Source organism: Tamandua tetradactyla, chromosome 21 (genome assembly GCF_023851605.1).
Source record: "Tamandua tetradactyla isolate mTamTet1 chromosome 21, mTamTet1.pri, whole genome shotgun sequence".
Classification (NCBI taxonomy): Eukaryota; Metazoa; Chordata; class Mammalia; order Pilosa; family Myrmecophagidae; genus Tamandua; species Tamandua tetradactyla.
Genome location: NC_135347.1, coordinates 813173 through 885261, shown reverse-complemented (window position 1 = coordinate 885261; position 72089 = coordinate 813173). Strand labels below are relative to the sequence as shown.

General features: G+C 38.1%; 3 pseudogenes; 1 reads left to right on the top strand and 2 right to left on the bottom strand.

Moving 5' to 3' along the window:
• Nucleotides 1-43018: 43018 nt before the first annotated feature.
• On the bottom strand, nt 43019-45037 carry LOC143665235 (PCNA-interacting partner-like; annotated as a pseudogene).
• Nucleotides 45038-48940: 3903 nt separating this feature from the next.
• On the bottom strand, nt 48941-62811 carry LOC143665798 (pyruvate dehydrogenase (acetyl-transferring) kinase isozyme 3, mitochondrial-like; annotated as a pseudogene).
• A 466-nt stretch (nt 62812-63277) lies between these two features.
• Nucleotides 63278-69049, top strand: LOC143665797 (trafficking protein particle complex subunit 13 pseudogene; annotated as a pseudogene).
• The last annotated feature ends 3040 nt before the right edge of the window (nt 69050-72089 follow it).

Below are 72089 nucleotides of genomic sequence, written 5' to 3'. Positions count from 1 at the left end.
CCTTTTATCCTCATTCAATATTGCTTGGTGGGATCTTTCTGATTGTTTCCATGGAGATGTGACCCACTCAATTGTGAGTGGTATTTTGATTAGACTGTTTCCATAGAGATGTGTCTCCACCCATTCAAGGTGGGGTTGCTTAGTGGAGCCCTTTAAGAGGGGACCATTTTTGAAAATACTTTAGAGCCACCAGAGCCAGCACAGTCAGAGACCATTGGAGATGAAAAAAGAAAATGCCCCTGGAGAAGAAGCCTTGGAGAGAAATCTAGCAGATTCTAGACAAATAACTCCCCAGCTGACAGAGGTGCTCCTGACTCATCAGCCTTTCTTCCATGAAGGTAACCTCTTGCTGGTGCCTTACTTTGGTCACTTTCACTTCCTTAGAACTGTAAACTTGTAACTTACTAAATTCCCTTTTAAAAAGTCATTTCATTTTTGTTATATCACATTCTGGCAGCTTACAAACTAGAACAACCCTGTATTCTGATCTACTCTAGTCCTTTCCAGATCAGCTTCATTCATATCTCTACTTAAAGTCTGATACCATTTTCAACTTTTTAAACAGTTCCTGTATGGGGTACTGCTGACTTTTATAGCTTCAGATCTCTAACTCTGAGTTTGAGGTGTCACATAAATACCCAAAGTTTCTGGGAACAACCAGGTTATATACAAATGGCTCAGTATCTCAGAATTTAGAAATAACAGTTACATTTCCTGAATATGTGACTGCTGTAAAAGCTTACAATCTAGGATCCTTTACAGTAGGCCCCAAACTGATAACCCATGCTCTCGACTTCAATTCATCGAGTTTTTATATTATACTTAGTCCATATGAGTGAAGATTGTTATTTTCTATGCATTTATTTTTTAGTACCTGTAGGAAGTAAGAAGTGGAGTTACATACCAAACAATACAGTTCAATAATACTGGCATTTATAATTACCCAACAGGTTATTGCAGGTCTCTACTTCTTTATGGGGCCTTGAACCTCTGTCTCATGTCCTTTCCTTTCAGTCTGAAGAACTCCCTTCATCATTACTTGTAGGGCTGGTCTAGTGGTGATGAACTTCTTCAACTTTTATTTATCTGAGAATGTCTTAATTTCTCCCTCATCTTTGAAAGAGAGTGTTATCAGCTATAAACTCCTGGCTGGGAGTTGTTTTCCTTCAGCTTTTTAGGTATTTCAACTTATTGCCTTCTTGCATCGATGGTTTCTGATGAGAAATCAACACTTAATCTAATTGGGACTCCTTTACATAGCACATTGCTTTTCTTCTACAGCTTTCAGAACTTTCTCCTTGTCCTTTGTATTTAATAGTGTAATCAATATATAATGGGATATATTTTTCTTTGTGTTTTTCCTGTTTGGTATTCTCCAAGTTTGTTGGATGTGTATATTCATATCTTTTGCTAAGTTTGGAAAGTTCTCTGTTTATTCCTTCTGACTTTTCTCTCTTCTCCTTCTGGGACTCCCAGAAAGCATATATTGCTGCACTTCATAGTATCCATAGCTGTCTTATGTTATTTTTGCTTTTAATATTTCTTTTTTCTTTCTACTTTTCATTCTGATTCATTTCAAGTGTTTTGTCTTTGAGTTCCTTGCTTCTTTCTTGTGTCAGTTCCAATCTGCTCTCGAAACCCTCCTTGGCATTTTTATTTCTGTTATTCTGGCCTTCAACTCTAGTAGTTTTGTTTGGTTCCTTTTTAAAATTTTCATCTCTTTACTTACAGTCCAACTGCTCACTCATTCTTTCCCTGATATCCTTTATTTCTTTCTCTGCACTTTCCTTCTGATGCTTGAGCAATTCCAAGAACATTTCTTTAAAAGGCTTTTTTCGGTGTGTCCACATTCTCATCTTCTTCACTGGCATTTGCTGTATTTTTATCCTCTTCTTTTGGAAGGGGCATCATTTCCTGTTTCCTTTTTTTTTGCACACTATACATTTTAATATTTTTATGAAATATTATATTTAATATTTTCTGATATTTACTTCCTGGGATGTCTATTTCTTGGTTTTGTTACTAGCTGGTGATAATACAGAGATTTTCTTGAACTTCAACCTTGCTATCAGGAAGGTCTGCTCAAGGTTAATGTAGTGTGCCACACTTTTCCTATCTTACTGGGCATCTGTCTTTTCCTGAGCTTTTGCTTGTTAGTTCCTTTGGAATTCCCCTATTTACAAGAGTTTGGTTGTTCCCTACATTTCCCAAGAGACAGAAATTCCTCTTCTGAGTGTTTGACACTGGTAAGCTTTAGTCCCAGGCTGTCTGCCACTATAGTTTTTTACTCTTCTTTTGTTGCTGCATGCTACTTTTGCCCAGAGGGAAAATTCTGGGAGGAGAGTCACCCCAAAGAGGGTGTTCCAAAGACAGTCTTTCCCAGCCAAAACTAGGTCAGAATCTCACCAAGGGGTGCAGACCAGCTGCAAAGTGCCCTGGGAGGGGATCAGGAAGGACAACAAAAGTTTCTCCAATGGCTCCTAGAAGCTGAGCTTCCCTGATCTGCTCAGCAAAGGCAAGCCCTCAGCTCACTCACTGTCTTCTCAAACTGTGAGGATGCACTGTGTCTTTAAATTTCTACCAGCCACACACCTGTTGGGGAGGGTTTAAACAATAGCTGCCACCACCATTGTCCAGGGTGAGTTGAAACAATAGCTGCCCTAAGTGCCCAGAATTTAGCAATCTGAATTTGTTAATCAAAAGCCATGATCTGTGATCTGTCCTGCCCACCCCTGTTCTTGGAGAAGATTTTTATGTCCCATTTTGTCACCAGCAGCTAGCCAGGGACTGGATGTTCAGTGGCCTGCCATGAGTGGGAGATAGGAATTGGTAGCCATGTGCAGAGAGAGCAACTTACTGTTCTTTGCCATAATTTATCAACCTCTTCATCCTGCTCTTTCCTGGATGATCTTTTTGCCTCTGTGGTTTTTTTGGCCTCTGTGGTTTCAAAATAGCTGTTTTAGACAGCTAGTGACGGTTTAATAATCATTTTGGTGTGAGGACTGGATCCTGGAGCTCTCTATTCCATCATCTTCCCAGAAAGCCCTCAGGATTTAATTTTTTAAAAATTTTAAATATATATTATATATTTTAAATATATATTATATATTCACATACCATACAATCATCCAAACTATACAATCAATGGTTCATGATATCATATAGCTATGCATTTATCATCCCAATCAACTCGGGATTTATTTTTACATATTAGCAAACCTAGAAAAAGTCATCTAGAAGATACAAATTATTAAAGAAAAATTTTCACAAACTATCACAAATAAATCTGTTTTTCTGGTAAGCATAAAGTCTTCTGAAATTCTGTGGTTGCCAGATCATGCAGATTTGCTTTTTTCTTTGTACCGGGCAGGGGATTTAGCTAATCGCTTGATTAGCTTGTAAGAATTCTTAACCAAATGCAGATAAGGAAGGGTTTGGAAAGCATTGGGTTTCTTTGACCTTTTCCTGGCTACCTTTGTCTTATTGTGTGCTATGCATATTTTTATTGGGCTGACTCCCCAACAGGTGAGAATGGTGAGCACGCATCAGATGCTGGAGGAGTTGCTGGACTGTGTTTACACTGTTGGGTTTTGCCTTGCTGAACAGTCATGGAGCATTCTGTCAAATCAGCTGCAGCTCCAGCAATAACAAACTGGAAAGCATTAAAGGGACAGTGAAGGCAGATCATTTCTTCAGCCTCTTTACCAAGTATTCAGTTCCATCAACTTCCCACAAAACCTGGTTCCCTAGAAGAGGGTGTTAATTCCTTGTACTCTTAATCCTTGTATAAAAAGAACACTATTTTCTTCAGCACTGGCCTTTTCTGCTGAGGAGCTATGGAATAATCTCAAATCTCTATATAGACAAATGTATCAAACCACTAGAGGAGATGTTGAAAGGTCTGAGACCTGGTTTGACAAAGCATATACTGCATGATATTAAGGAAGGAAAGCTGAATCACCCAGAGTCATCTTTTATCTTCTATAACTAATAGTTGACTCATTTTTATTTAGTCTCCATGGTGTTTTTCATTTCATTCCTTTCGAACGTTACTACTGCTTACTTCAGGCTATCTCATTCGCACCATACCATTAGACAGTATACTGCCGTTCCAGCCCCAATGCATCTTAGAAAATGCACGTAGGCCATGTATTTTAAATCCATTTCCCATCATATTAATTTCTGCTGATTTCTTCTCAGGAGTCTCAGTGTTTATGTAATTAAGTATAACCTTACCCTGGCATTTTTTCAAATAAGGATCAATTTTGCATTTTCTAGGATTAATTTCCTAGGACCTATTTTATACATAAATTCTAAGATTAACATGTTGAAAAGCTTAAGTTTATATATATGTGTGTGTGTGTGTGTGTGTGCGTCTTTCTTCATCTGTGCCACCCACCTGAAGGGCATCCTTTTAGGAGAACCCTAAATGTCTCTTCTCATTTGAAATTTTTCCCATATGGGTAAAGTCTAGTTTTGTTTTTCTTTCCAACCTCCTCTGGTGCAAGTGCAGAGCCTTTCATATAACTACTTTTCTGTACACTTTGGTGGAATTGAATTAGATTAAGTCCCTCAGGTTTGATTCAAGATCCACTCAATCATAGTAATATTACTGGCTCTGTTCTAGGGGCTTAGAGATTCATAAGAAAATACAACAGGAATAATTTCCTGCCTTCATGGAGCTTAGGCTTGGAGTAAGAGAAAGACATTAAACAAATACATAAGAAACATATATAGAATGTCATACAAGATATCAGCTATGGAGAGAAATAGAACAGTAAGGAGGATAAAGAGTGCCAGAAGTGGTGGCAGTGAGACTAAGATTTTTTTAATGGAATAAATCCACCAATTAAAAAAATATTTATATTGAGAAAACTCCACACACATGCAATCCATACACAATATAATCAGTGGCTCACAATATCATCACATGCTGTGTAGTCATCATCATGATCATTTTTTTGAACATTTTCATGACTCAAGAAAAAGAAATATAAAAGACTAAAGAAAAAACTCATACATACCATACCCTTCACCCCTCCCTTTCATTGACCACTTATATTTCAATCTACCCAATTTATTTTAACCTTTGTCCCCCTATTATTTTTTTCTCAGGAAAATATATTTCTATGCAATTATCTTTTATTTTTTATTTTTTTACTTTTTTAAATACCAAAAAACACCAAACAAATGCAAACTTTTGATCATTCCATTCTACGTATATAATCAGTAATTCACAATATCACCACATAGTTACATATTCATCATCACGATCATTTCTTGAAACATTTGCATCTATTCAGAAAAAGAAATAAAAAGAAAACAGAAAAAAAATTTATACACACCATACCCCTTACCCCTCCCTTTCATTGATCACTTACATTTCAATCTAAATTTATTTTTAATATTTGTTCCCCATATTATTTATTTTTATTCCATATGTTTTACTCATCTGTTGATAAGGTAGATAAAAGGAGCATCAGACACAAGGTTTTCACAATCACACAGTCACACTGTGAAAGCTATATCATTATACAATCATCTTCAAGAAACATGACTACTGGAACACAGCTCCACATTTTCAGGCAGTTCCCTCCAGCCTCTCCATTGCATCTTGACTAACAAGGTGATATCTACTCAATGCATAAGAATAACCTCCAGGATAACCTCTAGACTCTGGAATCTCTCAGCCATTGACACTTTACTTTGTCTCATTTCACTTTTCCCCCTTTTCATGGAAAAGGTTTTCTCAATCCCTTGATGCTGAGTCTCAGCTCATTCTAGGATTTCTGTCCCATGTTGCCAGGAAGGTCCACACCCCTGGGAGTCATATCCCATGTAGACAGGGGGAGGGTGAGTTTGTTTGTTGTGTTGGCTGGAGAGAGAGGCCACATCTGAGCAACAAAAGAGGTTCTCTTGAGAGTGATTCTTAGGCCTAATTTTAAGTAGGCTTGACCTATCCTTTGTGAGGTTAAGTTTCATGTGAACAAACCCCAAGATTGGGGACTCAGCCTATTGCTTTGGTTGGCTGCACTGCTTGTGAGAATATCAAGAATTCCACTTGGAGATGTTTGAATTTTCCCCCTTTCTCACCATTTCCTGAAGGGGACTTTGCACATACTTCTTTATTCACTGTTCAAATCAATCTGGGATTTATCAGGGCATCACTCTGGACAAACCAATAAAAATCTCATGCCCTACTCAAGGTTCCATGTACTTATAGTGTTCAATTAAGCTGTCTACATAAGTTATATTATGAAATGCACTAGTCAAAATATAAATTTTGTACCAAATAAACATTTTTTTGCTTTAGTTTCACACATAAGTTAAAATTTTAAAATATTAATTGCTATCAAATTTCAACACCCTGCAGTAATGGCATTCCTATGTTCTTCCTCATGCAAAAACAATTTTTAAAATTTGTACATTTAGTCACTATCATTATATACTCTAGGCATTCCTAGATTATACCATCTCAGTCTTTATCATTTATCTTTCTTTCTGATTTCATTTGTGCCCCCTAGCCCTCCTCCCTCTATCATTCTCACATTCAGCTTCATTCAGCATTTTAACATAATTGTATTACAGTTAGGTAGTACTGTGCTATCCATTTCTGAGTTTTTACAATCAGTCCTGTTGCACAATCTGTATCCCTTCAGCTCCAATTACCCTATATCTTATCCTATTTCTATCTCCTAATGGTTTCTGTTACCAATGAAATTCTCCAAGGTTATTCACTAATGTCCGTTCATATCAGTGAAACTATCCATGAGCACTTGAGAAAAAGGTGCATCCTGCTGTTTTGGGATGTAATGTTCTATAAATGTCTGTTAAGTCTAGCTGATTTATTGTATTATTCAAATTCTCTGTTTCTTCATTGATCCTCTGTATAGATGTTCTCTCCATTGATGAGAGTGGGGAATTGAAGTCTCCAACTATTATGGTAGATGTGTCTATTTCTCTTTTCAGTGTTTTCAGTGTTTGCCACATGTATTTTGGAGCATTCTGGCTTGGTTTATAAATATTTATTATTGTTACATCTTCTTGTTGAATTGTTCCTTTTATTAATACATAGTGTCCTTCTTTGTTTCTTTTAACTGCTTTACAACAGAAGTGTAATTTGTTGGCTATTAGTATAACTACTCCTGCTCTTTTCTGATTGTTATTTGCATGAAATATCTTTTCCCAACCTTTCACTTTCATCCTGTGTTTATCCTTGGGTCTAAGATGTGTTTCCTATAGACAGCATATAGATGGGTCCTGTTTTTTAATCCATTCTGCTAGTCTATGTCTTTTGATTAGGAAATTTAATCCATTAACATTTAGTGTTATTACTGTATGAGCAGTACTTTCTTCTACCATTTTGCCTTTTGGATTTTATATGTCATATCTCATTTTTCTTCTTTTTTCCTTTACTGGTAGTCTTCATATCTATACTCTTCTCCACACTTCTCTCTCCTGTCTTTTCTTATCTGTTTCTAGTGCTCCCTTTAGTATTTCTTACAGAGCCAGTCTCTTAGTCACAAATTCTCTCAGTGAATTTTTGGCTGCAAATGTTTTAATTTCCCCCTCTTTTTTTTAAATTTCTTTTTTAATTAAAAAAAATTAACAAATGAAATAAAACTTTAACATAGATAATCAGTAATTCACAATATCATCACTTAGTTGCATGTTTATCATTTCTTAGAACATTTGCATCCACTCAGAAAAAGAAATAAAAAGACAATAGAAAAAGAAATAAAGTGAAACAGAAAAAAAAAAGATTATACCTACCATACCACTTACCCCTAGCTTTCACTGATAACTAGCATTTCAAACTAAATTTACTTTAACATTTGTCCCCCTATTATTTATTTTCACTCCATATGTTCTACTCATTTGTCAATAAGGTAGATAAAGGGAGCATCAGATACAAGGTTTTCACAATTGCACAGTCACATTGTGAAAGCTGTATCATTATTCAATCATCCTCAAGAAACATGGCTACTGGAACACAGCTCTACATTTTCAAGCAGTTCCCTCCAGCCTCTCCATTACGTCTTGAATAAAGAGGTGATATCTACTCATTGTGTAAGAATAACCTCCAGATAACCTCTCGACTCTGTTTGGAATCTCTCAGCCATTGACACTTTTGTCTCATTTCACTCTTCCACCTTTTGGCTGAGAAGGTTTTCTCAATCTTTTGATGCTGAGTTTCAGCTCATTCTAGGGTTTTTCTCAATCCCTTGATGCTGAGTCTCAGCTCATTCTAGGATTTCTGTCCCACATTGCTAGCAAGGTCCACACCCCTGGGAGTCATATCCCACATAGACTGGAAAACCTCATCAAAAATCAAATCAATGAATTGAGGGAGGATATAAAGAAGGCAAGGAATGAACAAAAAGAAGAAATTGAAAGTCTGAAAAAACAAATCACAGAACTTATGGGAATGAAAGACACAGTAGAAGACATGAAAAAAACAATGGAAACCTACAATGTCAGATTTCAAGAGGCCGAAGAAGTGTGGTGAGATTGCTTGTTGTGTTGGCTGGAGAGAGAGGCCACATCCAAGCAACAAAAGAGGCTCTCTTGGGGGTGACTCTTAGGCCTAAATTTTAAGTAGTCCCCCTCATTTTTGAATGACAGTTTTGCTGGATATAGAATTCTTGGTTGGCAGATTTCTTGTTTAGTATCTCAAATATATCATCCCACTGTCTTCTTGCCTACATGGTTTCTGCTGAGAAATCTATGCAAAGTCTTATTGGGCTCCCCTTGTATGTGATGGATTGTTTTTCTCTTGCTGCTTTCAAGATTCTCTTTTTCTCTTTGACATCTGACATTCTGATTAGTAAATGTCTTGGAGTACATCTATTTGGATCTATTCTCTTTGGGATATGCTGCACTTCTTGGATCTGTAATTTTAAGTCTTTCATAAGAGTTGGGAAATTTTCAGTGATAATTTCCTCCATGAGTTTTTCTCCTCCTTTTCCCTTCTCTTCTCCTTCTGGGACACCCACAACACATATATTTGTGTGCTTCATGTTGTCATTCAATTCCCTGAGTTCCTGCTCATATTTTTCCTTTCTTTTCCCTGTATTTTCTTTTCTTGTCATATTTCAAATGTCCCATCCTCCAGTTCACTAATCCTATCTTCGGCCTCTTGAAATCTGACATTGTAGGTTTCCATTGTTTTTTCATGTCTTCTACTGTGCCTTTCATTCCCATAAGTTCTGTGATTTGTTTTTTCAGACTTTCAATTTCTTCTTTTTGTTCATTCCTTTCCTTCTTTATATCCTCCCTCAATTCATTGATTTGATTTTTGATGAGATTTTCCATGTCTGTTCAAACATTCTGAATTAATTGTTTCGACTTCTGTAAGTCATTTGAATTGTTGATGTGTTCCTTTGACTGGGCCATTTCTTCAATTTTCCTAGTGTGATTCATTATTTTTTGCTGGCATCTGGGCATTTAATTACCTCAATTAGTTTATTCTGGAGATTATTTTCACTTTTTTTTTTTATTACCTAGGATTTTTTTGCTGGAGAACTTTGTTTTCTATCTGTTCTTTGACATTCAGTTCAGCTTATTCTAGTCCTCCAGTTTAGGTTTTCTTTAATAGATCAGAATTTTCAGTTCTTATTTTTTTGTTTCTTGCCCTGCCTGTATGGTGCCTTTTCCCCACCTCTTAGAAAGGTCTACTTAAGTATTATAGACCCCAGTCAGATTTTTCCAGACCAAACTAATCTCCTCTCAGGCAGAAAGAGTCAACCTTATCAGTTTTCCCTAAGGGTGACACCCAGCAGATTAAAATGTTTTCCTATGTAGTCTCTGGACTCTGCATTTTTCCTACCCTGCCCAGTATGTGGTGCTTTTCTGCCTGCAGGTCCCACCAGCATAAGGTGATGTGGTACCTTTAATTTCAGCCAACTCTCCCTGCTGGGTGTGTGGTGGAGAGAGAAAAGAGGTTGTAGGCTGACTTTAATCCCTTCCCTTTTCCAGTCCCTGGGATCTGAATTCCTTGAGGGAGGGATTCCACCTAAACTGGGCCCCACCCCTCTCCTGAGGAAGGCACAGTTTCCAGAGAGCTCTCAAACAAGCCTATTTCTGCCTATGCCTGGGGCAGTGGAGCCCTAGAAGCCCTGCAGCTGTATCCAAAAAAGTAATCAATCCATAGAAACCCAGCCACAAAAGAGAAAAAGAAAAATCCTTTTCAGAGCAGGTCCCCATTCCTCAGGTTTGCCAATCAAGAGCTTAAGTTGGTATGTTGCTTTGTGTATCTCCAGGTCCTATGTGCCCCCTCCTTTCCTGCAGGGCCCAGACCTTTTCAGATCCAAAAAAAGCAAAACCTGTTTTTTTATTTTCTTTGTCTGTCAGCCCTACCCCTTCTGCACTGGGGCAAAAACCAGCAACCTCCACTTTTACTCAAGGTTCAGTTGGGCAGGGGGCCTATTTTTAGTAGTCAGAATTTGTTAATTAATTCCACAATTGGTGTTTGGTTGTGCTCAGTCCCTTCTGCTTAGTAAAGTCTCTTTCCTTTCCCCTCTGGGAAGCAGCCTGTGGGGGAAGGGTGCCAGCCACCATGGCTTGGGGGACTCATGGTTCTGGGGGGGCTCACATCTGGTCCAGCTGGTCCAGACTGGGGTACGCTTTGTGTCCAGTCACTGACATGGACCCAACAGTTGTTTTGTACTGTTCCTGGCTATTTATTAGCTGCTCTGGTGGACGAACTAAATCCCACATCTCACTAAGCTGCCATCTTGGCTCCTCTTATGCATATGTCTTTGTCCCCCTGTTATTTATTTACTTTTTAATCCACATTTTTTACTCATCTGTCCATACTAAAAGGAGCATCATACACAAGATTTTCACAATCACACAATCACATTGTAAAAACTGTATCATTATACAATCATCTTCAAGAATCAGGGCTACTGGAACACAGTTCTACAGCTTCGGGTACTTCCCTCCAGCCACTGTAACACACTATAAACTAAAAAGGGGATATCTATGTAATGCATAAGAATAACCTCCAGGATAACTTCTCAACTATTTGAAATCTCTCAGCTGCTGACACTTTATTTTGTCTCATTTCTCTCTTCCCCTTTTTTGGTCAAGGATGTTTTTGCAATCCCTTGATGTCAGGTTCCATCTCATCCTGGGATTTCTGTCCCACATTACCAGGGAAGTTTACATTCCTGGGAATCATGTCCCATGTAGGGGGTGGGGGTAATGAGTTCACTTGCTGTGCCAACTTAGAAAGAGAAGCTACATCTGAGCAACAAAAGAGTTTCCCTGGAGGGTGACTCTTAGACCTAATTCTAAGTAGACTTAGCCTGCTCTTTACAGGAACAAATTTCATAGGGGCAACCTCCAAGATCAAGGGCTTGGCCTATTGATTTGGTTGTCCCTACTGCTTACTAGAATATCAGAAATTCTCCAAATGGGAAAACTGAATATTGCCCCCTTTCTCCCCATTTCCCCAATGGGACTTTACAAATACTTCTTTATTCACTCTCCAAACCACTCTGGGATTTATTGGGGAATCATACTAGCTGGCACAAGAAAATCGCATGCCCTATTCAAGAGTCCATGGTCAACTACACTGACCATACAAGTTAAATTAGGAAATGAACTACCCAAAATATAGATTTTGCACCAAATAAACATCTCTCTCTTTATTCTCACACAGAAAGTGAAGTTTTAAAGCATGGATGATATCATTCTTTATGTAGTGTGATAGTTAGATTCATTGTCAACTTGGCCAGGTGAAGGCACCTAGTTTTGTTGCTGTGGACATGAGCCAATGGTATGTGAACCTCATTTGTTACAGATTACATCTGCAGTCGGCTAGGAGGCATGCCTGCTGCAATGAATGATGTTTTTTACTTAATTGGCTGGTGTTTAAATGAGAGAGCACAACCTAGCACAGCCCAAAGCAGCATGGCATACCTCATCTCAGCACTCACAGCTCAGCCCAGGCCTTTGGAGATGCAGAAAGGAATCACCTCAGGGAAAGTTGTTGGAACTCAGAGGCCCGGAGAGAAGGTCAGCAGAGATTATCATGAGCCTTCCCACATAAGAAAGACCCCCAGATGATAAAGGTTAGCTGCTTTTCCTCTGAAGAACTAATAAAATAAATCCCCTTCTATTAAAAGTCAATCCAGGGTGGGCCACGGTGGCTCAGCAGGCAAGAATGCTTGCCTGCCATGCCAGAGGACCTGGGTTTGATTCCCGGTGCCTGCCCATGTAAAAAAATAAAATTAAATTAAAAAAAAAAAGTCAATCCATCTCTGGTGTGTTGCATTCCAGCAGCTAGCAAACTAGAACACCTAGTCTTCTGATATACCTTAGTCCTATTCAGATCAGCTTCATTCATGTGTCTACTTGATGTCTGATCCCTTTTCCAACTTTTTAAACAGTTCCTTTACGGGGTACTGCTGACTTTCATAGCTGTAGAGCTCTGACTTTGAGTCTCAGGTGTCACATAAATGCCCGAAGTTTCTGGGAAAGACCATTTATATATAAACAGCTCAGTATATCAGAATTTATAATTAACAGTTACACCTCCTGAACATATGTGACTACTGTGAGAGCTTACAATCTAGGGCTCTTTACAATAGGCCCCAGTCTGATAATCCATGCTCTTGAATTCAATTCACTGAACTTTCATATTACAGTTATCCCATATGAATGAGGCATGATAATATTTGTCTTTTTGTTCCTGACATTTCATTCAACATACAGCTCTCAAGTTTCATTCATTTAGTTGCCAGTCTCATAACTTCACTCCTTCTTGTGGCTGGTCAGTAGTCCACTGTATGTATCCACAATTGTTCCCCTTCCATTCCTCAGTCATTGTACCCATAGTCACCTCCATCCATTGTGGGTCGCAATCATTGTCACTAGAAACACGAGTGTGCAAATGTCAATTCATGTCCCCACACTCAGCTCCTCCAGGTATATACTGAGAAATGGAGTTTCAGGATCCTATGGCAACCCCTTCCCTAGATTCCTGGGGAACCAGCACACTGCCCTCTAAGGGCTGCACCTCTCATTTCCCTACCAACAGTGAATAGGGACATCTCTCTCTCTCTCCACATTCTCTCTAGTACTTGTTTCTCTCTGTTCATTTTTAAACAGTTTTATTCACACATCATATAATCCAGCTTAATTGTATAGACATGCCTTCACAACCATACTCTATCTGAAGACATTTCCTTTTCTTTCACAAAGAATCCATACCCCTTTCCCATTTTCCCCACCTGTTGATGTTTTGTTTTTGAATAATGCCTTTGTTACATTCAGTGGAAGCATATTATAATGTTACTGATGACACCAGACCCTAGCTTACATTGATTCTACTTTTTCCCATATACCATCTATTTCAACATCCTGCAATACTGACATTCATTTGTTCTCTCTTATGCAAAACCATTTTTAAATTTGTACATTTAATCACCATCATTGTACACTCTAGACATTCCTAAATTATACCTTGTTGGTCTTTATCCTCTATCTCTCTTTCTGATTTCATATGTGTCCCCAGCCCTTCTCCCTCTATCATACTCACATTCAGCTTCATTCAGTGTATTTATATAATTGTGCTACAATCAAGTAGTATTGTGCTATCCATTTCTGAATTTTTACAATCAGTCCTGTTACACAATCTGTATTCTTTTGGCACCAACTGCCCTATCTCTATTCTATTTCTGTCTTCTAATAACCTGTGTTCTTAACTTCAATTCTCTGAGTTCACTCATTAATGTTAGTTCATATTGTGAGACCATACAGTATTTGTCCTTTGTGTCTGGCTGATTTCACTCGCCATATTGTCCTCAAGGTTCATCCACATTGTTACATGCTTCATGAGTTTATTCTGTCTTACAGCTGTATTATAGTCCATTGTATGTTTATACTACAGCTTGTTTAGCCACTCATCCATTGATGGATAGTTGGGCTATTCCAATCTCTTTTTCTTTTTAAATATTTTTATTGTAAACAACAAACAAATATACAAACATTTTTTATTTATATTCTATATATGGTGTACAATCCTTGGCTCACAATATCATCACATAGTCGTGTATTCATCACCAGGATCTTTTTTTTTTTTTTTGCCATTTTCATCTCTCCAGCAAAAGAAATAAAAAGAATAAAGAAAAAAACTCATATATGTCATTCCTTTTACGCCCCCTCATTGACCACTAGTATTTCTATCTACCTAGTATATTTTAACTTTTGTCCCTCCTATTATTTGTTTATTTTTATCTATATTTTTTAGTCATCTGTACATACAGTAGATAAAAGGAGCATCAGATACAAGATTTTCACAATCACATAGTCACATTGAAAAAGCTGTATCATTATACAATCATCTTCAAGAAACATGGGTATTGGAACACAGCCCTATAGCTTCAGATAGTTCCCTCTAACCACTCTAATACACCATAAACTAAAAATGGGATATCTATATAAAGCATAAGAATAACCTCCAGGATAACCTCTTGACTCTGTTTGAAATCTCTCAGCCACTGACACTTTGTTTTGTTTCATTTCTTTCTTCCCCTTTTTGGCCAAGAAGTTTTTCTCTATCCATTGATACCAAGTTCCAGCTCATCCCAGGATTTCTGTTCCACATTGCCAGGGAAGTTTACTCCCCTAGGAGTCATGGCCCATGTAGAAGGAGAGGGCAGTGAGTTTGCTTGCCATGTTGGCTTACAGAGAGAGAGAAGCCACATCTGAGCAGCAAAACAGGTTTTCTGGGGGTGACTCTTAGGCATAATTTTAAGTAGATTTAGCCCACCATTTGCAGGTACAAGTTTCATAGAGGTAAACGCCAAGATTGAGGGTTTGGCCTATTGACTTGGTGGTCCCCACTGCTTGTGAGAATATCAGGAATTCTCTAAATGGGGAGGTTGAATTTTTCCCCCTTTTTCCCTATCCCCCTAAGGGGACTTTGCAAATACTCCCTTATTCATTGTTTAAATCACTCTGGGATTTATCAGGGCATCACACTAATCTGGACAAACCAACAAAATCTCATGCTGTACTCAAGGTTCCATTTATTTATGGTGTCCAATTAAACTGACCAAGCAAGTTAAATTAGGAAATGCACTAGTCAAAATATAAATGCTGCACTAAATGAACATTTCTTGCTTTAGTCTCACATATAAGTTGAAGTATACGTATGAATGACCATCTATTTTCAACACCCTGCAATACTGACATTCCTTTGTTCTTTCTCATGCAAAACCACTTTTAAATTTATATATTTCATCACCATCATTGTACACTTTAGGCATTCCTAAACTATACTGTAGTGCAAAAATCAGGAATGAGGCCGCAGGTCTCCAGGAACGTTCTATGAAATGAGAACGGGCTGAGACTAAGGATCCATAGTCTTGGGCAGCAGGTTTTATTGTCTATGGCCATAGGGCTTAGCCGAGTAGCCTCTGAAAGTCTGAGCCTGGAACAAAAGTTTAACATCAGTTTTTATAGACAGGATCACATGTTAAAGACAAGGTAAACAATTGGCTGGTTTAAGTTGAGGATGGCCCAAAGCTGAACCGTTAAGGTAGGGGTCCCCAACTAGGAATGTCCTATCTTTCTTACTTGCAGCTTCACTAGTTCCTGAAGGCTAAGGGGAGGGGGTTTCTATCCCAGGAATGTGTCTTATCTCACTTGCCTGCAGTTTTACCCATTCCTGAAGGTCAGGAGAGGGGGTTTAGGGATTTCTCACAGAGAGCACAGCTGAACCAGAAAGGTTGGGGTAGAGGAGGCCTGCCCGCTACAATACCATGTAAGTCTTCATCATCTATCTTTTCTTCTGGTTTCATACATGCTCCCAGCCCTCTTCCCTCTATCATTCTTACATTCAACTTCATTCAGTGTACTTACATTATTGTGTACTATTAGGTAATGTTGTGCTATCCATTTCTGAATTTTTATAATCAGTCCTGCTGCACAATCTGTATCCCTTCAGTGCCAAGTACTCAATCTCTAGCCTATTTCTATCTTCTGATAACATCTGTTCTTAACTGAAATTCTTCCAGTTCACTCATTAATGTTAATTCATATCAGTGAGACCATGTAGTAGTTATCCCTTTGTTTCTGGCTAATTTCACCAGGCATATTGTCCTCAAGGTCCATCCCTATTGTTACATACTTCATAACTTTATTCTGTCTTACAACTGCATAATATTCCATTGTATGTATATACCACAGCTTGTTTAGCCACTCATCCATTAATGGACATTTGGGCTGTTTCCATCCCTTGGCAATTGTAAATAATGCTGTCATAAATATTGGTGAGAAAATGTCTGTTTGTGTCCTTGCCCTCATGTCCTCTGAGTAGATACCAAGCAATGGTATTGCTGGGTCATATGGCAATTCTATAAATAGCTTCCTGGCAGGGACAGAAACTCTAGAATGAGCTGGGACTCAGCATCAAGGAATTGAGAAAACCTTCTAGACCAAAAGGAGGAAGCAAGAAATGAGACAAAATAAAGTATCAATGGCTGAGAGATTCCAAACAGAGTCGAGAGGTTATCCTGGAGGTTATTTTAATGCATTAAATAGATATCACCTTTTTAGTTAAGGTGTAACAGAGAAGCTGAGGGAATTGCCTGAAAACGTAGAGCTGTGTTCCAGTAGCCATGTTTCTTGAAGGTGATTGTATAATGATATAGCTTTTGCAATGTGACTGCGTAATTATGAAAATCTTATGTCTGAAGCTTCTTTTTTTCTACCTTATGGACAGATGAGTAAAACACATGGATTAAAAATAAATAAATAATAAGGGGAACAAATGTTAAAATAGATTAGTAGATTGAAATGCTAGTGATCAATGAAAGGGAGGGGTAAGAGGTATGGTATGTATGAATTTTTTGTTGTCTTTTTTTTTTCTTTTTCTGAATTGATGCAAATGTTCTATGAAATGATCATGATGATGAATATACAACTATGTGATGATGTTGTTTGTTACTGATTATATATGTAGAATGGAATGAACATATGGTAAGAATGTTGTGTTTCTATGTTGGCATGTTTAATAAACTAAAAAAAAAAGAGAGAGAGATGCCAATTCTAACCTAAATTGATTTATAGATTCAATGCAATACCAATTAAAATCCAAAAAACTTACCTTAAAGAAATAGCAAAACCATAACTAAATTTATTTGGAAGGGCAGGGTGCCTCAGATAGCTAAAAATATCTTGAGAAAGAAAACTGAAGTGGAAGTTCTCACAGTACCTGACTTTAAAGCATATTACAATGCTACAGTGGTCAAAACAGCATGGTACTGGCATAAAGATAAATATACTGACCAGTGAAATCAAATAGATTGTTCAAATATAGACCCTCTCATCTATTGACAGTTGATTGTTGATAAGGCAATCAAGCCAACTCACGTGGGACAGTGCAGCCTCTTCAATAAAGGATGCTTGGAGAACTGGATATCCACATGCAAAAGAATGAAAGAGGATCCATATGACACACCTTATATAAAAATTAACTCAAAATGGATCAAAAACCTAAACATTCAAGCTAAGACCATAAAGCTTTTAGAAGAAAATGTAGGGAAATATCTTATAAATCTTATAATAGGAGGCAGTTTCCTAGATCTTACACCCAAAGCATGAGCACTGAAGAAAGAAATAGATAAATGAGAACACTTCAAAATTAAAAACTTCTGTGCATCAAAGAAGTTTGTAAAGAAAGTAAAAAGGCAGCTTATGCAAGGGAGACAATATTTGGAAATGACATATCAGATAAGGGTTTAGTATTGAGAATATACAACTTTAACTCAACAACAAGAAGACAAACAACCCAATTAATAAATGGGCAAAAGACATGAACAGATACTTCTCAGAAGTGGGAATACAATTGGCTAAAAGGCACATGAAAAGATGGTCAACTTCACTGGCATTATGGAAATGCAAATCAATGAGATATCATCTCACACCCACTAAAATGGTCATTATAAAAAAAAAACAGAAAATGACAAGAGCTGGAGAGGATGTGAAGAAAAAGGCACACTTATCCACTATTATGGGAATGTAAAATGGTATAACTGCTGTGAAAGGCAGTTTGGTAATTCTTCAGGAAGCTATTACCTGGGAATCATGTCCCACGTAGACAGGGAGAGGGCAGTAAGTTTGCTTGTCATGTTGGCTGAGAGAGAGAGGCCACATCTGAGCAACAAAAGAGGTTCTCTGGGGGTGTCTCTTAGGCCTAATTTTAAGTAAGCTTGACCTATCCTTTGTGGGATTAAGTGTCATATGAACAAACCCCAAGATTAGGGCTCAGTTTATTGCTTTGCTTGTCCCCGCTGCCTATGAGAATATCAAGAGTTCTCCACTTGGGGAAGTTGAATTTTCTTTCCCCCTTTCTCACCATTCCCCCAAGGTAACTTTGCAAATACTTTTTTATTCACTGTTCAAATCCTTCTGGGATTTACGAAGGCATCACTCTGGACAAACCTACAAAATCTCATTCCCTACTCAAGGTTCCATTTACTTGGTGATGGTAGGCGTTCAATTAAGCTGTCCACATAAGTTGTATTAGGAAATGCACTAGTCAAAATATAAATTTTGTACCAAATAAACATTTTTTCTTTAGTCTCACACATAAATTAAAGTTTTAAAATATTAATTACCATCTATTTTCAACACCTTGCATTATTGACATTCCTTTGTTCTTCCTCATGCAAAATATTTTTAAACTTGTGCATTTAGTCACTATCACTATACACTCTAGGCATTCCTAGATTATACCATCTCAGTCTTTATCATCTATCTTTCCTTCTGATTTCATTTGTGTCCCCAGGCCTCCTCCCTCTGCCATTCATTACTGTTCTAACATTACTGTATTACAGTTAGGTAGTATTTTGCTATGCATCAGAATTGACATATTAACCATACTCATCTTCAAATCCATTAATATGGTATGCCTTTCCATTTATTTAGGTCTTCCATGATTTCTTTTAGCAATTTCTTGTAGCCCCAGCAGTTGTTCTATACTCTCTGGAGCACAAAATAAATCCACACCTCCCTAAGCTGCCATCTTGCCCCAAACCCCCAGAGGATAAGATTTTAAATGTGTTCAGAGAGGGCCCCATTGAGAGGATAATATTTGAACAAAATCCTGAAAGGAGTGAGTGAATGAGCCTGTGGACTGAGAGAATAGCATTCCAGGAAAAGGGATAAGATATTACAAGGCCTTGAGGCAGGAGCTTACTGCATTATTCAAGTAATAAATAGCAGGGAAAGCAGAGTGATCTAGGCAGTTTGTGATACAAGATGAAGTTGGAGGATACCAGGGGGTGCACAATCAACTGTTGTGAGGACTTTTCCTTTACTCTGAGGCAGATGAGGAATCTTTGCTGGGTCTATGGCAGAGAAATGAAATTACCTGAATTATATTTTAAAATGCTCTTTCTGGGTGCACTGATAGTTCAGTGGTTAGAATGCCCGCCTTTCATGCAGAAGACCTGGGTTCGATTCCTGGACCATTCCCTCCACCCCCCACCAAAAAAAAGATTTCTCTGATTGCTTGAGTGTAAACTGTGAGGAGGCCATGGTAGAAGCAGGGATTCCATTGTGGAGCCTTTACAATAATCTCTGCTGGTAGCTTGGGTCAGGGTGGTGGTGGAGCTTGTGAAAAGAGATCAAACTCTAGAGGTATTTTAAAAGTAGAGCTGATGAGATCTGATGATGGGCTGAATGTGGGATTTGAGAGACAGAGAGAAGGCAGGGATAATTCCAAGATTATCTTTTTGAAAGTAGAAAGATAAAGCTGTCATTTATTGAAGTGGGGTAGATTATGGGAACAGCAAGTTTCAATGGGTGGAGTGGAGGGAATATTGACATTTATAGCTTAAGATGATTCTGGTCTTTGTATACAAAGTTTTAATTAGAATGCCCCTTTCTAGCATACCCTGGGTTTTATCTCAAGATCCTTTTCTCCCCAGAGCTAATAACCATTTATACATATATATATATTGATAAACCTTCACACACACACACAGTCCACACATGGAGTACAATCAGTGGCTCACAATATCATCACATAGTTGTGTGTTCATTGCCATGGCCACTTTTAGAACATTTGGAACACTTCAGAAAAGAAATAAAAAGAAAAAAACTCATATATGCTATACCTCTTACCCCTCCCTCTCACTGACCACTAGTATTTCAATCTACCCTCTTTTTTTTACCCTTTATCCTGCTATTATTTATCTATTTATTTTTCTTTTCTCTTTTTTCACTCATCTGTCCATACTCTAGATAAAAGGAGAATCAGACACAAGGCTTTCACAAATGTAAAAGCTATACAGCTATACAATTTTCTTCATGAATCAAGGCTACTCGAACATAGGTACTTCCCTCTAGCCACTCCAATACACCATACACTGAAAAGAGATATCTATATAATGCATAAGAATAACCTCTGGGATAGCCTCTTAACTCTGTTTGAAATCTTTCAGCTGAAACTTTATTTTGTCTCATTTTGCCTTCTCCCTTTTGGTCAAGAAGATTTTCTCAAACCATTGATGCTGGGGCCCAGCTCATCCTGAGATTTCCTGTCCCACATTGCCAGGGAGATTTACACCCCTGGGAATTATGTCCCACATAGGGCAGGAAGTCATGAGTTCACCTGCTGAGTTGGTGAGCTAATGGTCTTGCAATAAAAATTCTAGAAATTATAAAAGGCTGATAAACTATATTTCAAAGCTCTGCACAGCAACAAAAACTACCACAAGCAAAGTCTCAATACAAATGACAAACTGTGAAACAATATTTTTTTTACCTCATATTAGAACACTAGGTTTACTAATATATAAAGAGCTCTTACAAATAGGTAAGAAAGAACAGCAACCATCCAATGGAAAAAAAATGGGTACTGGATATGAGCAGAGCAGACTGTTCATGGGTTGGGGGGGGCACAAACAAACCAACAACTATGAGTGGTTTTAAACATGAGACACTCAGTGTCACTCATAATAGCAAGTGAAAGCCATAATTAGGGAATTTTCTCCTTATCACATTGACAAAGATCAAAAAGGATAATAATTCAGAGTGTTGGCTAGGGAATAGAGAGAGAAACATTCTCACATATTAACTTCCTTGGAAGGCAATTTGGCAACACCTATCAATTCTACTTCTAGCTGTGTGTCTTAGCTATGTAATCACATATTTCTGAAAAGATAATGCAAGATTAAATACTGCAGCATGGTTTGTACTAAAGGATTGACAACAATTTGCATATATAACAATAATAGAGTGATGGTTAAATACATTTTGGTACATACATCGTAAACATCCATTAATAATAACTATGACTTCCAGCCAACCAAGTTGGCAGGGCATGACACTTGAGGGTTCTGTCCTCTCACAAAACCTTAGAGCAACTGGCAAAAATTGGAAGAGCCATCTTCCTCAAAACACCATAAAATAGTTAAAGGGTTGCAGTAAGTGGGCAAGTGTTGAATCAAGAAAAAGCAGCTGAAAAATGGTAGACCAAGTTCACAATGTGTTTGCTAACCCCTCCCCTTCTTACTCTCTGGCATGGTGTGGAGCTGGTCTGCATTCCCATTGCAGCACCCTGGTGCTATTCCAGATGGAGCAGATAACCCCAAGGGTTTACTGAGATGCTTGTATTCAGTGCCAATCAAGATAGTGGAAGTCTAAAGACTGAATCAGAAAACTTGTCCCAGGCTTACCCTCCCAGAATTTGTCTTGAAAGCAAAGAAGCAGCTTCCAGACAGCTAAAGCAGTATAAGAAAAACAAAATCAAACTGGCCTGGGGCAAAGGACTACCTGCATTAAATCAAGCAATAGAAAATGCAAGAAGGGGTGGGAATCTATTTCAAAGGGAGCAGAGGGGGGCATTCCACCTCCTGTAAACTGAGGAATTGATAAGGCCATCAGCAAGCAAAAGCCCAGGAAAAGAAGCAGTCTCCATGCAGACCCAGATAAGATGGAGAGAACCTTGTATTCACATTCAGCTTGAGCTTATCTTGATAGGAGGGTTGAACTTTGAAGAAGACAACCAGCCAAAGTAAGGTCAGTTTTCAAAGCTACTGGCTTTGGTTTGTTTTTGTTAGCTCTGTCATATCATTACTGGATACAAAGGTAAGGAAGAGAGCTCAGAGACTAAATCCTCAAATTAACACTTTAAAATATTGAAAAATGTACCATGTGCAGCAAAAAATTAAAAGATACACAAAGAAACAGGGAATGATGGCCTATTCAAAGGAACAAGATAAAAATCCAGAAACCATCATGAAGAATACCAGACTTTGGATATGCTGGAAAAATACTTTTAAAATGATCTTCAATATGCTCAAGGAGATAAAGGAAAATGCAGAGAAAGAACTAAAGGATATGAGTAAAATAATGAATGAACAATATGAGAATATCTCGAAGATTCTCAATAGGAAACAAACAGAAACGGTGGAGTGGAAGACCACAGTATCTGAAATGGAAACTTCCCTAGAGATTCATCAGCAGATTGGAGCTGGCAGGTGAAAGAATCAATGATGTCAAAGACAAGACAATTGAAATGATTCAGTTTGAGGAGCAGAAAGAAAAAAGAATTTGAAAAATGCAGAGCCAAAGACAGCTGTGGCACACTATCAAGTTTACCAATATACATATTATGAGGGTCCCAGAAGGAAAAGAAAAAAGTGGCAGAAGGAACACTCAAAGAAATAATAGAAGAAAACTCAAATTTAACTAAAGACCTGAATATATACATTCAAGAAGCCCAATGAAACCCAAACTCAAAAAGAAGGTATATAGTAATCAAAATCGTCCAATGCCAAAGACAAGGAGAGAATTCTGAAAATTGTAAGAGAAGAGCCACAGATTATGTATAAGAGGATCCCTATAGATTTAAGCTCCAATTTCTCATAGAAACCAAGGAGGCAAGAAGGAAGTGGGATGAAATATCTGAAGTACTGAAAGAAATAATTGCCAACCTAGAACTTTATATTCAGCAAGATTTTCTTTCAAAAATGAGGAAGAGATTAAAACATTCCCAGGTTAAAAAAAAAAAAAGCTGAGGAACCTTGTGTTAAGTTATGGTTTCTTAGACGTTACACTCAAAGCAAGAACAATAAAATAAAGTAGACAAAAGGGGCCTCATCTAAATTTCAAAATTATATGCATCAAAAGACTTTATCACGAGGGAAAAAAAGACAACCTACAGAATGGGAGAAAATATTTGAGAACCATATATCCAATAAAGGTTAATAATCAAATTACATAAAGAAACCCTGCAACTCAATAACAAAAAAGACAACTCAATTAATAAATGGGCAAAAACTTGAATAGGGTGGGCCACGGTGGCTCAGCAGGCAGGAATGCTTGCCTACCATGCCAGAGGACCCAGGTTCGATTCCTGGTGCCTGCCCATGTTAAAAAAAAAAAAAAAAACTTGAATAGACAATTCTTCAAAGAAGTTATACAGATGGCCAAAAACCACATGAAAAGATTTTCAACATCATTTGCTATTAAGGAAATGCTAATCAAAACCAGAATGAGATAACATTTCACACCCACTAGAATGGCTCCTATTTAAAAAAAAAAAAGAAAGAAAGAAAATTATGAGTGTAGGAGAGGTTGTGGAGAAATAGAAGTACTTAGTCATTGTTGGTGAGAATATAACATAGTGCAGCCACTGTGGAAGAGTTCAGCAGTACCTCAGAAAGTTAAGTATAGAATTACCATATGACCAGACAATCCTACTTCCAGGTATATACCCAAAAGGATTGAAAGCAAGGGTTCAAACAGTTGCAACTGATGTTCATAGAAGCATTATACAAGCAATGAACAAACCCAAGTGTTCTATCAACTGATAAATGGGTAAATAAAATGTGGTACATACATAGAATGGAATATTATTCAGCCATAAAAAGGAATGAAATTCTGATACATGTGGCAACTTGGATGAACCTTGAGGCATATATCCCAGGCACAGAAGGACAAACATTGTATGATCTTACTAATAGGTAATAATTAGAGTAAGCAAACATAGTCAATAGCTAAAATATAGGTTACCAGAGGTGGAAAGGGAGTAGGGAATGAGTTAAGGCTTAAACTGGTTAGACTTTCTAGTTGGCATGATGGAAAAGTTTTAGTAGTGGATAGTGGTGAAGGTAGTACAACATCATGAGTATAATTAACAGAACTGAATTATATGTTTGAATGTGGTTAAAAGGGGAAATTTTAAATTGTATATATGTTACTAGAATAACATTTTTTAAAAACAACAACATAGGACTTACAACACAAACAGGGAACTCTAATGTAAACTATGGATTATACTTAATAATATAATTATACTAGTATTCATTCATCAATGTAACAAATGTACTGCCCTAATGAAGAGTGTTAATAAAAGGGAAAACCAACTGTGCAAGGGAGTTATATGGGAACTCATTAAACCTACAACTTTCATAATAAATAATGACATAAATGCATACACATAAATAAGACAAAAGGATGCTTAGTGCTCCTCAGTATTTGACAGTGTAAGGAGACACATTATATACTTTTTTTATTTTTGGTAGCAGAGTACCTTGTATTGGTGTATGACATTGTGGTGCTAAATTAATCTATGAATTAATTTGAGTACCTGGAGTAGGGTGAAGGTACAGAAATATGCATCCATTTTATACTGGTCTTTCTCTTCCATAAACCAAACAGAACACTGCTTAAAACTCATTTCTAAATCATTTTTGACAATAATTACTGTGATGATTAGATCCTGGTGTCAACTTGGCCAGGTGATTGTGCCCAATTTTCTGGTCAGGCAAGCTCTGGCCTAACCGTTACTGCAAGGGTATTTTATGGCTGGTTGATAAACCAGAAGGCTGGCTTATTAAAGCATCAGTCAGTTGGTTGTAGCTGTGGCTGATTACATCTACTACATCTACTATTAACTAAGAGCACACACCCCCACAAACAAGATAATCCAATCAGCTGAAGGCTTTTAAAGGGGAAGAGAGAATTTTCACTTCAGTCAGTGAGCCTTTCCTGTGAAGTTCCTAGGGACCCTTCTTCAGAGCTCCCTACAGATTTTGGACTCTTACATTCCCATGCTTGCATTAAACACTTTTCTAAATCTCATATTTACAGATAACTCCTGTTTGTTCTTATGCTGGTTTGAAGCTATTATGTACCCCAGAAAAGCCATGTCCTTTAATCCTCATTCAGTATTGCTGGGTGAAATTTTTTTCATTGTTTCCATGGAGATGTAACCCACCCAGTTGTGGGTGGTAACTTTTTATTATTTATTTATGTATTTTTACATGGGCAGGCACTGGGAATCGAACCCAGGTCCTCTGGCATGGAAGGCAAACATTCTTGCCTGCTGAGCCACCGTGGCCCTCCCCGTGTGTGGTAACTTTTTATTAGATGGTTTCCATGGAGATGTATCTCCACCCATTCAAGGTGGGGTTGCTTCCTGGAGCCCTTTAAGAGGGAACAATTTTGGAAAAGCTTTAGACCCACATAGCCAGAAACCTTTGAAGATGAAGAAGGAAAATGCCCCAAGGGAGCTTCATGTAACAAAAAGCTGGAAGAGGAAGTTAGCAGACTTTGCCATGTGACTTTTCAGTTAAGAGAGAAACCCTGAATGTCATCAGCTTTCTTGAACCAAGTTATCTTTCCCTGGATAACTTAGATTGAACGTTTTTATAGCCTTGTTTTAATTTGGAGATTTCCATGGCCTTAGAGCTGTAAACTAGTAACTTAGTAAATTTCCCTTTTGTGCTGGTTTGGAAGGATGTATGTCCCTTAGAAAAGCCATGTTTTAATCTATATCCCATTTCATAAAGGCAGAATAGTCCCCATTCAATACTGTATGTTTGAAACTGTAATCAGATCATCTCCCTGGAGAAGTAATTTAATCAAGAGTGGTTGTTAAGATGGATTAGGTGATGACATGCCTCCACCCATTTGGGCAGATCTTGATAAGTTTCTGGAGTCCTATAAAAGAGGAAACATTTTGGAGAATGAAGGAGATTTTGGAGAGAGCAGAGAATGCTGCACACCACAAAGCAGAGTCCACCAGCCAGCGACCTTTGGAGATGAAGAAGGAAAATGCCTCCCAGGGAGCTTCATGAAACAGGAAGCCAGGAGAGAAAGCTAGCAGATGACACGGTGTTTGCCCTGTTCACCATGTGCCCTTCCAGATGTGAAAGAAAACGTGAACTTCACTGGCCTTCTTGGGCCAAGGTATCTTCCCTTGGATGCCTTTGATTGGTCATTTCTATAGACTTGTTGTATAATGGGACATTTTCTTGGCCTTAGAACTGTAAACTAGCAACTTATTAAATTCCCCCTTTTTAAAGCCATTCAGTTTCTGGTATATTGCATTCTGGCAGCTAGCAAACTAGAACACCTTTTAAAAAGCTGTTCCATTTCTGGCATATCACCTTCTGGCAGCTTGCAAACTAAAACAGATTCTAATACCAGAGAAGTGGGATGTTGAGGTTTGCAAATGCCAGACATATTGGAATGGCTTTTTAAATGGATAAGGGGAAGATTATGGAAGAGTTGTAAGGCGCTTCAGAGGGAATGCCTAGAATGCTTTGAAGAGACTGTTGGTAGAAATGTGGACTGTAAAGATACCTCTGATGAGGCTTTAGACAGAAATGATGGTGTGTTGTTCCAAACTAGAAGGAAGGCATTCTTTGTAGATGGAAAGCAGAATTTGAGAGTGATCAACTTGGATATTTAGCAGAAGATATTTTCAAACTAAGGGTGGAAAATGCTGTCTGGCTGCTCCTTGAAGCTCATAGTAAAATATGAGAAGAAAGAGAAAAATTGAGAACTGAACTCTTGGGTACAAAGAAACCAGAAATTGATGTTCTGGAAAATTCTGGGCTTCCAGGAAGGGAGACCTCAGAGAATAACCCCACATGAGGATACAAACAAATGTGGAACCAGTCAGCCATTTCAGAAAAAGCCAAGATTAGAGATGGAGTTATCCAGGAAGGATTTGTGGAAACTCCTTTTGTCTGATGGTCATGATCCTTGCCTGCTAAATAGAAAGTCAACAAGAGTATTGTAGGATCTTGATGAATGGAATCAATGCCAGTCTGGACTAAAAATCTCAGAAAAGGGACAAAGTGAAGGGAAAGTGTCTTCAGAGACAGAACCATGGAAACTAAGGTCTCAAGTCAAGAGACCTTAGGTCAGGAGAGTGAACCCACCCAAGAACTTGGAGAGGATGAGTTTGCCCAAAAAATGAGGGCCTTCCACCTCATTGCAGTGGAAGAATTGTGCTGCCTCAGACCTTGTCAAGGGTAGAGCACATTCCATGGGGGTTGAGGAGAGCCTGGATGCCACCCCATTGTTTTGGATGGGTTGTGCGGTTGCCCCAGAAATGGCAGAGAGCCTAGGTGTGACCTTAATGTTTGGAGAGGGTGGAGACAAAAATGAAAGGTGATCTCCCCAGTGTCCCCCAAGGTTGCAGCTGGACAGAGGCAGGCAGCTGTGTAGGCCTATGGAAGGGCTGGAAATGCCGCTTTCCAAAGCCCCAAAGATAAATACCTCTATGATTTGAAATCTAATGGAGTTTGCCCTGCAGGTTTCCAGAATTGTATGGGTCCCATGACCCCTGTGTCTCTTCCAATTTCTCCCTGTGGAAATGGGGGTATTTATCCTAAGACTGTTCCTCCTTTGTTTGTTGGAAGCAAATAACTTATCCTGAGTTTTACAGACCCAGAGTCAGAGGAGAATTTTGTCTTAGGACAGACCATGACTATAGCTGACTTTGATGAGATTTTGTACTGCTTCTGACTTTGTAGTGTATTTGTATTGTTACTGAAATAGTTTAAGACTTTCTGATATTGTTATTGAATGACTATATTTTGCATTTGGAAAGAACATGTTTTTTGGGGGTCCAAAGGGTGGAATGTGCTGGTTTGAAGCTATTATGCACCCCAGAAAAACATGTCATTTAATCTTCATTCAATATTGCAGAGTGGAATCTTTTTAACTGTTTCCATGGAGATGGGACCCATACAATTGTGGGTGGTAAACTTTGATTAGATGGTTTCTATGGATATGTGTCTCCACCCATTCAAGGTGGGTTGGCTTACTGGAGCCCTTTAAGAGGGAATCATTTTGGAAAAAGCTTCAGAGCCCAGATAGCCAGAGGCCTTTGGAGATGAAGGAAAATGCCCCAAGGGGAGCTTCATGAAGCAAGAAGTCTGCAGAGAAAGCTAGCAGACATCACCATGTGCCCTTCCAGCTTAGAGAGAAACCCTGAATGTCACTGGCCTTCTTGCACCAAGGTATCTTTTTCAGATGCCTTAGATTGGACATTTTTATAGCCCTGCCTTAATTTGGAGATTTTCGTGGCCTTAGAACTGTAAATGTGCAACTTAATAAATTTCCCTTTTTAAAAGCTGTTCTGTTTCTGGTATATCACATTCTGGCAGCTTGCAAACTAAAACAGCCCTTTGTGCTTTCTCAGTTCAGATAGATTGTACTATAAAAAGTAGTGGTTTTCAAACCTTTTGACCTTTGGAACCCTTACATTGTTGTACATTATTGAAGACCACAAAAGTGTTTTTGCTCATTTGAGTTGTTTATGTGAGCTTCGTTTAAGTGAGTTTTGCTTATGGGAGTGTTCTAGTTTGCTAGCTGCTGGCTATTACCTTAGAACTTTACAATCTCTTTAATATTTTGTTTAATTAAAGGCAGCTGAATTTCACATATCTATTTCTACACTCACACCATTGTGATATCACCTGTCACAATTTTCTGAATGCCTTCAGAAAACTCCACTGCATGTGGTAAAACACTAAGAGTGATAAGCAAATGATATCTTATTATTATGCAAATTGTTTTGACCTCATACCCATGGCCCACAGAACTTAGGTGTTCCAGAATCACATTGCAGAACTGCTGATGTGTGTGCATTTAGAAAAGTTTGTCCATGTATGAAAGATAGAGAGAGAGTCAACCAACCTGTTCCTAAGCCTGCCATGACTTCGGGTCATTGGCCATCATCCCAACCCATGACTTTTATAACTACCTCAAAAAGAATTCCTTTTAAACACTCACTGTTAACCTAAACGATATTCCAACTGAAGTAAAACAAGGGTGGCTTTTTTTAACTTTTTATTTTGAAATAATTTCAAACCTACAGGAAAGTAGCAAATATAATACACAAACAATACAGAGAACTCCAATGTACTCCCTACCCAGAAACCCAGATTTACCAACTTCTAATATTTGACACATTGAATTGTATCATCCATCTATCTATATCTCTATCTCTATATTTATCTATCTTGTAAACATTTGAGAATAGATTACATAAATCATGCTCCTTTAACACTTCATACTTCCATGATTATTTCCTAAGGTGAAAGATATTCACTTGCATATCCACATTAAGTACAGTTATTGATGAACAATTTTTTAAAACAGAGGTTTAAAATGCTTTCGTGTCACAAAGTCCTTTGAAAGAAAAGGAAATTGGCTTTAAACTTTTTCTTAATAGGAAAATTTCTGTTTACAGACTTCATTATGATTTTTATCACCAGATACTTTATTTACCCAACTCCTGAAACTTATTTTCCCAGGTAATGTTTGGCAGCTTGTGGTTTCATTGTTTCTAATGATTTATTTTCTCTGTACTTCTTTTACAAGGTGTGATTCATTTCTATTCAAAAAAACATATTTAAACAATAAGCTTTGGTCAACATTCTCCTAGTAATGCATTACATTTAAAAAATAACTTTTACTTATTTTTTTTCAATTATAAAAGTAAAACATATTCATTGAAAACTTTTTTTTAGGGGAAAAACAGAAAAATGTAAGGAAGAAAATAAGATTACACATAATCTCATCTTCCAGAAAGAAACACTGTCAGTATTTTGTGGTCTCATCTTCCAGATTTTACTCTCTATATAGTAGCACACAGATAGAATTCTTAAAAGCAGATGTAACAAATGACTAAATATAAGGCATTTGCTCTAATTTTTTGAGTAAACTGAAGCATGATAGTGACATTGCAAAAATGCCTAGGTTTATTTATTAAAGGACCATCTTGTGACACTAGGAATCATGTCACAATAGTTTTTTCATAATTTACTAAGACTATAAAGAGTTCCCTTATAAATAGTAGTAAGCAGCCTAGAATTTAGTCTTAAGGTCAAATTCATCATCATAGCCAAATAAGCCAGAATTCACCATTTTGTTGGTGTGGAGACCCAGGGCTTGCCTCTTCTCCTTCCCCCACATTTAGAATAAGTTCCTGCATGTAGCTGCTTATAATGACAGGGGCAGAAGCTAAAGATGGTATCGTAAACAAAGCATTAAAAGTCCTCTCCCTTGATCACTGTAGATAATAAACTCCTGTGTCAGGAGACCCTACTAAAACTCTGTTCTCACACCCTTGTCCTAAACCCTTAAACCCTTGCATTCCCCGCCCCCATGGCAGAGCTTTAATTTCCATTTCCTGATCTGCCATAGAGAAGAGTCTTCTGTTTATAAGTGCCCCTGAAATTCGAAAATCAAAAGGACGTGTCCTTTGATCTTTGGGCTGCACCAACCCAAGCCCTCCAAGCACTGAGTTGGAACAGTTGGCCAAACTGTAGCTTTGCAAATTATGCAGCCTGAAACACATAAATCACATAATTTTATACAATTACTACAGCAAAGGAAGTATCTAATAAGACTTTCCAAAATAATCAAATATGTTCTTGTATGTCTTGTTTTGTTGACTGTGCTAATTATCCTCTTCATGGATTTTCTTTGAAGTGTTCTTCCTTTTATTATCTGAATGTGTGGTTTCCAGAGCTTACTTTATTCAGAATAGGGAAGTAAGCATGACAATTAAGAGATGAAATATGGTTTTATTGGCTATATTTAGTGCAACAAAATCGTGTGCATGGAAGTGTATTTAAACATAGCGCCTTCAGATATGCTGTATTTAGAAGAGAGTAAATGAGGCCCATATTTGGGTAAAACAGGTTAAAAGAAGGAAAGAAGTCATTCCTGTATTTCCAGTTAGTGAGGGAAGAATTTTCAGAGCTTACTGGCTATCCAACTACATGAGGTTTTTGTGTTGAATCTCAAGTGACTATGTCAGATTTTTCTAGGGCCTGATCTTCTTGCATAAAACTTTTCAGCTATGTCACATTTACTGCTTTAGTATATTAAATATCTGATGTCAAGTCAGACACTTGGAGATTGTACCAAATCTTTAAGATCTTGAATTTAGTTGATGATTTATACAGTGATGATGAAGGCAGATGTACCCCATCTAAAGTGTGTTTTGTAATATTTTTGTTTTTCTCTCTCCCAGTGATTGGGCAATATACCACTAGCATTGAATGGGTGGGGGCCAGAGGTGTTATACATCTGCAGTGTGTGGAAACTCACTTGTTTTGCAGTTTCCAGTATTCCACCAGACTGAGTGGAATATAAATCAATGGTCATTTGGCATATTTTAATAATGAAAAGTTTTCTTTTACAATACTTTACATAATATCTGTAATTCAGGAGAAGATGGTTTTGGAGAAGGAAACACAAATAGATTAGACACTGTTCCTAAATAAAACTCTGAGTTTCCTCCCTGTGTGAGGTATGCAATTTTTAGAATTGCAATCAAACCAATGATGGTTTCAATGAGTCATGACATGTCATCTTCAGCACTAGAAATTAACATAAATTTTGCCTTGAAATGATTAGTTCAGGAAATTCATGAGTCTGAATATATCATTGAATATATCAATGAGATACTCTCATTGGCCAAGCCATGAAAATCATTGAAATGGCTTTATCTCATTCCACATTTAAAAACTCCATGCGAGTGCCATTTTCATGAACAGCCACCATATTTCAGCATGGAAGAACAGAGTCTGCCTGTTTCTTTACACCATGTGTTTGTCAATATATTTAGTCATAATAATGAATCATACAGTATCTGACCTTTTGTGTCTGACTTATTTCACTCAGTACTATGTCCTCAAGGTTCATCCACACTGTCATATGTTTTGGGATATCATTTTGTCTAAATGCTGCATAATATTCCATCATATGTATATACCACATTTTGTTTATCCACTAATCTGTTGATGGGCACCTGGATTGTTTCCATCTTTTGGCAACTGTGAATAGTGCTGCTGTGAACACTGGTGTGCAAATGTCTGTTCGTGTCATTGCCCTCAACTCTTCTGGGTATATACTGAGTATTGGTATTGCCAGGTCATAGGGCAACTCAATATTTAATTTTCTGATTTCCACAATGGCTGAACCATTTTATGTTCCCACCAACAGTGAGTAAGTGTTCCAATTTCTTCACATCCTCTCCAACATTTATACTTTCCTCTGTTTAATAACAGCTATTATCTGTGGGAGGTAATATCTCATTGTCATCTTAATTTTCATTTCCCTTGAAATGAAGATGAGCCACTCTTCATGAGTTTTTTTAGCCATCTATATCTGCTGTTCAGAAAAGTGCCTATTCATTTCCTCTGCACATTTTATAATTGTGTTGTTTGTTCTTTTGATGGTAAGCTGTATAACTTCTTTATGTACACAGGATACCAAGGTTTTATGCAATATGTGGTTTCAAAATATTTTCTCCCATTGAGTTGGCTACCTCTTCACTTTTTTTAATAAAGTCTTTTGAGGCACAGAAGCTCTTGATCTTAAAGAGTTCCATTGGTCTGTTTTTTCTTTCACAGCTTGTGCTTTAGGTGTAAAATTTAAGAAGCTACCTCCTATTACTAGATCTTAAAGATGTTTCCCGAAACTTTTTTCAAGAAGTTTTATGGTACTGGATCTTACTGTAAGGCAGGGGTCCTCTTTCATTCTTTTGGCTATTGAAATCCAGGTCTCCTATGCCCATTTATTGAAAAGACTATTCTGTTTCAATTCAGTGGATTTGGGGGCCTTACTGAAGATCAAATGTCCATAAATTTGGTGGTCAATCTCTGTACTCTCGATTTTATTCCACTGGTCAGTCCTTCTGTCTGTGCACCAGTACCATGCTGTTCTGATTACTGTAGCTTTATAGTAAACTTTAAAGTCAGGAAGTGATAGACCTCCCAGTTTGCTCTTCTTTTTTTTTTTTTTTTAAAGAGAGAGGGAGGAAAGGAAGGAAGGGAGGAAGAAAGGGAAACATTTTTAAACATTTTCTTGTTTTATTATATTTTGTTTGTTTGTTTTTTACATGGGCTGGGGCCGGGAATCGAACCGGGGTCCTCCGGCACGGCAGGCAAGCACTCTTGCCCGCTGAGCCACCGCGGCCCGCCTTTTTTTTTTTAAGGATATTTTTAGCTATTTGAGGTCTCTTTCCTTTCCATACAAAGGAAAGCAAAGAAACTGATTTCCATAGTTTTCCAAGTCTTCAAAGTAGTTTGTTGGGATTTTTATTGGTATTGTATTGAATCTGTAGATCAGTTTGGGTAAGATGGACAAATTGATGATTGTATTAGTTAGGGTTCTCTAGAGAAACATAATCAACAGGAAATATTCATAAATATAAAATTTATAAAAGTGTCTCACATAACCGTGGGAATGTAGAGTCCAAAATCTGTAGAGCAGTCTGTGAAGCCAACGATTCTGATGGAGGGTCTGGATGAACTCCACAGGAGATGCTCACTGGCCAAAGCCAGAAGAAAGCCTGTCTCTTCTGAATCCTCCTTAAAAGACTTCCAGTGATTAGATTAAGCATCACTCATTGCAGAAGACACTCCTCTTGGCCAATTACAAATGGGATCACCTGTGGATGCAGCTGACATGATCATGATTTAATTCTATGAAATGTCCTCATAGCATCAGACAGGTCAGCACTTGCCCAATCAGACAAACAGGTACCACCACCTGGCCAAGTTGACACATGAACCTGGCCATGACAATGATATTCAACCTTCCTATCTATGAGCATGGAATATATTTTCCACTATTTAGGTCATTTTTTATTTCTTTTAGCAATTTTTTATAATTTTTTGGTGTGTAAGTCCTTGATATTCTTGGTTAGGCCTATTCCTAGATGCCCCTAATTCTTCTGGTTACTATTCTGAATGGAATTTTTTCCTTAGTTGTCACCTCAGATAGGTCATTGCTTGTGTATAGAAACATTACCGATTTCTGTACATTAATCTTGTATCCCACTATTTTGCTGAATTTGTTTATTAGCTCAAGTAGTTTTACTGTAGATTTCTCAGGATTTTCTAAGTATGGGGTCATGTCATCTGAAAATAATAACTAAGACTAAAATCAGTTTTACTTCTTCCACTCCTGTTGGATGCCTTTTATTTCTTTCTCCTGTCTAATTGCTCCAGCTAGTACTTCTAATGCAATGTTGAATAATAGTGGTGACAATGGGCATCCTTGTCTCATCCCTCATCTCAAGGGTAACGCTTTCAATTTCTCACCATTAAGTATGATGATGGCTATGGGTTTTTCTTATATATCTTTAATGATATTGAGAAAATTTCCTTTGATGTCTAACTTTTGAAGTGTTTTTATCAGAAAAGAATGCTGGATTTTGTCAAATGCCTTTTCAGCATCAATCGATATGATCATGTGACTTTTCCCTTTTGATTAGTTAATGTGCTGCATTACATCAATTGATTTTCTTATGTTGAACCACCCTTGCATTCCTAGTATGAATCCCACTTGATCATGAGGTATAATTCTTTTAATGTGGTGTTGAAAACAATTTGCTAGTATTTTGTTAAGAATTTTCACATCGGTGTTTATTAGGGAGATTGGTCTGCAGTTTTCTTTTCTTGTATCATCTTTGTGCTATTTTGGTATTAGAGTGATGTTAGCATCATAAAATGAGTCAGGTAGTGTTCCTTTTTCTTCAATTTTTTGGAAGAGTTTGAGCAGGATTGGTGTCAGTTCTTTTTGAAAAGTTTGATAAAATTCTCCCATGAAATCATCAGGTCCTGGGTTTGTTTTTGTGGGAAGATTTTTGATGACTGATTGGATCTCTCTACTTATAATTGGTTTGCTGAGAGCTTATGTTTCTTTTCAATCAGTATAGGTAAGTAACATGTTTCTAGGAATTTGTTCATTTCATCTAAGTTATCTAGTTTGTTGACATATAGCTGTTGATAACATTCTTTTATAATCTTTAAAATTTCTTCATGATCTGTGGTAGCAATCCCCCTCTCATTTCTGATTTTATTTATTTGTGTCTTCTCTCTTTTCATCTTTGTTAGTCTAGCTAGGGGACCATCAATTTTATTAATTTTCTCAAAGAACCAACTTTTAGTTTTGTTGATTCTTTCTATTATTATATTGTTCTCAAGTTTGTTTATTTCTGCTTTAGTCTTTATTATTTCTCTTCTTTTATTTGCTTTGGGGTTAGTTTGCTTTTCTTTCTCTAAATTCTCCAGGTCAGTAGTTAAATCCTCGAATTTTGCTCATTTTTGTTTTTTATATGGGCATTTAAGGCAATAAATTTCCCTTGCAGCACTGCCTTTGCCACATCTCATAAGTTTTGATATGCTGTATTCTCATTATCATTAGTCTCCAGATATTTGCTAATCTCTCTAGAAATTTCTTCCTTGACCCACTGATTATTTAAGAGTGTATTGTTTAATCTCCATATATTTGTGAAAGCTCTGGTTCATTGGTGATTATTAATTTCCAACTTTATTCCACTGTGATCAGAGAAAATGCTTCGAATAATTTCAACCTTGTTAAATTTGTAGAGGCTCAGTTTATGTCTTAATATATGATCTATCCTGGAAACCAAGAATGGTATGGTCATCTTTGGAAAATGCTTATAAGGAAACAGGGGCCTAGATTGTAAGCTTTTAGAGCAAACACATTAAGTCTGGAGTGGTGATTATTTCTGGATTTTGAGAGGCTGTTTTATATAAATATAACCTGACATTTAGAGATACGAACAAAGCCAGACAGGTTGGGGTTAGGGTAATTCAGAATTTAGGGGTAAGGAAGACAGTGTCTATATTTTAGAACCACACATACTCTTTGAGACCAATATAAGAAAGGTTTATTTGATCTGGAACTGAAATTTTCTGTAGTGCACAATCTAATTCAACCTATCTGCATAACTCACTTGAAGAATTGAAACACAAGAAGCACAGAATAAGAAAGAGGTCTTTTAATCCTGTACAGATTATTGTAATGCCTGGATACATCCTAGAGTATATTAAGCAGATAATCAAAAAATATTGACAACGTCCCCTGAGGGATGGGAGAAAGAATACGGAACTATTAAACCTTACCATCAGAGAATCTCCTGATATTGTGTCAAACTTTAGGGACACCCAAATCAATAGGCCAAGCCCTTGATCATAAGGCTTACTCTTGTGAAGCTTATGTAGGTCGCATAGAAGCTTAGACTACTTATGGACATGCCTAAGAGTTACTTCTGGAGGACCTCTGAGGTGTTGCTCAGATGTGGCCTCAGTCTCTCTAAGCCCAACTCTGCAAGTGAAATCATTGCCCTTCCCCCTACATGGGACCTGACATCCAGGGGTGAATGTCTCCCTGGCGACATGGGAGATGACTCCCAGGGGTGAATCCAAATCTGGCACCGTGGGATCAACAATTCCATCCTGACCAAAAGGGGGAAAAGAAGTGTAATTAATAAAATATCAGTGGCAGAGAGAGTTCAAATAGAGTTGAGAGGCTACTCTGGAGGTTGCTCTTATGCAGGCTTCAGGTAGACCTTGCTACCTATCATAACCTGCCCACCCCCAACCAGGACCATTCCAGCCAATCCTAAAGAACACCTAGGGCAATATATAAGATTCCACAAGGTTTCCAGGCACTAGAGCAACTTTCCAGAAACCTACAACATCCAGATGGGTCATTGGTCCAAGTAAGTCCTGAAACCTAGCCCAGCCCCTCGAGAACATCAGATAGTTCCATCTCCCTACCCCATATTAGTGACAGACCTTTCCGATATGAAAAATTTAGAATTGCCATAGCCCAAACACCCCTATAGAGAGGGATGGAAAGATCAAAGGTGATGGTGGAGTTAAATAGAGAAGATAGGATCAAACAAATGAATATGAATGCTGAATCATTAAATTGAAATCTCTTTTAGTCTCCAGTATGTTAGAGTATCTAGAAGTAAAAACCTAAAATTGTGAAATTGTAACCCATGTTAAAGTCTGAAATATGTTCTACAACTAATTGTGGTGTTAAAATTTATAGCTCTTATGTATATATGTTATTTTTCACAAAGAAAAAAAGAAGAAAAAAGTAAATTGTGATGATAAAAAATATGTAAGGGCGGGCCACGGTGGTCGGGCAGGCCATGGTGGCTCAGCAGGCAAGAATGCTTGCCTGCCATGCCAGAGGACCCGGGTTCGATTCCTGGTGCCTGCCCATGTAAAAAAAAAAATATATATATATATACATATATATATATATATAAAAGTCCTCTAGCCTTCTAAGTTCTGGAGCACCTAGAAAGAAAAATATGAGAGGATCGTATGGTAGCCCATGACAAACTCTGGGATCTGTTCTATTACTACCTGTTGAAGAGTGTTTTAAAAACTATTGCTTTTTTATTTCTTTATTTTGTATATATGTTATACCATACAATAAAAAAAGTTAAAAGAAAAAAAAGAATTCTATATCTGATGAAACTGTCTTTTGAAAATGAGGATGAGATTAAAACATTTCCAAAAAAAACAGAAGCTGAGAGAGTCTGTCACCACCAGACTAACCCCATAAGCAATGCTAAAGAGCATTCTACGTATTGAAAGGAAAGGACAATAGACAACAGATCGAAGCTACATGAAGAAATAAAACTTTCCTATGAAGGTAATGACATGGGTAAATATGAATGCTAGTAATATTTCTGGTTTGTAATCCACTTTTTATTTCCTGCAGGACCTAAAAAGCAATGAGAAATCAGTGGTTTTGGACTCATATGAATGTTTGTGATAAAAATTACAAAAAGATGGGGGATGATATCAGAAGGAAAGATAGACAATAAAGACTGAGATGGTATAATCTAGGAATGCCTAGAGTATATAATGACAGTGACTAAATGTACAAATTTTAAAATGTTTTGCATGAGGAAGAACAAAGGAATGTCAATACTGCAGGGTGTTGAAAATAGATGGTAATTAATATTTTAAAACTTTAACTTATGTGTGAGACTAAAGCAAAAAATATTTATTTGGTACAAAATTTATATTTTGACTAGTGCATTTCCTAATATAATTTATGCAGACAGCTTCATTGAACACCATAAGTACATGGAACCTTGAACAGGGCATGAGATTTTGTAGGTTTGTCCAGAGTGATGCCTCAATAAATCCCAGAAGAATTTAAATAATGAGTAAAAAGTATTTGCAAAGTCCCCTTGGCAGAATGGTGAGAAAGGAGGAAAATTCCACTTCCCCAAATCGAGAATTTTTGATATTCTCACAAGTAGTGGGAACAAGCAAAGCTGAGCCCCCAATCTTGGGATTTTGTTCATATGAAACTGAATCCTGCAAAGGATGGGCTAAGCCTATTTAAAATTAGGCCTAAGAGTCACCCCCAGAGAACCTCTTTTGTTGCTTAGATGTGGCCTCACTCTCTTAGTCAACATGACAAGCAAACTTACTGCCTTCCCCCTCTCTACGTGGGACATGACTCCCAGGGGTGTGGACCTTCCTGGCAACGTGGGACAGAAATCCTAGAATGAGCTGGGACTCAACACCAAGGGAGAAACTTCTCGACCAAAAGGGGGAAAACAGAAATGAGACAAAATAAAGTGTCAATGGCTGAGAGATTCCAAACAGAGTCGAGAGATTATCCTGGAGGTTATTCTTATGCATTAAACAGATACCACCTTCTTAGTTAAGGTGTAACAGAGAGGCTGGAGGGAACTGCCTGAAAATGTAGAGCTGTGTTCCAGTAGCCATGTTTCTTGAAGATGATTGTATAATGATACAGCTTTCACAATGTGACTGTGTGATTGTGAAAACCTTGTGTCTGATGCTCCTTTTATCTACCTTATCAACAAATGAGTAAAACATATGGGTTAAAAATAAACAAATAATAGGGGGAACAAATATTAAAATAAATTTGTAGATTGATGCTAGTGATCAATGAAAGGGAGGGGTAAGAGCTATGGTATGTATGAATTTTTTTCCTTTTTTCTTTTCATTTCTTTTCTTTTTCTTTTCATTTCTTTTTCTGAATTAATGCAAATGTTCTAAGAAATGATCATGATGATGTACATACAAGTATGTGATAAAAAAGAATGTTCATATTGTATGTTGATTGGTTTTATTTATAAAATTTTTTTTAAAAGGTGGGGTATAGACATTAAGTTGGTATCAAAGCAAATGAGATTGTTACAACTTAGGATGTTAAATTTAAGCTCCAGGCTAACTACAAAGAGCATATGGAGAATATGCATGCTTATAGAGACACAAAAAACCTGTAGAGAGTACAGGATGCCAGGAACAGGTGGCAGGGGGAATGGAGAATTAATGCAAAACCAGTGTAGGGTCTCTGTTTGGGAAATTAGGAACGTTATAGTAATTAAAGTTTGTGAAGTTACTGCAAAATAGTGAATCTGATTATTCCCACTGAATGGTGTGCTTGGGAGTGGTTGATCTGGGGAAGTTTATGTAGTATATATGTTCCCAGAATAAAAGAAAAAAAAAGAGCAACTAAATAGGAAATGACAATTATAAGCAATACATGATCCTGGATGGGATATAAGAAGGAAGGAGAGAAGGCTCAATGGGACATTATTGAGACATAGGGGAAAAACTGGAATATATACTGTGAGCTTTAAGTTCATGCTAAATTTCTAGAACTTGATAATTGTACTTAAGGTGGATTCATAAGTAAATATCCTTGTTCATAGGAAATATACACAAGTGACCACAATAAGTGTTCAAGGAGTATGATGTATCCAACCTACACTCAATTGATCAGAAAATGAATTGATGAATAGATGGCAGACAGATTGATAGGTGGATTAATAGATTGTTGAATGGATAGATAGAATGATATGGTAAATGTAGCAAAATGTTAAAATTGGTGAATCTGGGGGAGTGGGAGTTTGTTAGAGTTCTTTGATTGAGGCTTGTATTATTTCTATAATCATCCTGAAAATTTGTAAGTATTTTGAAACAATTTTTTTTTAAAGACTGTGAGTTCCAACAGTATGGTACATGGATCTAATTATGTCCATTTGATTAATTTGTTAATGATGTGGTTCAAATCTTAGTTATTTTTGTCACTTTAACAATTATTGCATGAGGTATGTAAAAATTCCTTATAATGATCATAAACTTATTAAGTTCTTATAATTCATCAAACCTTGCTTCAGATGTTTTGAGACCACATTGTTAGGATCAAGTGCATATGAGATTTTTATATCTTTCTGATGAATTAATTCATTTATCATTAATGTTTCTTTTCATCCTACTAGTCTATTTTGATTTTCCCTTAAAGTCTATTTTGTCTGATATTAACGTGGCAGTACTAAATTTCTTTTCTTTTGTTTCGTTTTTTCTGGGGGGGGGTGGGCACGGGGAGGGGGTTGCATGGTCCGGGAATCGAACCTGAGTCTCCTGCATGAAAGGTAGGCATTCTAACTACTGAACTACACGTGCACCTTACTAAATCCTTTTGTGTTTCAAATTTGGTATAGACTTTTCCAGCATTTTCCTCCAAACTCAGTGTGTCAAGGTTTACATGCATCTCTTATAAATAGCATTTCTAGGAGACTTAAAAATTTTAATATGAAAGTCTCTTTTCCTGGCATGTTTAAAATAATCAAATTTATTGTGATTCTGGGGCACGTACTTCTATTATCTTATCTGGTACTTCTTGTTTACTTTCGTCATTTCTTTGTCCTTCCTTTCTCCCTTCTATTATATTGATAAATTTTCTTTATTCCTCCTTTCCCTCCTACCAGTTTAAAAATTATACATACTATTTATTTTTCTCACTGTTTTTTTTAATCCCTAAAATTTAAATATTCATGTATTTGGTAAAATAAAAAAAAAAAGATGATTCTGTTCTCCTCCTGCACAATTCAAGAACTTCAGTGTGCTTTAATTTTGAGTATGCCACTCTCATATTTTCATACTTCCTTTTGATCCAAGAGTTAAGATGGAGCATTTGTGGTTTTTTAACATATTTCTGTAGAAGAGCCTTTTTATTTTGTTGTATTGTTAGCAAGTCCAGTTATCTTGCACTGTGATTAGAAAATGGGGCTTTTATTATTATTATTACTGTTTGAATAATTATTATTACTGTTGAAAATTGAACAATTTTCAAACCTAATATAATGTCAGATTTCAGTGGGTTCTTGAAATGAAGGTATATTCTCTATTTTAATGGATCAATGATTTTTTAAAATAGCATGCTTCTTTGAATCTAAGCCATACTTTTTTTCTTATACATTTAAAAATCCTTGAAATCAGGGCACATCTTCCTATTTTGGCATCTATCCCCTCTGGCCAGATGGCAGCCATCCTACAGTTGTTGCTGCTGGCTCATGTACAGACTTGACCATGGCGGTTTATACTATTGGCACTTTGTCTGAGTTATGTTTAGGTTGTTGGGGCTATACGTGTTGCATTTAAATGCCATTTTAAATGTGGTTGGAAAGATTCCAGTTTGTTTAGGCATTGAAACTAACAGTTACCTGGCACATAGAAAGGCATGGAAACAAAGCAGAAAGTGTACATTGGATATTAGTAAAGCAAATATTGTGGATGGAAGAATTATCACAATTCTACATCTTCTTAGCAAAGAATAACTGAGGATATTACAGAACCTTACCAAAAAAATAAGGGGCAATAAGTACAAGTAGATGAATCCCTGTGACATTTTGCGCCTGAGATATATGCAAGAATATGACTTTTGTGCACCAGATTAATCCAGTGAATTCAGGAGAAATTGCCAAATCTCTCAGAATAGATTAAATACATTTCATAACAAGCAGATGATAGTGTGAGCTCTTCACACATTTGATGGGACTATGATTAAGATGTTGTGTTGTAGTTTAACCAAAAGCATTTTTTTCTTGGTCCTACATAAAATCGTAGTGTTTTACAACGGATGGCACCTTACAGTCAATGAAATGTGAAATATCAACCAGCTCAACTTTATTATGTTACTTATGACATTTAGATCCCGACTTCCTTTTTTGTTTGATCCGACTTGAACTGAGAGATATAAATTAAAGGCTCCTAAAATAAGTGTTTTAACTTATAGTGTCTCTTGTAATTTCTGCTTTTTGAATATTGCTACAATATTATTCGTTCATGTATAACCATAACTATTTCTTAGCTATACTAGATTGATTCTTTAATTTCTAATAAATTTTGCATGATAAATTATAGTCTATTAAACAATTTAAACATTTTTTTTCCTTCAGTGTGCAGGTGAAAGCTGGGAAGAGTCTACCAACCTTGTTGGCAAGTCTGATACTTCTTCATCCATACCATCTTTCCAGAAGAAAACAAAATCATTTAATTGCCAATGGGGGGAAGTCCTTAATGTTATTGTGACTTAAGTATACTTTTAAATGTCTGCCTTAAAAAGTTGAGATATATCAGTAACGTAAATGATATGCTTTTTTTCTGTGCATTAGACTTTGCGAAAATGCTGCATAATTATGGTTTACTAGTATTTTTGAACAATATCTACCATATGAACCTTACATAAATTATTGATCAACATAAAGCATTAGTATAATATATACCTTGATTATTTAAAAATTAAAGGTATGCCTTCGGTGAAAGGTTTTAGATATAAATAAATCTAAAGCACATAAAAGACAAATTCATAGTCTAAAAAACTGAGCTAACTTTGTCTGACCAGTAATTACTTTGTCCTTGGCAGTACACTTGCTGCCTTTTGCTACTCTTCCTGGTTTGCCATTCAGTTTATTCTGTGATTTGTCTGGTGCCTCAGACATTTTAGCAGTTTTATGTTGAAGCAGTTTGTTTCCATTATCAGAGAGAATACTTTCACCATCCACATCCACTGTTTCCTTTTTGAGCTCTCATTTCATGTCTGACTTCCTGATTTTTCATTTTTACTTCTGTCCAGATGAACATTTTCAAAACTTGTTCCAATTGCTGCTGTTCCAACAGATGAATTTACACCTCGTGTTACGCAAGATGAAAAGCAGGGAGAAATTACATAATATTTAGCATTTTACTTGTTAGAATTTTATAATAAATCCTAAAACTGGCTTAAGTAACGTATGATTTACAGTAAAAGAATGCTTTAAATTACATGATTAACAAATATAGCCACATTATTATCATATTTCTTTCTTTTCATTTTACTGTACCAGCTCTTATCTATACCAACAAATATTTGTTTTATTTGAATGCATGACATTTAATCTTTAAACAAATAATAAAAATTATTTCTTAAATATATGTAGTAAAATTAAACTGTGTCCTATCTCTAGCCACAAATTTGTACTTAGATTTAACTTTTTAAGTAAACCCAAATCTTTAAAAAGCAATAACCTTTACATTTCATAATACTTTGGCAAAACAAAACAAAACAAAACAAAAAAGTCTAATTTTACTTAGTTAAAACCAGTTAGCAAACTAAACTTAAACTGTTATTTAACTGCTCAAATAAGGCCAATTACCAGAAAGGCTATTTTCTATGTGAAGAACACATGAAGGATTTGAAGCAGAATTATCACTATTTCATTTATCCTTGCTTATCATGCAATCATTTTTTTTTTTTTTTTTTTTTACATGGGCAGGCACCGGGAATCAAACCCGGGTCCTCTGGCATGGCAGGCGAGCATTCTTGCCTGCTGAGCCACCGTGGCCCACCCGTAATCATTTTTATAAGTACAAGCAAATTGGGATCTTACCAAGGTTTGCTTCATCTTTTTTTTTTTCTCTTGCATTGACTCTTTTATGCATTCTCTTAAGGATTTGACTGATAGATTTTTTACTGGTGTGGGAGATTTGAAAAGTGTAAGAATAGAAGTTCCACTATCATTAACTGTATTTTCATCATCATATAAAAGTTCTGTTTTGTTTTGGATAGTGCATTGGCTGCTTCTTCATCCAAAAGAACCAGTAACATTTTTATAGTATCTCTACCACAGCATGCAGTGCCATGGTTTATGGCATATGATTTTGGCCGTGCAGAACTGATATCGGTGGTGCTGACAGCTACAATTCCTTGATGAGAATAGATGATATTTTTAATCCTCAAATCCAAATCCTGAGCAACTTCTTCTACTGCTTTGTAGAAAGGCTCCCTGCTGCTCTAGCCTTTAATCAGATGCATCTTTATCAATGAGAGTATATGACCTCCTGCAATGCTTACATTTGGCATTTCTCCAAGAATCGCATCTAATTTGTCAACAAAATGAATATAAAATTAGACAATCCCTTTATATGTGTCCTTAAAGGATTAGATGGCGATGGTGCATATCCTTTTTCTCCAAGCTCTATTGTGTGAATGAATGATATAGCCACCAAAAAGGTAGACATTTGTTTCTCTCGAGCAGCGTGTTTCAAATCTGTGAAGGCTTCTCTTCCTGGTCCTCTCTCAGGGATATTGAGAATATACACCAAAGCCAGGTCATTCTTTGAATTCACTAGCAGGTTGAAATGTGTGTTTATTTGTTGGTGATGTTGGTACATAAAAATCGGTTTCACCATCTATTGCGTACTGTCTGCCAGATAGAAAATCCCGTAGTTGACTAGGGGATACACTGTCATTCTTTTCACAACCAGAAGTCAAAGCCCTATATTTTTGATAAACATCAATACCATATTACTATTTTTCAAAAACTCATCATAAATCTTCCTGATCTCCTTGTAACGGTCAAACACTTCCAAATTTTCAAGTGGTAATTTCAATTTCGCATGTAGAAGATATTTCCAAGTCAGTAAACATCACTGAGAAAGACTGTAAATTCCCCATTGTGCTGTTTGTTGTTCTCTGCTATGGAAAGCTGCATGGAGACTGTACCACACACAGTAGTTCTCTCAGAGGTTCAAACACTGTACCAGTTCCTTCTAAATGCTTTAATCATGTTCAAGACAGACTTCTGATACTGCACAGCCATCCTCTTCCTCACACTTGAGCAGAGTCAATGAGACACTGAATATGCAAACACGCTGAATGGCAGGCTGCCCGGGCGGATCCCAACGCAAGGCCCCATGGGTGTGCGGGCCTCTTGGAACCTTTCTATAACCAGTGTATCATCGTTGCTAATTGGTTTATTTACTATTATAAATTGCCCTGTTTGGTCTTATTCCATGCATTCTTTGGTTATGGATTCCTTTTGCCTGATGTAAAGATAGCAACTTCTGTTTTCTTTATATTTGCATTTGTGTAGTTTCCTTTTGCTCGTCTTTTTATTTTCAACCTCTGTGAATTACTTTAAGTGTATGTTTTGTATAGGCCATAGAGACTGAGTTTTTACTTTGGGATTAGAGATTGAGTTTTCACTTAATGATTCAATCTGAAAACCTTTGCGTTTCCACAGTTTCATTTTTTTTATGACAGACATTTTTGGTCTTGGTTCTGTTATATTCTTTTGTATCTTCTGTTTTTAATTATTTCATTATGTAATGTCTCTTTTTTTGGCTCTTTTGGTAACTCTGATATGTAGACAAGTTTGTATTTTTTGTGAACTTTATAACTGAAAATGATTACTATTGAAAATATGTTCTAATAGCATATCTTATTGTAAGAGTTGTATGTCCAGAATATATGTAAAATAAACTCTTACCACTTGTGCTGGTTTGAAGCTATTGTGTATCCCAGAAAAGCCATGTCCTTTGATTCTCATTCAGTATTGCTGGGTGGGAGCTTTTTGATTGTTTCCATGGAGATGTGACCCACCCAATTGTAGGTGGTAACTTGATTAGATGGTTTCCATGGAGATGTGTCTCCACCCATTCAAGGTGGGGTTGCTTGCTGGAGCCTTTTAAGAGGGACCCAGTTTGGAAAAAGCTTTAGAGCCACCAGAACCAACAGAGCCTACACAGCCAGAGTCCTCTGGAGCAGAAGGAAAATGCCCCCAGGGAAGCCTTATGAAATAAGGAGAGAAAGCTAGCAGATGTTGTCATGTGCCTTTCCAGCTGAGAGAGAAACCCTGAATATCATCAGCCTTCTTGAATCAAGGTATCGTTCTCTGGATGCCTTAATTTGAACATTTTTATGACCTTAAAACTGTAAACTTGCAACTTAAATTCCCCTTTGTAAAAGTCGGTCTATTTCTGGTATATTGCATTCCAGCAAATTACAGACTAAAACACCACTCAATAACAAAAAGACAGATAATCCAATTTAAAATGGGCAAAGAATTTGAAAACATTTCTCCAAGGAAGCTCCATAGTTCTATAAGGAACACATGAAAAGGTGCTCAGTATCATTCATTACTCATTAGGGAAATACAAATGAAAACCAAAATGTGGTTCTGCTTCACACTCACTACAATAGCTGTAAATGAAAAGGACAGATAATAACAAGTGCTGTTGAAGACGTGGAGACATTGAAACTCTCATACACTCCTGGTGGGAATGTAAAATGCTACAGCTACTTTGGAAAACAGTCTGACAACTCCTCAAATGATTAAATATAGAGTTCTAATATGACTCAGCAATTCCATTCAGAGGTATTTATCCAGGAGAATTAGAAACGTTTGTCTACACAAAGTTTTACGCATGAATGTTCATAGCAGCATATTCATAATACCAAAAAGTAGAAACATCCCAAAGGGCCATCGACTGATGAATGAATAAATAAAATGAGGTGCATTCATACAATGGGATGTTATTTAGCAATAAAAAGGAATGAAGTACTGTTCTAGTTTGCTAGCTGCCAGAATGCAATATACCAGAAACAGAATGACTTTTAAGGAGGGGAATTTGATAAATTGCTAGTTTACAGTTCTAAGGCCAAGAAAATGTCCCAATTAAAACAAGTCTATAGAAATGTCCAATCAAAGGTATCCAGGAAAAGATACCTTAGTTCAAGAAGGCCAATGAAGTTCAGGGTTTCTCTCTCAAGTGAGAAGGCACAAGGCAAACACAGTCAGTGTTTTTCTCTCATCTAGAAAGGCACATGGTAAACACAGTCAGGGTTCCTCTGTCATCTGGAAGGACACATAACACGGCATCATCTGCTAGCTTCTTCTCCTATGAAGCTCCCCCAGGAGGCATTTTCCTACTTCATCTCCAAAGGTTGCTGGCTGGTGGACTCTGTTTCTTGTGGCTATGTTGTTCTGCTCTGCTCTTTCTGAATCTCGCTTTCTCCAAAATGTTTCTTCTTTTATAGGATTCCAGTAAACTAATCAAGACCCACCCAAATGAGTGGAGACACAGCTCCACCTAATCCAGTTTAACAACCACTCTTGATTAAATCACATCAAGATGTGACTCCCTAAATCACATCTCCAGGGAGATGATCTAATTACAGTTTCAAACATACAGTACTGAATAGGGATTAGAAGAAACGGCTGCCTTTACAAAATGGGATTAGGATTAAAACGTGGCTTTTCTAGGGTACACACATCTTTTCAAACCAACAGAAGTACTGATATGTGCTTCAATATATGTGATCTTGAAAACATAACGCTAAGGGAAAGAAGCCAATCAGAGAAGATATTGTGATTCCATTTATATGAAATGTCCCAAATAAGCAAATCAACAGATACAAAAAGTAGATTAATGTTTGCCTAAAGCTGGGAGTGGGGGGGGTGGTCGGGGAGGGGAGTGATTTCTAATGTGTTCTAGATTTCTTTGGGGGATGATGAAAATATTCTAAAATTAGATTATGTGATGGTTGTAAATATACTACAAGCCATGGAACTGTATACTTTAAATGGGTAAATTGTAAGGTATGTGAATTATATCTTAATAAATCCATTAAAAACAAACGAGAAAATTTATGTTTTTCCTATTAAGAAACATAAAGTTCCATAACTTGCAAACATGGAAAAATATTTGCAAATACTAGATAAACTGGTGGGGTTATAATAATATCAGATATAATAAACTCTAATGCAAAAATCATTATAATCAAAAACTATTAGTAGTGATAAAAGAATTGCTACATATGTATAAAAGGCTCAATTCAGGTAGAAGATACACACATTCTAAACTTTTAGGCATTTACCAACATTGCACCAAATAGGTAAGGCAGAATTTATTATTACTATAAGGAGAAATGGACTAATTCACCTTGAGAATAGGAGATTTAATGCGTATCTCGCAGTAAATGAACATTTAGGGAAATAAAAATCAGCAGGGGTATAAAAATTTGAACAACACAATTAACAAGCCAGATTTGATGGACACATGTAGAATACTGCACCCAATAGTTTGATAAGACATGCTCTTCTCAAACTTACATGGCACATCATTTAAATCTGGACTTGTACTAGGCCACAAAATAAATCACAAAAAATGTTAAGAAAAAATGCACAATGTCTGTCCATACTACAAATAAATTACACCTCAAAATTAAAAAATAAATTTCTAAATTTAAAAATTAAATAGCTCAAAGATTGTTCTTTGAAAAGAACCAAGAAATTGACTACCCTCTGCAAGAAGAAAGAGTAAAAAGAAAGAAGATATAAATAAACAATGCTGTGAAGGAAAAGAGATCAGTACAAATGCAGCAGAGATTAAAAAGGAAGGGAAAATTAGGAATAATGGTTATATTAATAAATTTGATAACTTACATGAAGTAGGCCAAATATAACAATAAAACAGACTCCGGACAAAATAGTCTTGTAACTATTAAAGAAACTGAGTCACCATTTTAAAACCTTCCCCAACCCCCACGCCCCTGGGAAAAAACCAACTACCAGGTCCATATGATCTTAGAAGCAAGTTTTACCAAAAATTTAAATACCAGATAACTGCAATTTTTCTTGAAGACCATAGAAAAATAATGAACCCATTCAAAAAAAAATTTTTTTTGACTCATTGCTAGTTTAGTGGAAGAACTGGAGTAGCTACAGAAGGGCTTCCATGGAATAGGACAGCTGATACAGAAAAAACACACATTAAAGCACTGGACTAAGTTGCACTGCTCAGAGTTGGTAGAAGAAAGGAGTACTTCACCGTTGGCTTACAAAAGGAGAGCTCTTTTTTCACAAGAGAGGACCAGAACATTCAGTTTTCTAAAAAGTTCTATTGCTCCTGATCTTGTCCTGTTAGCCCTGTATTTTGAAGTGTCTCGGGGTCCACTTTCAGATTGCTGCAATCAGCTTCAGGTGTCATCTTGTAATGACATCATCTCACATTAAAGGCTAGAAGCCTCCCAAATGATTCATTTGAAAGAGTCTTCAAATAAATGCCACTATCAGCACACCCACTCCTTCCATGGAATAAAGTTCTAGACAAGCTCTTGTAGGCTCCAGGATGGGACGAGAAGCAATCGAATACATGTCCTTAAAAAGATGACCTATTTTTGAAGTCAGACACCCACCTCGGTCACTTACCTTAGTGGATGTCTTCTTTATCAAATAAAAACGGATTTTAACAGCAGGTAGCTCTTTTCTGTCCTCAGATAATTCTACTTTGCTCTCACTGAGCAACATCAAAAAGCACGTGAGACAGATGTGAGCCACGTAAACTGCCTGAATAGGTTTGTCTGGAGCTTTGACAGTGAATTCTTCAGCTTCCAGCTGCGGAGCTAGCGTGCCCCGCTGCACACTGCATCCTGGCTTTTTCATTTGCATTTTCCACTACGTCTGCCACACTGCAAGTGGGACCGGACCTCCTGCATGTCCAGGATGGGCGGGATGAGGGTCTTCGCTGCAAGTGTGTGCTGGGTCACCAACAAGCAGAAAGCGTTGTGCTTGATACCAATCCACCCAGAAACACTGGATGGTCCCAGAATGAAAGGATCAGATCCATTCTTCTTGCATTCACTCCCTCCCTGAGCCACTGGAAGAACCACATCATAATGTCTACTTCTGACTCTAATCCGGACTTGCAGAAAGTTATCCCACACCTGCTGACCCCTCAGGGCACTTACTTCCATATTCTAAAGACTCAAAACAAAAAGGCTCTGCCCACCGAAGGCTGGTTCAGCAAGTCATCTGGCAGAAGATTCGCTTCTCTCGTGGTGCTAGGAAGCTCCTTTGGTGGAAGCGCGCGGGAGATTTCCTCGCTGGCCTCCTCTCTCGCCGCGTCCTGGAAAGCGGCGGCCGGAGCGGGGCGAACACCGCGGGCTGACCCTGGGATCCGGCCGCTTCCCAGCCGCGGGCCCGCGCGCTCGCCGGGGCGGCGGGGCCGAATCGCCAGGGGGCGCTGACGGGCAAGCTCCCCAGGCGCGCCCCGTCCGGCCCGCAGCCTTCAAATGCGCGCCTGCAGTCCGCATGCAGGCGGGAGCAGAAGAGGGAAGCACAGCCCAGCCTCACCCAGCAAATCAAGTAAAAACCCCAGGCGAGATGTTCGCAAATTGATTCCAGCAACAGGCACGATTGAGTCAACGTAAGAAAATGTACCAGTATTTCACCATATTGAGACATTTCAATATATGCAGAAAAAAATGTTCACAACATTCAGTACCTTAAAATGATTTATTTCTTTATTTGTTTGTGTGTGCTTAATATTTATTTAAAAATGCATCTTTTTCTGAGCACAAAACCATGTAATAGCACACTATTGAGCATTCCTTCCCTACTCCACGTTTAGATCTTGTATTGGTGCCTTGAAATTGGTTATGGGGGGGCAGTCTACTTCACAGAAATTGGCAAAGCTACAAATCAACGTTTGATTTGTTGTTTTTTATTATTGTTATTATTATTATCTAGACCTTAAAAAGTGGGGAAAATATTAATAATGCAGATTAAACCAAGAAATGTGTTTTGTCTGTACTTGCTACAAAAGAAATAGAAAAATCTGAATTTCCGGGTTCAGGCCCAGCAGTGCGTTTGAAAATGCTTCTAGTGGACTGTGGTGCATGCTAAAGTTTGAGAACTGGTCCAAAAGGATATCCTAAAATATACATTTCTCCAGTGCACCTAAGTTGTACTAAAGGTTTAGAATGTGTTTAAATGGTGATGGGTGAAGGATGAAGGCATAGGAAAATGAGTTTTTTGCCAAGGGGGTTATGAGTAGAAGCTCAGCCTGGATAAACACTTCCAAGTTCAAGAAAATTAATTGGTTTGAATGTGGATATGGGTTTGAGACAGAGAGAACTGGATTTATTCGTTTTGGAAAGGAGAATTAGATTGAGGTGGAGGGGAAAGAACACGAACAGCTAAAAATCAACGCTGTGCAGTTGCAAGGCTCAGCAGTGAAGAATAAGTTGAGTAAGGGGTAGAAAGCGAGATCAGATTTTACAGAAGGAGAGAGTTACACTGGGCACTTTCTAAGTATCAAGAAATATAGAACACAATACTACTACTAAATAAGTCCATGAGGAAAATCTTCTTTTCCTGGGAGGAAAGACAAATCAATCTGGTAACCTTTAAAACGCTTACAAAACCTGATAACTTTAGTCTTTACCCAATTTATAATTTGCATCAACCACTGCAGAGATTTCAGTCATGTTAAGATAGTTGGATTGGCTGCTATGTTTTTTTTCTTAATTCCAGGAATTTATTTTATCTAATATTAATTTAACTGCCTGTAGTTTTTTTAAATCATTTTTTACATATGTATATACACAAAGGAAAGAAAAAAGCAATACTTTTCAGAGCACATTTCCATCAGCAGCTACAGAAGTATAGCAGCTATAGAAAAGAAATACTTCACCTGGTAAAGCGTATCCATTGTCTTTAATGTTATTAAAATACCAAATGTTTCAAAAGTATTCTTTTAAAATACTTTTCAGCTGCAAGATTTCTGCCCTCACCATTTTTATTCAACACTTTAATTGAGTTCTAATCTGTGGGATAAGTCAAGGAAAATAAACAAATACAAAATGCAAGGGTAGAAAAGGAAAAAAATTAAATTGTGATTTATTTGTAGATTATATAACAAGATATAAAGAAAGCATGAAAGAAATGCAGAAGCAAGTAATAGAGTTCAGTAAGATTACTGTTTAAATATCAATATTTAAAAATAGATTACATTTCTGAATATGAATAACTGTTATAATATGTAATTTTTTTCTTTTTTTACTTTTTGCATGGGCAGGCACCAAGAATCGAACCCTGGTTTCCAACATGTCAGGTGAGAACTCTGCCTGCTGAGCCACCGTGGCCCACCCTTTTTATCTATTTTTTTTCATAATATGCAATTTTATAAAGACACTATATAAAAAAGCCACAAAAGGCATATACTGTACGTGCTGGGTTTGAACCTGCTGTTTACCCCAGAAAAGCCAAGTTCTTTAATCCTCATTCAATATTGCTGGGTAGGATCTTTTTTATTGTTTCCATGGAGATGTGACCCACCCAATCGTGGGTGATAACTTTTGACTAGATGGTGTCCATGGAGATGTGTCTCCACCCACTCAAGGTGGGGTTGCTTACTGGAGCCTTTTTAAGAGGGAACCATACTGGAAAAAATTTAGAACCAAGAGAGTCCACATAGCTAGACACCTTTGGAGCAGAAGGAAAATGTCCCTGGGGAAGCCTTATGAAATGAGAGAAAGCTGGCAAATGTAACCATGTGCCCTCTCAGCTGAGAGAAACCCTTAACGTCATTGGCCCCTTCTTTGGAGTTAAGGTATCTTTCTCTGAATGTCTTAGTTTGGACATTTTCATGGCCTTAGAACTGTAAACTTGCAATAAATTCCTTTTTTATTTTATTTATTTATTTTTAAAAATACTAAAAAACCCCAAACAAATGCAAACATTCTTAACTTTTGATCATTCCATTCAACATATATAATCAGTAATTCACAATATCATCACATAGTTGCATATTCATTATCATGATCATTTCTTGGACCATTTACATCTATTCATAAAAAGAAATAAAAAGACAACAGAAAAAAATTTATACATACCAACCCCTTACCCTTCCCTTTCATTGATCACTAGCATTTCAAACTAAATTTATTTTAACATTTGTTCCCCCTATTATTTATTTTTATTCCATATGTTCTACTCATCTGTTGACAAGGTAGATAAAAGGAGCATCAGACACAAGGTTTTCACAATCACACAGTCACATTGTGAAAGCTATGTCATTATACAATCATCTTCAAGAAACATGGTGTTCTAGTTTGCTAGCTGCCAGAATGCAATATACCAGAAATGGTATGGTTTTTAATAGGAGGAATTTAATGAGTTGTTGGTTTACAGTTGTAAGGTCGAGAAAATGTCCCAATTAAAACAAGTCTATATAAATGTCCAATCTAAGGCATCCATCCAGGGAAAGATAACTTGGTTCAAGAAGGCCGATGAAGTTCAGGGTTTCTCTCTCAAGTGAGAAGGCACATGGTGAACACAATCAGCACTTCTCGCTTGGCTGGAAGGGCACATGGCAAACACGGTGTCATCTGCTAGCTTTCTGTCCTGGCTTCCGGTTTCATGAAGCTCCTGAGAGGCGTTTTCCTTCTTCATCTCCAAAGATTGCTGGCTGTTGGACTCTCTGCTTCGCGGTGCTGTAGCATTCTCTGCTACAGATTCTCTGTAGAGAATCTTCCATTCTCTAAAATGTTTCCTCTTTTATAGGACTCCAATAAACCAATCAAGACCCACCCAAATGGGTGGAGACATGTCGTCACCTAATCCAATTTAACAACCACTCTTGACTAAATCACATTATCCAGGGAGATGATCTGATTACAGTTTCAAACATATAATATTAAATAGGGATTATTATACCTTTATGAAATGGGATTTTGATTAAAATATGGCTTTTCTAGGGGGCATACATCCTTTCAAACCAGCACACATGGCTACTGGAACATAGCTCTACATTTTCAGGCAGTTCCTTCCAGCTTCTCCATTACATCTTGACTAACAAGGTGATATCTAAATAACCTCCAGGATAACCTCTCAATTGTGGAATCTCTCAGCCATTGATGCTTTATTTTGTCTCATTTCACTCTTCCCCCTTTTGGTTGAGAAGATTTTCTCAATCCTTTGATGCTGAGTCTCAGCTCATTCTAGGGCTTTTCTCAATCCCTTGATGCTGAGTCTCAGCTCATTCTAGGATTTCTGTCCCACATTGCCAGGAAGGGCCACACCCCTGGGAGTCATATCCCATGTAGACAGGGGGAGGGCAGTGAGTTTGCTTGTTGTGTTGGCTGAAGAGAGAGGCCACATCTGAACAACAAAAGAGGTTCTCTTGGGGTGACTCTTAGGCCTAATTTTAAGTAGGCTTGGCCTATCCTTTGTGGGGTTAAGTTTCATATGAACAAACCCCAAGACTGGGGGCTCAGCCTATAGCTTTGGTTGTCCTCACTGCTTGTGAGAATATCAAGAATTCAACTTGGGGAAGTTGCCAAGCTCTTGATCTTGAGGCTTGCTCTTGTGAAGCTTATGCAGGTAATGGAGAAGCTTAGCCTACCAATAGGCATGCCTAAGAATTACCTCTGGAGGACCACTTTTGTTGCTCAAATGTGGCCTCAGTCTCTCTATGCCCAACTCTGCAAGTGAAACCATTGCCCTCCCCCCTACATGGGACATGACATCCAGGGGTGAAAGTCTCCCTGGTGGCATGGGAGATGACTCCCTGGTCCTGCACCATGGGATCAACAATGCCATCCTGAACAAAAAGAGGAAAAGAATAGTAACGAATAAGGTTCAGTGGCTGAGAGAGTTCAAATAGAGTCAAGAGGCTACTCTGGAGGTCACTCTCGTGCATACTTCAGGTAGACATTGCTACCCGTTTTAGCTTGCCAAACGCCAACCAAAACCATTCCTGCCAGTCCTAAAGAACACCTAAGGCATTGTATAAGATTCTACAAAAGTTCCATGCCTAGGCTAACTTTCCTGAAGCCTACAACCTCCAGGTGGGTCCCCAGACCAGATAAGTCCTGAAATGTAGAGGGGCCAGCCTCTTCAGAACAACAGATAGTTCCATCCCCCTATCCCATATTATCAACAGCCCCTTCCAACATGGAAGAGTTAAAATGAACTTAGCCCAAATACTCCTAAAGGTGGGAGAAAGATCAAAGGTGATGGTGGAGTAAATACAGAGAAGGTCAGGATTAAACAAATGATTGCTGAATCATTATATTGATATTTCTTTTAGCCTCCAGTATCTTAGAGCAGCTAGAAGTAAAACCTAAAATTGTGGAATTGTAACCCATATCAAACTCTGAAATCTGTTCCACAATCAAATGTTGTGCTGTACATTGAAATTTATTGCTTCTCTGTATATATGTTATTTTTCACAGAAAAGGAAAAAAAATTCTATTGTGGTAATAGATGCACAGCTATATGATGATATTGTGAATCCTTGATTGTGTACTTTGGATGATCACATAGTATGTGAATATATAACATATCTCAATAAAAAACTTTTATAAATGCATGAGAATTTTCTCAGCAGCATTATTTGTAATAGTCTCAAACCAGAAAAAATTCAATAGCTTGTCAACAATAATATGAATACATAAATTGTGAATACAATAGACAAAATTAAAGGTTTAAACCAAGAGAGAAGAAAACACAGGTTTTAAGAATCAAGATTCCAATGCAATAAGGAAGCAAAAAAAAAAAGATCTCCAGAAAGATTTCCAGGGCAAGAGCCTTTCAGCAGGACGGCAGTACATTAGTAGGCTCCAAGGGAGATTTATTCAGAGAGAAGAAACTGACTGAATACTTAATGTATATGATCTCATTGAGAAAAGAGCTTCAAAACTGGGAGAGATTTTAGGGTTAAATTAGTAAGAAGTGCTGTTCAGAAAATATTAAGCAAATGGGAAAATAAAAAAGATAACTATTAAATCCAGGTGTGAGGTTTCGGGATAGGGTAGGGAGGGGAGAAATATTATACAAAAAAAGGGAGAATATTCGTAGTATACTGCCTGGCTCAGCCATGAAAAGCATTTACATAGTAACGATAATTAAATACTAAATACTGATCTTAGAACTTTTACAATGTACCTCTCGTTGGATAATGAAGGGGATGAGAACTATGCCTCTGTGCCACAGGCAGTGTGTGTGTGTGTGTGTGTGTGAGAGAGAGAGAGAGAGGGAGAGACAGAGAGACAGTGAGAGAGAGAGACAGTGAGAGAGAGAGACAAAGAGACAGAGAACTTATGCTAATTCTTCGCCTCTTATAGTGTGGAATCAATAGATTACGCATAAAATGAAAAAATTCAAGAAGTGGTATTTTATTATTTAGAGACATGGAGGTAAGTATCAAAAGAATGGGCCAAAATTGTTGAAAGCATTGCTCTAGAAATAGGAAATAGAGGCAGGCTGTGGGTAGGGTGACAGCTGGGATTTTTATTTTTTAAATATCAAACCTTATCTAAGCCTTAAACTGTGTGTGTGTGTACAATTTTTAGTTAAAGAAGAAAAGGTCAGAAGGAGAGACACCGAGGGAGATGTCAACCCACTCTCATCAACCCACACTAACACAGTCGTTGGGTTTGACAGCAAAAGCACAGCTCACACAGGCTTTGGAGGGAGGGCGTTTTACCCACCCAGAGAAAAGACAGAGCAAGACCAGTGTCTCTGGTGGGTGTCGGTCCCCCTGCCAGTGGGTCTCAACCCATGGCCTCCGCAGGGAGATGTTCTCTTGTGGTAGTGGGCCATAGCGGAGGCACCCCACTTCCTTGTCAGCAAGAGCAGATATGCCCCAGGTTGTGAGCTGGATGCCCCAAAACATGTCCCCAGAATCAGACTGTCTCCAGTGAATATTTACATATGCTCTGGATAATCCTCTTATTTACTAGAGCACTGTGGGTTTTTGTTTTTTCCTTTTTAGCATTTTTTTTATTGCAAAAAATAACATTTATTCAACAAAGCAATAAATTTCCAAGTACATTTTAACAAATAGTCGTAGAAGAGATTTTAAAGTTTGATATAAGTTAAAGTTCCATGATTTTTCATTTCTTCTAGCTGCTCCAAGACCAACAGAAGTATCAATACAATGATTCAGCAGTCATACTTATTTGTTAAATCCTATCTTCTCTGTTAGACTCCTCCTTTTCTTTAAATACCATATATACATAAAAGCAATAAATTTCAAAGTACCTCACAACAATTAGTTGTAGAACAGATTTCAGAATTCAATTTGGGTTACAAATTCCACAATTTCATGTTTTTATTTTTAGCAGCTCTAAGATACTGGAGGCTAAAAGAAATATCAATTGAATGATTCAGCAATCATGTTCATTTGTTAAACCCTACCTTCCCTATATAACTCCACCATCACCTTTGCTCTTTATCCCACTTTTTAGGAGTATTTGGGCTATAGCCATTCTAACTTTTGCATGTTGGAAGGGGGCTTTCAGTGATATGGGATGGGGGATTGAACTAGTTGATGTTCTCGACTTGTTGGCCCTTTGGTAAATCAGGACTTATCTGGTCCAGGGATCCATCTGGAGGTTATAGGTTTTAGAGAGTTACCCTAGTGGATGGAAACTTGTAGAATCTTATGTAATGCTCTAGGTGTTCTTTAGGATTGGCAGGAATGGTTTTGGTGGGGTTTGGCAAGCTAAAAAAGGTAGCAATGTCCAGCTGAAGCTTACACTTACGTGAGAGTGACCTCCAGGGTAGCCTCTCGACTCTATCAGAGCTCTCTCAGCCACTGATACCTTATTTGTTACACTACTTTTCCCCCTTTTGGTCAGGATGGCATTGTTGATCCCATGGTGCCAGGGCCAGGCTCATCCCTGGGGTTCTCTCTCATGCCACCAGGGAGACTTTCACCCCTGGATTCATGTCCTGTGTAGTGGGGAGGGCAATGGTTTCACTTGCAGAGTTGGGCTTAGAGAGAGAAAGGCCACATCTGAGCAACAACAGAGGTTCTTGGAGGTCACTCTTAGGCATAACTACAGGCAGGCTAAGCTTCTCTGCTACATAAGCTTTACAAGAGCAAACCTCAAGACCAAGAGCTTGGCCTATTGATTTGGGTGTCTAGGGGACTGCATTTTATCCCTCCAGGCTAATACACTTGGTCCTGAGCACAGGGTCCCAGGGAAAGGCTGCAGGGCATGCTAGGCCAGCCCCCTACCACAAATAAAATAAAAGTATATCACATGGTGGGTGAATATAGCTCAATAAAAGTGCATCTGGGTGCTCAGGTGGTTCAGTGGTAGAAGGCTCGCCTTCCATGCAGGAAACCCGGGTTCAAGTCCCAGACCATGTACCCACCCCCACCAAAAAAAAGGCCAAAAAACAAAAATAAACAGCATTAAAAAAAAGAGGACCTAATAAACAAAAATTCATATGCAAAAAGAAGAAAAAATAGAATTGTCACCCTGCTAAGGCCAAAATCAGTAAGGCAAAATGACTCAAGTTGACCAAGATTCAAGTGAGCAACTGGATTAGAGAAAGAACTCTAGAGGACATTCAAAGACACCCTGCGCTCTCCCACCTGAGCCTCCATCTAATCATCTACAGCAGGGGGGTTGAAAGATCTAGGCTGTTCATCTGCCAGGGCTGCTGTGAGGATTAAACAGGGAAGGGTTTGGGAATACAATGGCAATCAGCACCAACCTGGAGTCACCAACAGCTGGGGTGACCATACATCCCTCTTGGCCGAGAACATTCTGAACATTCTCGGATTTCACCTGTTGCTCCAGCATCTCACCTGGCTAACGTGACATTCAACCTCAACCGTGCCCCACATTAAATGGTGATGAACTATAATGCTCATTCTACTAAAAAAATAAATAAATAATATCCCAGCCTTCCATGTCATTTGCACATATACCATATACTGGCCTTTGCAAGTTTGGTTTCTTCTACCTGGAAAGCACTTCCACTCTTTGTACATTTAGCAAACTCCTATTCATCCTTCAAAACCTCTCTTAAGCATCCTTTCCTCTGGAGTGTCTTCTTGGGGTGTCACGTCTTCCCCAATAGTGTTACTCACTCCCTCCCTTATGTAATACCTGTATTCTGTATTTATGTCTGTCGCTGATTTTGTTATTGTATTGTAGTTTTATATTTATCCTCCTGTTTCCACTTTTAAATTGTTTATCAAGGGTGGAAAGAAACTGTCTTATTTATCTTGCTTCTAGCAGCAAAGTTTAGTAATAAGCATAAGGAAATGCTTATTACTTTGCTGAAATAAAAAGAATATATGATTATCTCCCTGTCAGAAAAAATAGGAGTGAAGTGATTATTACATTTGGTGACAAGGACCCATTGGTCCTAACCTTTGAAATTTCATTCCACTAGCGAGAATTAAAATAGCTAACAATGTTATTTTCTCCAAGAACTTCACATTTTTAAATTACGTTTGTAACCTTTTTTTTTTTTTTTTGCTCTGGCTTTTTTTTTCCCCCCTCATCTTACTTAAGCACCTAGAGGAACTACCTGTATAAATACTTTTAGCTCACTATTAATTACAGGTTTGCAATTGACTTTCTAAAGTTGTTTGGCTGTAGAGAACTTCAAAGCATAATGCTCATTCTCTATTCCTTTCCGCCCACTCTGTGTGCTCACTGAAACTCTGCACTTAATACCTTGAGGGCTTCTCCCAGACAGCTAGATATGAGTCATGATTTGGGTTAGGTCAAAGTTTCAATGTGTTGGCATGCTGAAATTATAAAGCCACTGTTCTTGAGGAAGATGGCAGAATTGAGATGCCCATTTGCTGAGTTTTTCCCACCCCCAGACCAAGTTAATTCGTCTGGAGTAAGGGAGAGAAAAAGGGGGAGAGTCCACACAGGAAAAAGTGAGTGGAGAAGTGAGTTCAGCCTGAATCAGAGGAGCCCAGAGGCAGTGTCAGACCAGTGTCCAGAGGGAGGTCATCCAGTGTCTACTCAAGAGAGGACCATTCACTACCCAGCAGAGTTGACTTATTAATTATCCTTGTGTGGGGACTTTCCCCCACCTGCCTGCCCCCCAGAGCAGCAAGCATACCTCTCTATCAGGAATGACAGCCACCTCTCCCAACAGAGAATTTTCTCCCTCCTAATCCACCAGTCCCACGTGCTGGCTTGCCTTGGGCAGAGGGGGACACACCTTCCATCACATTCACAACCGGGGTTAGGCCATCAGGCTGAGAGCAGAACAGAAGGGCAGGGAAAGACGGAGAGGGGCTGCACTTATTTCTCAGCCCACGTTTTCCAGAACGCTTCCATTTCTAGGAACTTCACCTCCAGATATTACACCCAGACCCTGGCCCCTGCGTTAGGTAGAGAGAAAGGGCCAACCCTGTATCAAGCCTGGGCCATCCATGCTCTGTGAATAAAACAGTTGTAGAGTATCTTTTTGCAGTAACTACTTTAACATCAATAGTTTTGTTCTATTATTCAGTTTTTTCTTTTCCAGAACTCATTGCATTTCTTCACTTTTGGGAAATTGAAATATTTTGCATATATAAACACCAAATTTGGCCAGAAGTATTCCTCATTCTTCTCTTTTTAGCATTATGTGTTGGATGAGGTTACAACCAGCTTGAGGCCAAATGCGGTTTTAAAAAACATACGATTCCAATGAATGATGAAGTGTGAAGTAATTTGTTTTGGCCTCATAAACTAGTTCCAGCGCAAAGATTTCTAAGATTTTAAAATGACTCAAGCATGTTTTCAAAAAAAGCTAGAAATGATCACACTGAAAAGAACTTAACAAATTTATCTTCCTTTACTAGAAAGATATCAAAGGACTGAGTGTTCCAAGCAGTCTTAGCACCGACATTTTTCTTTTATAACATTGGTTTTTGAAATTTTAAGTCCTTATCTAAGCTAAATTTAGGCAAAAGGGCAACAACTTAGTGCTTTGGAAAAGCACCTATAAAATTTTCTAGGTATCACAACACGTTTTAATTTTAATCTTTTTTCAAATCCTTAGAGACTAACAAGTGGATTAGAATTGAATTGTGTATTTTAAAAGCCTCGCTTTGTAATGGTAAAAGTAGCCATTTCCCTGACATTCTTTCCAAAATTAGTCTTTAAGCTTGGTGCAAAAAAAAAAATCTGCATTTTCTTAATAATTCATTACGTCTTCAGAACTGAAAAGTGAAAATATTCTGAAATTCAATCTAAATTTTATGTGAATACCAAAAATTGCCTCAGCTCCTTACTGCTGTTTCAATACATTTGCATAGTGAAGTGTATTTGCAGAAACGTTAGAGAATCTGATACTCTCTCTGTCATTTTAAAAAATACTTAATAATTCCTTTCTGCAAAGATACAATGTGGGGCTGAAAACATTAAATTCTCTATAATACAGAAACACAGAATTGAGAATTTCGGATGGACTTCCTGCTGTAGATAGAGTTTGCCCCTAAGGGCATTTGAGTCTCACGAAAAGCTCAGCAGCTGCCTGGAGCAAAGCAAGAGCAGGATTTAGCAATACATCATGTGAAAATGATTTAGGGAATGTAGCCAGATGTTACACTGGCATACACCCATTTTGATGTGTCCACCAAAAAAAGCCAGTATGATATTGGTCTGCATTAATAGAAGAGTATAGATAACTGGCTTGCTCTCTCTCTCTCTCCTCTTCCAGAAGCCTGACTTTCAGTTTTGGGTGTTGCATGTTACAAGGGAACGAGACCATTGCAAAGTGCTCATGGAGAGAAATGAGGAGCATGAAGGCCCTGCCACCTGACATGCAAGAGCAGTTGGACAAACTAACCTGGAAATGTTTGGCTTTGAAAAGAGGGGTCTCGGTGATGCTTTTAAGTTTTTGAAGGGTATTTTGTGGAAGATGGATTAGAGTTAGTCCATATTGCCTGGTGATATAAAACTAGCTCAAAGAGTGGACTTTAAAGGGAAACAAACAAACAAAAGGGAAACAAATTTAGGTTTAATTTTCAAAATATCATTTATTAGTGCTTTCCGAACACAAAATCAGGTGCTTCAGAAAAGTGGGAACTCCCAATCTTCAGATCTCTTGAAACAGCCTGGACAACTCTCACGGGAGATTTAAGGACTGGGTGGTTTTTAATGGATGAGCTTTAAAGTTATCTTCAATATCCAGTGTGAAGAGTCTGGGATTTCAGAGCAACAGCGTAAATAATCTTCTGCTCTCTTCAAAAGGTAACTGAGTATTTCAAATTACATTTTGGGGTACAAGCAATGCCCCCACCCTTGCATTTCCTCAGATTAACAAGTTCAGTTTCTATCCCCTGGGCACCTTACCTTTATGCGCTCTGGAATCCACCATCACGCGCCTTTATTTTGGTGATCAGTTCTGCTTGTCACATCTCACTGTTGGAGCGAAAGCTCAGATGTCTGTCCTCTGTCTCCACTGTGTGCCCTGGGGACAGCCACACGTAAAGGTGGTTGTCCTGGACTAGGGGAAGCCTCAACACTGCTTCTGCTGCAGCTGGCACCTGGAAACTCAAAGCGATTATCGGCTCACGTCTCTTGCTGTCATATGACACTGCTTGTCATGTCCCAAGCAACGTGGCTGAAACTGTGTGTCCCGCTAACATAGACCCTTTGCACACTCTTGGCAATTCTGAATACCTGCCCTGGCCAGGGAGCCTGGACTCCCAATCCGAGAGCCTTTAGAGTCACTTACACAGCCATGTCCCAGAGTACAAGTTAGATTCTGGTCCATATGTTCTGAAGCGTAGGCTCCTTACAGTAAACTAGGCTGCCAGGAGCAAAATCATCAAGGAATATGAAAAAACCTGATATGTACTGTGAAGGTTGCCAGAAGAAACAACCAGGATTTCCAGATCACATTACTGAACTAAATTAGGAGAACTAGGACCACTTTTACCCAAATGACTAGTATTTAAGTTTCCTCTGGATTTACCAGCCAACTGGGAAGTCGCTGCTTAGAGACGGGATAGTACAGTAGTTGAGAGCCTGGCTGCCTGGGCTCATGCCCCAGTCACGTTATTTAACTTCTTGAATTCTCTGCATCCTCATCTTTCTATGAGGGGTTATAATATCACTGACCTCGCTGGGCGGTTGGGAGGATGAAATGGAAACATCTATGTAAGGACAGAGTTTAGCAAATAGTGAGCATTCCATAACGCTCACTTCAAGGGGGTCCCTGCTGCTCGAGAACACTCTGGGAAGGCCTCACCCCAAGGGTTTGTGCTATAAAACCTATATTGGTAATCCAGGGGTCAGTCTTATGTATCATCTGGTTATCTCCTTTTTCTTCATTAACATCTGTAGGGTGGTACTTTTTCCCCATACTCATCATCAGCTATGTTCAAATATCCTTCTACCGCTAATGAGACATATTAAATCACAGGGAAAGCAAGGCTAAGGCTCTCTTCAAAAAACTCTTGGATTTGATGCAGTCCTTGAGAGGCCTTCCCCATAGGTCACATGGGGTAAGATGGACCCCAATCTTTCCTTCCAGTATGTGCATGGAGGCCCTGGAATTCCCTGTCCAAACTGTCTTGAGGAGCCCATTTTCAGGACCCATGTGTGCCTCGTCCCCCGTGGGTCCTCCCAGAGAGGACGACACATAGCTGTTCACGCTCACAGGCCATACGTGTGGGCTGGAGAGTGGACGGAGCTTGGACTTGAGCAAGTGTCCCCTGTGTGCACACAATCCCCTGGTGGCCAGGGCAGAACTGGGGTCGGGGGGAGGGAAGGAGTGGGGTGGACCGGGCAGCCTGGAGCTGGGCTCAGGACCCGCTCTTTCTAGCCCTCTTCGTTTGGGTGCTGAGTGGGTTCAAGAGTTCTGGATTGGTGTCTGGAGCTCTGGAAAGCTCTGGAAATCTGAAAGTAGATTTGTTTAGGTACCAGTAATGCTGTCTGAAATATCTGCGTATATGTACAGTTGGAATGCCCCCATAGTCCCTTGTCTTCTGGATTGCCTTTTTTTTTCACTATACAAATAAAATAATTGTGTCTCTGAATCCTACAAAACTGTGGGAAGCCCACCACCCTCCTGGTAGTTCTGAAAACTGGATGGGAACTAGTGTTTAAATTCTCCTAAAGGTTTCCCTCACCCTCAGTGCCAACGCCTCCCTGCTCACACTCTCGAGTCTTCTGTTTATTATTTTTGTGTCTGGTTTGCTCCATTCCCTCCTCACTTCCAGCATGAACTTGAGGTTTTGTTTTTTTTTCAGGCTTTCCTAAATTGTACTTCTCACACATTGATTGACACCTTATCGTGCACAATACAATTTGGACGACAATTTTCCAGGATAAATAGCCATCTTTGAACTTCACGAAACTCATTTTAAAATAGTCACTCAAATAGAACACCATAGGGTTTTCATGGGTACAAGAATAAAAATCACAATGCATATAAAGCAAAATTAAGAGAATTAAAAAGAGAAATGGGGAAGAAAACTCTCGTGAAGAGTTTAAAGTTTATGTGTTACGGATTTTAACAAAAATTCGGGGACACTAGGGTTTAATCACTTGCAGAAAAGGAAACAATTAGAACTGATCAGAGTCTGGTGGCCCTCCTGTTTACTAACCATTGTTGGATTCAAGAATGGTCATACTTTTCCTTGCTTGCCCAAAGTTCTCAGTTGTCTCCATGTTACTAGGACTCCGCTTGCCACCCTGAGAATTGTGCCCCTCTCCACTCCCCATCTGCTCTCTCTTTTTTTTTGTCTTTTATTTAATCAAGGTGACATAAAAGTTTGAAAGTAAATAGAGGAGTTAACATGAATTTACAAAGACTTAATGTTTTTAAGTGCAGAGGTATTGTCTAAAATGATAAGGAAGGAGATGGTCAACAGACATATCAATAAGTATATTGTTCTAAGAATCTTTGTCATCTAGGCAGATTACTCAGATGATTAAAAACCTTTTATAGCTTCTCACTAACAGCAAACGCATAATCCAAAACACCATTGTCATTTTAACAGAGGAAAATCCAAATTCTTGTTTTGCATGAAAATATATCTGATAAGAAAACTATTAAAAATCTTATAAAACTATAAATCTTGGTCAACCTTAATGCAGCAAGACTTCTACAACTTTCTATAGACATTCATTTTTTTTTCTTTTTTTTAATTGTATACTATAACATATATACAAAGCAAAGGAAGAAAAAAGCAGTAGTTTTCAAAGCACTCTTCAACAGGTAGTTACAGGACATATCCCAGAGTTTGTTTTGGGCTACCAAACCATCCTCTCAGATTTTTCCTTCTAGCTGCTCCAGAACATTGGAGGTTAGAGGGAATAAATTTTTTCTATTATCACAATCGACCTTTTTTTCTTTTTTGTGAAAAATAACATATATACAAAGAAAGCAATACATTTCAAAGCACATTGCAACAATTAGTTGTAGAAGAGATTTCAGAGTTTGGTGTGTTATAGTTCCATAATTTAAGGTTTTTACTTCTAACTGCTCTAAGGTACTGGAGACTAAAAGAAATAGCAATTTAATGATCCGGCACTCATATGCATTTGTTAAACCCTATCTTCTCTGTTTAGCTCCGCTATCACCTTTGATCTTGAGCATTTGGGCTATGCCTATTCTAACTGTTGTTCTGGAGAGGCTGGGCCCTCAGCATTCAGGACTTATCAGGGGGACCCATCTGGAGGTTGCGGCTTCTGGAAAGTTACCCTACTGCACGGAACCCTTGTGGAATATTATATATTGCCCTAGGTGTTCTTTAGGATTGGCTGGAATGGTTTTGGTTGGGGTTTGCAAGTTATGACAGGTAGCAACGTCTAACCAAAGCTTGCATAATAGTGGCCTCCAGAGTAGACTCTCGACTCAGTTTGAACTCTCTCAGCCACTGATACCCTATTAGTTACACTTCTTTCCTCCATTTTGGCCAGGATGGAATTGTTGATCCCAGGGCACCAGGGGCAGGCTCATCTCTGGGGGTCATCTCACACGTCTCCAGGGAGACTTTCATCCCGGAATGCATTGTCCCCTGTAGCGGGGAGGGCAATGATTTCACTTGCAGAGTTGTTATAGCCATCCATTTTTCCTACACATTTCTGTTTCTCATTCTGCAACAATCAATTATTTTACTTTAGGGGGAAAGTACTGTCTTGTCCCTTAGCAAAAACGCTTCCTGCATACTTCACATATTTGAATTACCAAAAAAAATCTTGAAATCATTCTGCAAGCCAACATCCTTCAAAATGTAATTCTTCTCTTTTTTGTGTGTGAAAAATAACATATATAAAAAAACAATAAATTTCAAGGCACATCACAACAGTTAGTTGTAGAATACATTTCAGAGATTGGTATGGGCTACAATTCCACCATTTTAGGTTTTTACTTCCAGCTGCTCTAAGAGACTCCCATCTTCTCTTGGTGCCTCAAAGCTAAACCTGAAAATTCCCATTTGTTATTCAGGATTTATGTCACTTTTTTTGTTTTTGTTTTTCCAAACTAAGCTATTCAATCTTGTAACCAAGAGGTATTTTACGGCATGAAAAATTTAAGGGAAGTGAGGAAAAGAGAAAAGAAGAGGAGGAAGATGAGAAGGAAGGAGGGGCAAAGCGAAGGAGGAGAAGGCAGTTTCCCACTTAAAAGTCTGCTTGTGGCTCCTTGCAAGGAGGTGCAGATTTTCTGCCATTTACACACAAGTCTTTGTTTCTGATTATTTCTAAGGCGCAATCCCTGGAAGTAAATTGCTGAGACAAAGGATGTGGATATTTGTTAAGCCTTTTGAGCCACATTACCCAGTTCCCTGACCACAGCTCCTATGGCTTTCTGTGGTAAGCTTCTGTTGGTTTGCCTCAGGCATCTTACTAGCCACTCAGTTTACCTTTCAGTCCCACACTTGTGTTCACAAAAGTTTGGTGAAAGACCTATTTATTCCCTGCCACTCTCTCCCTAAAACCATCTAGAGACTCCCGTGGTAGATGACAAAAGTCCTTTTACTAAAATGTTCACTTCTCTTCTTTTTTTCTTTTTTTTGCAAGGTAAACAAATAGCTTAAGTGTTTTGTTTGTTTGCAACTATGCTTATTAACACTATATAATAAAAATGTACAAAGAATAATGTTGCAGTTTTTGGTTAGATTTAAGTCAAATCTTATTAATGAATAATAAGGAATCTTTGAATGGGAATACCCCAGAAATTTCTCTAAGCCACCTGATCAGAGCAACTGTCTGTGAATACGACCTTACTTTGCAAGCTACTGGCATACATTTGAATTACACTCAGAATTTTTCAAAAGAAGCCCTAATTTAAAAAGCTATCCTGTATTAAATTAGAACCATTTTAATAGACTTTTCCTTTCCAGAAACAACACTAAATGAAACAAGGCATTTTGTGAAAAGTGGCCCTGAACAAGTCACAGCAAAAAATAAATGTGTAACTCAATTTCCACCTCCTCAAAACAGAGGCTACTTTCAGTTCCTCAGCCTTGGAAACAATCTACCCATTTTTTTTAACCCCTTACCCTTCACCCCCCCATTATTTATTTATTTATTGTTGTTATTATTATTATTATAGCATGGGCAGGCACCAGGAATCGAACCCAGGTCTCCGGCATGGCAGGCGAGAATTCTGCCTGCCAAGCCACCGTGGCCCTCTCTATTTATTTATTTTTATCCTTACGCTTTTTTTTTTTTTATCTCATCTGTCTATACCCTGGGTAAAAGGAGCATCAGACACAAGGTTTTCACAAATCACATGGCCACATTGTAAAAGCTATATCTGTTATATAATTGTCTTCAAGAATCAAGTCAACCTTGGAAACAAAGTGAGGAACAGCCTGTAAGCAGCCTCAGGCAGGGGGCTGTCCAAACAAAGCTCTAGCAGCTGAGCACGGACACCTCTTCAAAGAATTTGGGGAAACCTGAGCAAAGGATCCAACTCCTGCAGCAGCAGCAGTGCCTCTGGGGCCTGGCCCAGTCCCGTGCTCTTGCCTGCGCTGCGCTGTGGGAAACCCTGATGTGCTGGGGTCAAAGCCTTCTCCTAGACGCTCAGATCTTTGCCCACCTTGATGGCAGGTAAAGGTGGGCCGGTCCTTCATCCAGGAGGAAGCCGGAGAGCCAGGTGCTGGGAGTGCAGAGGAGTGAGGGTGGCTTCCCCGGGGACAGGCTCCATGCTGGTTAAGGGCAGTCTCAGTGTCTCCACCTCTGGCGTCGACTCCATTCTTGTCTTAGGTTGGTATCTGGTGGGCATACTTTTATTCCCTTTTATTTCCAGGATAAGGAAGGCAGCTTGAACCACAAGAATGTATACAGATTATATGTAGTTTTAAAACAAATCTATGAACAAACAACTTGACATAAGAACTAAATAGAGAAGAGAAGCTAAAAGAGAGAAATACCCAGAGTAGTTTAGAGAAAAAGCCAGGGAGGAGGCAGAAGTTGAAGCAAGGAAACCCGGGAGAGAAGGGCTGGGAGACATCTGCCTGTGCCTTTGCTGTCTGACGGAGAAGCCCAGGCCGTCCTGTAACCTTCTTCAGAAAAGCTTGGTGTGTGCAGTGAGTCATACAACTCAGAGTGCAGGAAAAAAAACAAAACATATTTTAGAAAGTTCTCCAGATAGCAGGTTCCCAAACCATTGGATGTGAAAACCAAATTTTACAGTGCAGAGAGCGGCCTCTGTTCTGTGACTGACAAAGTATTTCTCAAGGCTCAGATTAAGAATATTACAACCTCACCCATGTTCACGTTCATTGGCGCCATCTCTAGTGTGCGATGCGGCAGGACTAAATTATGTTATCCAGCCTGGAGAGTGTGGGTCTACATTTGGGTCAAGAGCCTATTTGTAGCCAATGGATTAACACTAGTACTTACACTGCCTAACGCCCAAGGGGTTTGCAGAAAAGGCAGGCATCATTAAGGAAGTAAATGTGATTGGAAAATTGGATATAATGTGGAAAACAAATCTACGTAAAAAGGGGAGGTTACAGGCCAGCCAACTTCAAAGAACGGCTGAGGGCAATCCCAGATACCATAAACCTAGAAGAACCCTTTTATATTACCTGTAAAACAAACTGCGGCAGTCAAAGGACTATGGATCCGGTTTGGAAATACGCAATACCAATTCCATCCACTAGGGCAGCATTTCAGGAAGGCAGCTTGGAAAGCCACATCCAAATTCCTCTCTCTGCCTTGCCTTTAAGATTGACAGACCCGTTCTTAAAGAGAACATATGAGTACGGTGACATTGCACAAGCCTGTTGTGGTATCTTCATCAGCTATCAAAGTGGAAAGCTGAAGAAAATTTCCAATGTTGTTTTCCATTTAGTTCCTTAGAGCTGCTTTCTGTATTTTTGTCAGTTTGTAAAATGATCAATTTAAGTATCAAGATACATAAATAAATATGTATTATTTAAATGTCTTTTCTGTAAAACTGAATTCTTTAAAGTATTAAATATTTGTTTTAGAAGAATCCTCTGCTGATTTTATCTTATGAGTTATATTCTAAATGAACATTGGTATATTTCCTATATACATTATCTCATTTCATTTCATTTTAGATGACCATCAAACTTTTTTCTCCAGAAGCTCTACATTTATGACCATTTTTATCCAGCAGACATCTAGAACAGAGGTCAGCAAACTTTTTCCATAAAAGGCTAGATAACAAATAATTTAGGCTCTGTGGGCCAGATCACTTCCGTCACAACTACTCAAACTCTGCCATTGTGTGAAAACAGGAATACACAATTGTAAATGAAAGAACATGGCTATGTTTACAAAAGCAGGCCAACTGGTTTTCTGGGTTCTTGACGCCAATCTAGAAGATACAGTTGTTTCTTCGAAATTTAGAATTTTCATAATAATTTTATTTAGAAATATTGCAGCTATCCCTACTTTTTTTCCTTATCTCCTCAGTTAACAGAAAGAGTATTTGTATAACACAATTGGGATAATCCTCCTGTAAACTGGTATTTGCTAGCACAGGAGTGGATGAGATTTTCTAATCATTTTCAAAATCATTGTATTTTGACAGTCATGGTATGTAGGTGTGCTTGTATATACACACAAAGAAATATCTAACTTAATTACTAGAGAGCAGATCAGAATTGGTTTCATTTCTTCAGCTTTTGATTACTTAGTTAACTTTTAATTAGACTAATAATTTCCTAATTCTAAGTTAAAAGGTCCTGTTGTTGTTTTTTTGCCATTGAAAAATATTTTATTGACAGAATTTTTAAATAAAATTTTTTAGAAAAGTTTTAGATTTACAGACAATTTTCAAAGATAGCTGTGAGGGTTAAGTTCATGTGCCAACCTGGCTAGGTTATGGTGTCCTGCAGTTTGGTTAATCAAGCCCTCACAGTCACCATTTCACAGATGGATTTGCATCCAGTCAGTTGATTGTATTTATGGAAGATTGCACATCAATCAACAAAAGAGAGTGCCCTCAGCAATGAGGGGAGTCTCCTCATCCAATCAGTTGGATATCTTAAAGGCGGGACTGAGGATTTCAGAAGTCAGAAAGAGGAGCTTCTATCTTTACTTCAATTCAACTTCACTTTCATCAGCATTTCCAATTTGTGGCCAGCCCTGTGGAATTCAGACTTGCCAATCCCCAAGATCATGTAAGTCAATTCTTACAATAAATTTCTTAATATATATGTATGTATGTGTCAAAATTGTTGATTGTGAGCACTAGAAAGAGAATATGGGTAAGTTAAGGGAGGAAAGTTTTGGAAGTCTATTTGTTGGCTCACAGATTCAAACTTTACCTGTAAGAACAGGAAAGACTGGGAAGCCAGAGCTGTAGCCAAAACTGCATCCCGGGGTGGGCAGCTGTGGCTCAGTGGTAGAGTTCTTGCCTGCTGTGCCAGAGACTCGGGTTCAATTCCCAGAGTCTGCTTATGTAAAATAAAAAATAAAAAAATAAAAAAAAAACTGCACCCCAAGAAGACTCAGGTCGAGATGCCACTCTGCCCCCGCACATCCTGAACACTGCCACTGCTGCTGCCATCAGACTGGATTCTAATTCACCCTTGCCTCTTTGCATTACCCACTTCTGACTCACAGTCCCAAGCCAGGGTCTCTGGTTGACCAGGTCTGGATTGGAATAATCACTGCAGCTCCCAGAGTCAGGAAAAGCCTTGTATCCCAAGACTTACCTGAAGGCTGATGCGGGATGGCTAAAAATAGAAATGACGAATGTCTACTACCCATCTATTCTGACTCCACTACAAAATTTCACCTGAAGTCAAGGTTGATTGCATGTCTTAGTTTCCAGTCTGCTAAGGCAAACACCAAGCAGTGGGTTGGCCCAAACAATGGGAGTTTATTGGCTCACGGTTTTGAGGCTAGGAGAAGTCCAAAATGGCGGCATCAACCTGCGATGCCTTCTTGCCTAAAACGTGTGGTGTTCTGAGGCTGGCTGTGGCTTGTCTGTCACATGACACTGCGTGAGGCAGCATCTTCTCCTCTGTCTTCCGGTATCCTTGACTTCCAGCTTAAGTTCCTCCACATAGCTTTGAATTCATAAAGCCTCCAGTGATAGGATTAAAGCCACACCTCGCTGAGTGGGACCACACCTTAACCAAAAAGAATGTCTTCAAAAGGTCCTATTTACAATGGGCCCGCATCCACAGGCATGGGTTAGTATTAAGAGCATGCTTTTCTCTGGGGTGCATGGTTTAACCTACCACGTGGCGTCTGCAGCATTTGAAATGATTGTATGACTACAGATCTATCGCTATGGTAGCTATATTTATAGATAAGTTAATTTGGACGATCCTCCCATTTTTTGGAATAAAACCCATTTGGTTGTGGTATTGCATCCCTTTAACATATAGCTAGATTCTATTTGCTAATATTTTGTTTAGGATTTTTCGTGAATAGTTCATAAGTGAATTGATGTGTGTAATCCTTTTCAGGATTTAATATCAATGTTTTGCTTCGATATTAAATATGACATAATTTGGATGATTTTTTTCCCTTTCTATCCTCTGGAGCAGTTTAAACACTTAACAAACATCTGCATATCACAGTCTATATGCCAGGAACTCTTCTAAATTTATTACATATATTAATTCATTAATGTCTGCAATAACCGTATATGAAGTAAGTACCATATTTCCATTTACACCACAAAAACTGGACAGAATGGTTAAATAACTTACCCAAGTCTACAAAGTTAAAAACATCAGAATTACATGTTCCTTAAAAATTTGAAAGCATGTGCCTATGAAACCTATCTGGGACCAGTATTCATTTGGATAATTAAAAAAATAAAACCCTTAAACAGTAGTTCTCAGAGTGCGGTGTTTGGATAGGCATCGCCAACA